This window comes from Podarcis filfolensis, assembly GCF_964270895.1.
Source record: "Podarcis filfolensis genome assembly, chromosome: 12".
NCBI lineage: Eukaryota > Metazoa > Chordata > Lepidosauria > Squamata > Lacertidae > Podarcis > Podarcis filfolensis.
The window spans coordinates 47720560-47787674 of record NC_139614.1 but is presented as its reverse complement, the minus strand read 5'-3'; the positions used below and the strand labels follow the sequence as shown (position 1 = coordinate 47787674).

Below are 67115 nucleotides of genomic sequence, written 5' to 3'. Positions count from 1 at the left end.
CTTAAATAAGGCTGCCTAGTCCCACCTACCTGAGAGTAAGCCTCACTGAATTTAATAGGGCTTACTTTTGAGTGCACACAATTAGGGTTTCACTGTAAATACATATTTTAAAATCTGAACACTATACAGTATTATAGATTGAAGCTGAGATGCGTAAATGTCCCTCCCCCTGCCTTATGGTGCATCCTGAAATTTTTTTTTCTCAGTTGGCTGGTTAATTTTTCTCCCCTTCATCTTTTTGCTCCCAAAGTTCATCTTAGCTTTGTCTACTGTGAGAAGGATAACAGAGCCTGTTAAGAGACTAAACAAGATAGCATTTGTAAAAGCTCTAAATAGAATCAAACTGCAAGAACAAGAGGAAGAAGGACTTGCATGTTGGTGTTGTAGGCTCTCCTTTGATTTCATAATTTCAAAAGTTTACCTGTGAGTTTCTGTATAACTTATGGAAGAAGGCTTAGCTTTGTAATGGCTAATGTGTTAAAATGCATTTGGTGTTCAAAGCCCATTAATATATTGATGGATCAAAACAAACAAAAGATAAAACGCCACATTAAACTCAGCAGTTCTCCATTCAAATAAGCAACCCTTCATTTTATAATGGACGATAGTAGCTCAAAAATGACAGTTAGATCCGACAACACTTTCCTCCCTAGATTTACATAAGGCAGAAAATCAATTGCACTGGACTTTATGGTTGCTGCTGCTTCATCATCTCCATGTGAGCTCTGTTTGATCTCTTTTCTTACAACAGGTGCCACCAATTAATGAGAAATCAACTGCTATGGGAAACTCTTTTGTATGTGAAGCAAGATGTGAAGGTGAAAATTCTACTTCCCTTGTTTGCAAAAACTAAGGGAGTTTGGCTTATTGCAGTCATCAAAAATATTTGTGAACTTCTTGGGCTGAGCTAACATTTCTTGCACAGTGTCATATTTTTGGATTGTTCTGCTCCCTTCGCATGGAATACAACCATAACCATATCCTACATAATGTCACACATTACGTTGAGAAGTTTCAGGGGTTCCAGCATGCACTCTGGGTTGGTTTTCCTGGAAAGAGGTCACTGGTGACTTGAGGCATTTATGGGATGCCAAGTTTCATTTACACATAAGTATATATAGGCTGACCATAAGCATGGGGTTCACAGCATGAATACTGCAGCAGATCCTGCTCCCCATTTAGCTTCCCAGGGGGATAATAATAATAATAATAATAATAATAATAATAATAATAATAATAATTTATATCCCACCCATCTGGCTGGGTTTCTCCAGCCACAGTGGGTGGCTTCCAACAAAATTTTGAAATACAATAGTGTATTAAACATTAAAAGCTTCCCTAAACAGGGCTGCCTTCAGATGTCATCTAAAAGTCTGGTAGTTGCTTTTCTCTTTGACATCTGGTGGGAGGGCGTTCCACAGGGTGGGTGCCACTACTGAGAAGGCCCTCTGCCTGGTTCCCTGTAACTTCGCTTTTCGCAGTGAGGGAACCACCAGAAGGCCCTTGGCTCTGGACCTCAGTGTCCTGGCAGAACAATGGGGGTGGAGACATAGGAAGCTGCCTTATAGAGAACTAGACCATTGATTCATTTGGCTCAGTATTGTGTACAGTACACTGACAGGAAGCAGCTGTCCAGTATTGCAGGCAGGAATCTCTTCCAGTCCTACCTGGGCATAAGGCATATGGTCTGCCACTGAGCTACGGCCCTTCCCGAACTACAGCAGTGGATTCTCGCCTCTGTGTCTCTTTCAGACTAATTTCCAGCACTACCAGTCTATTGTCCTCTTTCACACACGCAGATCCTTGAGGATGCCACCTCCAGCCTGGGAAGGGGGAAAGAAAGACCAGCCCCCTTTCAGAAGGTTCTCTGACCATTAATAATAATAATAATACAATTTTATTTATATCCCGCCCTCCCCAGCCAAAGTCGGGCTCAGAGTGGCTAACAACAGTAAAATAATACAACATTCTAAAACCAATTCATTATAAGATCAGTTCAAATCAAATTGATGGCAACCATTGGGCTAGAGTTCTGTGAAGAATTACCAAAGGAGGGGGTCAGACTGTACCTTGGCCAAAGGCCTGGTGGAACAGCTCTGTCTTGCAGGCCCTGCGGAAAGATGTCAAGTCCCGCAGGGCCCTAGTCTCTTGTGGCAGAGCGTTCCACCAGATCGGAGCCACAGCCGAAAAAGCCCTGACTCTGGTTGAGGCCAGCCTAACCTCTCTGTGGCCAGGGACCTCCAAGGTGTTTTTGTTTGAAGACCATAAGGTCCTCCGTGGGACATACCAGGAGAGGCGGTCCCATAGGTACGAGGGTCCTAGGCCGTATAGGGCTTTAAAGGTTAAAACCAGCACCTTAAACCTGATTAGCTTCTGTTGCAGGAGTAGCCAACATGGTGAACTCCAGATAGTAAGCATGAGAGCAACACTGGATCAGGCCAAAAGCAGGAAGGACAGGGCCATCACGGCTAGTATCTGCTGATAGCTTTATCCTATTAATTTGTCTAATCCTCTCTTAAAGCCATCCTAGTCGCTGGCCATCATTACCTCCTGTGGGAGAGTGGTCAGTGGTCAGGAGTGATGGGAGCTGAAGTCAAACAACACCAACATCTGGAAGGCGCCACCTGGCCACCATTGCCCTATGGCAACAAACCACCTGTACGTGACCATATATTTAATTATACAAAATACAGTCCTCCCAGGAAAAGGGAATCTAGCAGGCTAAGCTTAACCTATTTAGCAGCCTCTTTTCACAACCAGAGTTACAGGGCTGCCAGAATCCTTGAGACACTATGCTATACCTACCTTCTCAGCTGGGATTTCCAGGTCAAGAGTCTGATGTGGCTATTCTGATGAGCTCTTGAAATAATGCAGTTTACTCATTACCTTTCAAAAGCTTGGGTGTCTGTTTTCTACAAACACTGCTGGCTTGTTGCTTTGGGGTTTATCTGTCACATTCATCACACAATCCCCATTCATATTTCATGATTTATTACCCTACACAGAAGTGCTTTCTGTGTATGAAACACAGCATGTGAAGCCATCCTCAGTTGAAAGTCTGGTCTTGTTTGAAGAGAGGTTTTCCTAAGCCCCTAATAACATCTTTCCTTACTTTTACTCTTAGTAGATCTGACAGATATTACTTATAATTTATATTTCCTAATCTAACATATGGTGACACTTTGCTTCCCAATAGCCGATTGACATTTTTTAATGTTTCTCTTGGACTGTTGCCTAAGTACATTTGCAAATAGTTTAGTGCTCAGCTTAAAATGAATTCACTCCCAGAATTCCATTTGCAATCTATTATTTATGGCTTACAAATGTTAAGATCAAAAAGAAAATAATCAAATGTATATTATATTGTGGCATATCTTCCACTGGGATTACAAAAGTCTAGAAACTTTAATGCTAAATTTGTGTAAAAGGGAGAATTCCTCCCTCTTCCCCAAGATTCGAGAGCTTGATGCATTTCTTAAAGGGGCGGGGGACATGAACTTGCTTATTTTCGTCCACTAGTAAGAAAAAGTATACTTGACTGCCCTACATTTATTTTATAAATTCAGAGAAAATGCTGTCACCAGCGCTGGACATACCTATGGATCAAATGTAGCCATCCACTAGCTCTCTTACTGACTGCATTATGAATGATTCAAAGAGGAGTGTGTAAATAGCTCTGCATGATATTTAAGGAAAATCATGAATGCAGAGATGGTGGCATTACTTGGATTGGGTTACATGCATTTGTCTCCATCTAGTAAGGTAGTTCCAGATGTGCAGTTGATGCACATCTGGATGTGTATGTATATTTGTGATGTTATAAATTATTATTATTATTAATCTGTTCCCCACTGAATTTTCTGGATGTGTGGTGCAGATGTGAGTGAGCACCCCAGACCACTAGCTTCCTGGCACAAACTGACTACCAGAGATGGGTGAGCTATCTAAAGCTCTTCTTAGAAGATTCACTTGGGAATTTTCCAAAATAGTGGAGAAACTACAGTTCTCCTGCCAACCTCCGCATCTCCAAACATCAAATTGGAGACAGACAACAAAGGAGCAGCAGCAAAGACAAACAATAAGAGAAGAAAACATTCCCCCCTCTTCAACCTCTATCACCCAATTATGTGGTCTAAGAGCAAGCTGGAGTGTGGGAAAGGACAGATAAGTTTCCCCAAGGTTAGTTTGCAGTCTGTGTGGGTGTTTGCAGGAATCTCTTAGGGCAGAGCTTTTCAAACTGTGTGTCGTGACACGTTAGTGTGTCCGCTGCAATGTGTAGCTGTGTTGCGCAAACGCTCCCCGCACTCCTCCCGGGGCTGGAAAGGGGTTAGTTTAACCTCTGGTTTGCTAGTAAAACTGAATTACTGTGTCGTGAAATGGTGCTTGTCTAAAAAATGTGTCCCTAGCATGAAAAGTTTGGAAAGCTTTGTCTTAGGCATTGGGTGGGTGTGGAAAAGATTGGGGAAGCAGGTAAGCTTTATGAGCTCCCATAGTTCAGTTTGCAGCTTGGCTCTGGAGAACAGAAATTTGCTGGTCTCTTTAAAGTTATTGTGGCCATTTTCTCCACACACCCCTTAAAAAGGTAAAGGGACCCCTGACCATTAGGTCCAGTCGTGGCTGACTCTGGGGTTGCAGCGTTCATCTCACTTTATTGGTCGAGGGAGCCAGCGTACAGCTTCCGGGTCATGTGTCTAGCATGACTAAGCCGCTTCTGGCGAACCAGAGCAGCGCACAGAAATGCTATTTACCTTCCCGCTGGAGCGGTACCTATTTATCTACTTGCACTTTGATGTGCTTTCGAACTGCTAGGTTGCCAGGAGCAGGGACCAAGCAATGGGAGCTCACCCCGTTGTGGGGATTTGAACCGCCGACCTTCCGATCGGCAAGTCCTAGGCTCTGTGGTTTAACCCACAGTGCCACCTGCGTCCCCTTACTGTTGCCTTAATGTCCCTTTTCCATCTTTTCCAAACACTCCTACTCCTGCACAGCTTTCACAAATGAAATGATTTAAGAAAGATAATTCCAGGGCATTATTTAATTTATTCTGATGGTAGGATTCGACGTTGCTGCTTGCAGGATGTATTCATGCACAAATCTACACCTTCAACACTTTTTCAGACTTTTCAGGTCTTAACAAGAACATCATGGATGTTAATCTGGCAGCATTACGTACCTTTGTTACCTGCCTAAGGACTTCATTTCTCTGAATCCTCATTGTCTTTTCTTCATAATTTCTCTTATATAAACACTTCCACCTTGTTTCACAACACTGAAAGATGGATAGATTAGGTAAAATTAAATTGCATTTATACTACCTTTCATGGGAATTTGCCCCAGGTAATTCCTTATCAGACAGAATTTGAATTTGAAGTGATAGTGTGTTTGGAATTAAAAGTGTTTTCGAATTGGAGGTTCATTAGAAAATGAACCACCTTACTTAGGAAAGAACCGCCATTTGTGCACGTTAAATACGTGCACATCCATGCACGTGCGCATTGCGCCAAACATGGAAATGACTCAAAAACATCATAAAGAGGGGTGGAATGGGGTTGGGGCGGAATAGAGTGTTTGCTGTCCTTTCCATTTGCACTTCAAGTATATATGGTGTCACTGGCACGTGTGGTGCCTCAGAAGGTAACTCTCATGTAATAGGGTCAAGTATGGTCAAGAAGAACGAGCAGTCACACTCCCTTGATCCTTCTCCCAACGAAAGTCATCAACCAGGGTGACTAAGGGAGTTTAACTGAAATGGATTCAGTTACTGTCATAAATGTACCAAGCAAACACGTACATAAATATATATATAAACCACATGTCTGAAGCAGCACAGGAAGACAGTCCTGAAACCATTTTAACTCCCAAACTGACCAAATGTTTCTCTGCAAGAAGGGAGGAAATGAAATAACCTTCCCGTTGTCTCAGGAATTAAGTAATTACCATCTCAAAGGAATGGCCAGACTACCAGAAAAGGCAATCAGATAAAGCATTATCAGATAACCTGGCAGACAGTAAAAACAACAACATTCAAATTTCTGTTGTAGACCGCCTTTTCTGTGATGTAGCTATGATGTTTGTGGGGGGTGGTCTTGGGTTACACCTCTCCTGTGATGTATGTATGATGTATGGAGGGGTGGTCTTGAGCTCCAGGGCAGGGAATTTCAAAATGGCTATATAAGGGCAAGCACACGTGCTTCGTGGTCCTCCTCCTCCTCTCTCCTGCGTGTGGGGGAGCACCCTGCTGCAACAGTCAATAAAGTTCAGGCTTACTAGCTGCTTTGCTTCTCAATATTCTCTGGTTGGTCTCTGTTATTTTCTCCTACCGATAGAGAACCTACAAAGGGACTCTTTATGGGCTCTTGGGTACCCCGTAAGGGAAAAGGAGCAGTTTTTTTTTACTTATATCAAAATCAACCTATGAAACAAAACAAAATCCTGATCCTGTACCTTCCCTAGGTAAGCAGCAGAAGACTATCCTGTACCTGATCCTGTACCTTCCCTAGGTAAGCAGCAGAAGAAGGCAGTATCATCTATATTGTATCTATATATCTGTAAAATCTGTATCTGTATCCCTACCCCACCCCATGGCAACTCACTGCTGCAAAAATGTTCTCAAGAGAACTCCTTTCATATTAGAAAGGTTTCCTAGAAACGTACAGCATTGCTTTGGACATAATGTCTATAAAAAGTGGCAATCTATTGTTATAGTATTCTCATGTGCTGCAATATTTGAATGCTATTATATGTATCAGTGTTTTCAAAATGTGTTGTTCAACATTAAGGACCCTGAAAAACACCACAACAGCAGCCATTGAAATAACAGCCTTCCTGCATCTTAAAGCTGGTTTATGTCCTTGAGAATTTTGTTGGCATTTAGACGGTTGCTGGAAGGCATTGCTGCATGCCTGTGAAGAAGATGCATGTTGCAGCCTATAGCATTTTCTTACCGCATGTGTTAGGACTGTGCAAGAACGAACCCTGAGGAAAAAGCCCCAAAGCCTCCAGATCCCAACTCTCCTTCCCTGCTCCTTTATTTCTTAAAATAAGCATATCCAGCTCCAACCCCCACAAAAAAGGCTCTCAGAGCGGCTTACAAAAAAGAAGACTGATATAAAAATTGGGGCTTGGCAAATGGATGGAGGCAGGATCACAAAGCAGAGTTCCCTCCCCTCCTTCTAAGGAAGGAGAGACTCTGAACAAAAGTGTGCAGGAACGCAGTGCTTTTTTTCTAAAAAAAATAGGGGTCCTCTCATTTTCCTACTCATATTGAAATACTGCCCTTCAATGAGGCCAAACTTAGATTCACAAATTGTTTAGGGGTATGCGTACCCCTGCGTCCCCCCAGAAAAAAAGCACTACGGGAACCTTTAAAGACTTTTGACATTGCCCAACCCCCTTAGCTAGCCAAAGACCACTCCAAAATCATCATACATATATCATAGGAGGTGGTCTACCACAGAAATTCTGTCTGCCAGGATACCTGATAATGGTTGCTGATTGCATTACCTGGGCAGCCTGGCCATTTTCTTGTGATGGTTAATTTTTTAGTTCCTGAATCCAAGTCACAACACAAATATGCCCTTAAGACAGGATTTGTAAGCGAAAAGATAATGCCTCCCTTACTGCAGAGGAATATTTGAGGTCATTGGGAGAGTCAAAATGGCCTCAGGATTGCTCTCCTGTACTGTTTCAGACACATGGTTTATATATTTACGTATGTGCATTTATCAATATTTATTATATATTTGAGACCTTAGAATTTCTTATTACAAGGTAGGCCCTGCTTTTGGGCTTGCAATCTAAAAGCCATGACACAAGACGAGAAAGGCTTTGGTGGAGGGAGAAAAGCAGGAAGATGGCAGTTGGTTTGGTTGCCCAGATAGATGGGAACAGCCAGTATCATGGGTCATACTATATATATTCTCGTTTTTAAATGCCACTTTATTTATAAACAAGAAAACAACACGAGACACATTTCCCGCTATTCGCCCCTGGGCTTCTCCCCTGGCACGCCGGCCCTCTCCTTGCCCTCCAGCCTCAGCCGCGCCTGTTGCTAGGCGACCGCTGACACCAAGGGCAAAGGCCTAGCATGGGCCACATCCCAAAATGGCCGCCGGGGGAGGCGCCGCCGGCGGCGACGGGTGGCTTCTGCGTCGCCTCGCTTAAAACCGCCGCGGCGGGTGCGGAGGAGCGGGGTGGCGGCGGGAGAAGCGTGGGCCTTGGCGCAAGCGTGCTGCTGCGGCCGCCGCTGTCAGGCTCGTCGGGTGCGGAGCGTTGCTGTGGCGGCGGCGGCGGCTGCTGGTGCTGCTGCTGGTGGTGGTGGGCGGCTTTCCCAGGCCCCTCCGCCTCCCCGAAAATGGCGAGCCACCTGCCGCCGTGCGTCGTGGACGGCGGCACCGGGTGAGTGAAGGCGGGCGGCGGCCCCCCAAACCCTCCTTTCCTTCGCCCCAGAATGGGCATCTTCTCTGGGAGAACTGGGGCGCCTTCTCCCCCAGAGGAGCCAGCCCCCTCCTTCCACCACCAAGGCCCTTCCATTTATAGCCCCCTTTCCTTATCACGTTCTCTTTCACCCCTAAAAAGACTCGCTGCCTCTCCTCTCGATCTCCTCTTTCCATCTCGGGGTTGCCCATGGCAGCCTCTCCCTGCCAGCACCTTCCCACCCTACCCCAAATACTGATACGGCTTAGTATTTGACCCCCTTCTCCCCAGGGTGGGGGTACGTGTTCTCATTGTCAACACCCCACCCCAAATTCCATCTTGCCACAACCAGATTTGCCTTTTTGTCTGTCGTCTTTTTCTTCCATCCACCCCAGGGTGCTTGCTCTTAGGCTAACCTCCTCCGGCATGTTCCCTTCCCCAAAGGATGTGAGATTTCTCTTGGTACCTCTTCTCCCCTTCCTGCTGCTATAGTGTCAGGTTTTAATGGCCTATTTATTCCTTGAAAACAGTTAGCCGAAAGAGATTAGTGAAGGGTTGCACCCCAGGGTCCGTTCGCTCTCCCTTCAATCCTTGATGCCTTCGGTGGCCTCTATTAATAAGAAGTCATTTCGGCACATAAGCAGTATATAAATTAAATAATAATAATAGCTGCTTTGCTTTACCTCCTCTAGAAATGCCCCTTCATCTCTGCAGCTTTAAGAAGGAAGCCTCTATCTAGGTTTCCCTCTTATGAATAGAGGTGCCAGGAGTCTGAAATCCTAAGGAGCAGGAGTACTCTGTTCTCTGTTCTGCCCTTCCTGCTCTCTTGACCTCCGTTGCCAGTGCTTTCAAAGTGTCCAAAATGAGCTTACAATACTTCTCCCCACCCCTGCCTCGCTAATTTGTGCTATCCTTGTTTTACACAAACAGCACACCCTCCCCTGAACCAGGGCTATCTCCAAAGCAACCAACGACCTTGCATTTTATGCTCTCTTTTAATGGTGTGTTACCTGGATTGACCTTCATCATGCTTTTGAGGCACCCTTAGCTCAGCACGCAGTCCACGGATTCTCTGCCTGCTATACCCACAATTTAGCATATTTAAAATGATTGCCTCTGTTGTGTTTCTGCCCTACTCTCATCCCTTTCGTTCTTCTGATCCCTTGTGGATTTTCTCCCAGTTATATTATTTTGCCAGCTTTCCTACCTCTTAAACTCTTCCTCCAACCTCATATTTCATATATTTTGATATGATTGATTGTATATTCAGAAGATGTTGAGAATATGCTGGCAAGTTGAGGCTCCCCACCACTTGGTCAGTTTCTGGAATTTGTTGAAGGAGTTTCTTGTAGGAAGCAGAAAGTGTTTTATATGTACAGTGTGATGATGTTATCCTTCCCTCTCTCCTCACCTTATGCAAATGACAGGGTTAAATCACAAATTCATTTCAAAATCCATCTCTTAAGCCAGAATGTAAAGCCCTTGTACCCCACCCAGTCCCCCACCCTCTGTTTTCTTGCTTAACCTCCTGTAGAAGAATTGGTGACTACAGAAGCTTTTGGTCATACATGCTAAAATATTTGATTCTCACATTGTGGGTTGGTCTATATAACCTTGAAATTTATCAGTGTTAAAAGCCTGCAATTATCTATTCATTGAATACTTTTTGAAATGTATGTGCATACCTGCAGTTGTGTGCTACAGGTTGTATAATTCTTTGATTTATAATAACTCTTGCAGCTTTCTTGTAAAAGGGGAAAAATCAAGTTTTTAAACCCATATTGGTGTAAAAGAAAAGTAATGGTGGGGGAAGGTTAAAACCATAGGGCTGGATCTTTGTTAGTCACGCTTGGTTCTAATTAAAATAAATGGTACTTAAATTTATCATGAATCAGCTGTTACATTGATATTAAGGTGAACTCACTGCAGCTACATTAGTCTGGAACTGACCCATAGAAGCAACAGGTGGAGGGGTGATAATTCCAGTAGTCACTGGGTAGGGGAATTTTTGACTTAGTATGGTTCTTATTTGTAGCACTTGGACATGTGCAGCTTGTCACTATCTAGCGCTGCAGATGAGGATCTTCTTAAATTACCACCTCTCTGTACAACTGTTAAAAGGTGTTTTTTTGGTATATGGTCACCAGATGGGCAACAGTGTAGTTCTTCTGTGTTTGGAGTAATATTTACCCAAGTTACAACCCTTCTTTTTGAAGTCCTCTCTTGCACATGCATCCCCAAATCCCACAACTACAAATTCTGCCAACACCCTCCTGAAAGCCCTGCCCAATTTACTCCACACACACTTCACATTTTGCAAGTGTATGATTGGCCAAGCTTTGTCAAGAAGGCAAACCCCTCTTAAGTCTGGCTGGCATGCTGAAGACCTGCCACTTTCCAGGCTTTCTGGCAAGTGCTGGCTGATCACCTAGAGTTCCTGGATTGCAGGATTCCTGGGTTGTAGCCAACAAATTTCTACTTGGAGCAGATCCTTGATAATTAATGGATGTAAGTTAAGCATATCTATTCATTTTTGTTGGTCTGTTCTGAATTTGAGTAACACTGGATAGAACTCTCTTAGGAAGTGCACATGTGCCATATGGTAGGAATTGTATAGCAATTGACCAGTGCTTTCTTGCCAAGACATTTGTTTGATGTCACAGTCACAGATGAGCAAGTCCTAGTTGAGCAAGTAAGGCTGGAGTCTGTGTCAGTCTCCATCTGTTGCCAGGAGAGTATGAAACCCACAAAACATTGTGAAGATGATTAATTTTGACTGTATCTTCAGTATCCATATGGAATTGAGAAGTGATGCCAATAAAGGTTTGATGATGATGATGATGGAATCGAGAAAAGTGTAATAAAAATCATTTACGTGTAAATTGGATTTCCAATGCCAGGATGCCTGTGTTATCAACAACAACTGTTTTTATGATGACCACTGTTATCGTAATTGTTGTTTTTCTGCATTTAATTTCCTTCTAACCTTATTGTTTACAACCTACTACAGCCACTATACCTGCAACTCTAGGGAGTACTTCATGCATCTGATGAAGTGGACTGTAGTCCATTGAAATTTATGCCGTAATAAATTTGTTAGACTTAAAGCTGCTGCAGGACTCTCTGCTGTTTTGTGTTATAGCAGGCTAACACAACTGCCCCTCTGGAAATTCAGCACCATGCTTCTTAACAGCAATGCCTCTTCCAATGCCCCTCCCTCACGGCCCATTGCGTTTATTTTTAGACTTTCCTTTTTAAGTAACATGACCAATAAACGACTCTAACCAGACTGTAAAAGTCTAGGAGAAAAAGGCTTGGATCTATCCTATTTTTAGTGCCCCCTCAGGGCTTGGGTGTGCCCATAGAGCACTTGGCTTTTAGAGGCCACAACACAAGCTACTTTTAAAACATTACTCCTTTTGAAAGATTTGCCATTCAAAGTGGGGGACCAGGGTTTGAGAAACATGAGTCCAATGTCCTGCTGGACACACATAGCTAGTTGTCCAGCTCTTGTGATCTGGGCCATTTGGTTTAAAATATGCAAATTAAGTGTAACTGCACAATTTGTGATAGTATTCTGATGTCAGATGTTGGTTTTTGTGCTTACAGGTGGAATGGACTTTTTCCTTTAGTGTAGAATTCCAGGGACTAGTTTTGCTCTTTAGATGCCATCTGTAGTATGTGCACACACTCTTGTTAATTTAGGAAATGAAAATGAGTTCTTCTCTGAAATCTTTTTCGCCCCCTCCTTCCTTCTTCAAATGATTTGGAAGATCCATTTGTTTCGGTTTTATGGTCTGCTCTATGCTGAAAGTTCAGAATATGTAGAAAAGTAAAAATTCTAATCTATCTGCTTATTTAAACCTGCTCACCGGAAAGCAGCCCCAATAGAGAGAATATTGATAAAAAATAAAATAAAAACAAATGCTGGTTTGGATGTGGCAAGTGGGAAAGTTCCATAAGTGGGGGAGTAACTAAAAATGCCTTTCTGTCTGCTCTTCTTTCTCTGCTTGGTACAAAGCAGGCCTCCTTGATGGACCATGGAGATTGCACAGTGGAGAAGGTGCTCTCCTTGCTATTTGGCTAATGTTAAAATCACACGGAGAGCAGAGGAGACACAGGTCAGCAAGGCCATGGATTAGCTAACATTTTGCTTGGAGGGGGCAGTCAGAGATCTCATAGAATTGTAGAGTTGGAAGGAGCCATGAGGGTCATTTAGTCCAACCCCTCCAATGCAAGAATCTTTTGCCCAACATGGGGCTCAAACCCACAACCCTGAGATTAAGAGCCTCATGCTCTACTGACTGAGCTATAAAAAGCAATTAGTGGATTGCTTTTTAACAGATGTTTTCAAGATGCCATTAAAATGCGCTCACTTCTCTCAAACACCTAAACTCCAAAAAGCCTCCCCATAATTTGAGCTTTTGTGTAAAATTTTTATAGGGCAAAATGAGTTTAGTTTGAAAAATGTCATGAAAAATGTCAAATTGCGCACAAAACTATGTGCCTGAATTTTTTCTAGTTCTGGAAATAAGCATATCATTATTGTATGCATTTGTATGTTGACATTGAGTGCTGCCACACTAAATTATTGATTTCTTATATATGTAGAACAAGTACTGTATTATGTGGGACCTATAACATTGCCATTTCCACAGATTAGTGGTTGAATAGGCACATATGGGGTAAGGTGATCTCACAAGTAAACTGGCCCCAAGCTGTTAAGGGCTTGATTTTACTGTTTTATCTCTTGTAAACCACTAGGAAGTGTTGTTGTTGTTTTTTGGCAAAAATCAAATGGAGTATAAATTATATTAAATAAATAAAACAAGCAAATAAATAAATATAGTAACACCTTGTACTTGGCCTGGTAACAAATCAGCAACCAGTTTCTGGTCTCTGAGCAAAGATAATTACTTGCTGAAAGGGTTTCACTCTTGCCAGCAATTGTGTTGCAGCACTAATTGAAGCTTCTGGATCAAGCGCAAGGGATGCCCCACATAGAGAACATTGCAGTAATCCAGACTTGCAATAACCAGGCGCACTGTACCAGGCGCACTGGTAAAAGGTGTTTCTAGCCACTGAGGCTTCTTGGGCCTCCAGTGACAAAGATTGATCCAGAAGCACACCCGGAGTGTAATCCCACCCAGGATAGAGAGTTGACCAGCGTCTCAGACATGGAAACCACTCACCCATAGTGGCTCCATTTTGCCAGCATTCAAGCTCAGCTTGTTTTCCCAAATCTATCCTGCCAGTGCTTCCAGGCACCTGTCCAGGGACTTAACGGCCTCTCCCAACTCAAGATGTTACGGAGAAATAAAGCTGAGTGTTATCAGCATATGGATGGCTCCTGGCCCAAAAATTCCTAATGGCCACTCCCAGTGGCTTCATATACATATTAGCTAGCACTGGATATAATAAGATAGTGCCCTCTAGACACCCCAACTAAGCAGTCTTCAGATGTGAGCCCTTTAGATTGCAGGCATGTGTTTCATTAGTAGAACCCAAAATGGTTTCAGCAATTGCTTGATCCTTTGATTAATAATCACTCATCCTGTATCTCATTCCCTGGCCATGATTTTAATTTTTTATTTTACTTCATTTCTTCTACCTAAACGCACTGTCTGCCAGGTTCTGCTCCTCTTTCAGTTGTATAAATCATCTCTCTCTCTGACAAGTTTCCCTAGCGATCAGTTTACATGCCCCTGATTTCATATGGTCAGAATGATCTATATTAAGATTGTTTGGAATGACACGTGCCTTGATGTTGAAGTCAAACTGCATTTCATATTAACTGTTAGTTTCAGCAGTGTAAGGTCTCCTTGGGAGCCTTATAAATCTGTAGTGTTGAGGCCTTGCTGTATTTGGATTAAGGGTATGCCCCTAAACATACATGCCTGGGGAACAAGTCCCACTGGAATTGGTGGGACTTATTTCTAGGAAAGCATGCTCAGGACTCTGCTGTAAATTAATACAACTTCTAAAAGTGGTGGTATATTATCATTGTTATTTATTCGTTTTCTATGCTGTCTTTCATCTGAAGATTACAAGGTGGTTTGCAATATAAAAAGAAAAAATAATGCCCACTCCACATAATTGTTTAATTAACCAAAGGCCTGGGAGAAGAGGAATGATTGCCTGGCGCCCTTGGCAGAGCATTCCACAAGCAGGGGGCCACTGCAGAAAAGACCCATTCTCATGTTGTCACCCTCCAGACCTCTCATGGAAGAGGCATGTGAAGGAGGGCCTCAGATGATGATGGCAAGGTCTGGGTCGGTTCCTATGAGGAGAGGCAGTCCTTGAGGTGTTGTGTTCCTGAGCCATTTAAGGCCTTATAAGTCAAAACCAGCACTTTCAATTGGGCCTTGAAATGAATTGGCAGCCAGTGCAGTTGGGCCAGGGTTGGCATGATTCCCCCACTTTCAGACCACCCTCTTCCTGCACTGTTGAGAAAACAAGGTCACTCTAGAGTGTGCCTTGCATTGAGCAAGAGACATGTCAGGACAGCCCCATGGTTATCATGGAAGCCATGAAGTCCTAAGCCACCTCAGGACCAGTCGCTTCAGCATGGATGTTGAAGTCCCCCCAAACCAGCAGTCTGTGAGTCCTCAGTACTGCCTCCGAGACCAGCTCTGTCAGCTCAGGTTGGGAGACTGCTGGGCAGCAAGGTGGGCGGTAAACCAGCAGAATCCCTAATCTGTCCTGATTGCCCAGTGTCAGGAACACACAGTCTAGATCCCCCCACAACTTGACAGAGACCCTGGAGACACAGAGAGAGTTTCAATAGACAACAGCAGCTCCCTCTCCCTGGCCCTCAAGTTGGCCCTGATGCTGCCCCGAGTACACCATGGACCAGAGTTTTCCAAACTTTTCATGTTGGTGACACACTTTTTAGACATGCATCATTTCATGACATGGCAATTCAATTTTACTAGCATCTTATGGGAGGCATAGCTGTCCTTGATGAGGTCCTCAGATTGTCTCTTGAAGAACAGGGTTAAACTGAAGCCTGGTGAAATGGTTACTGGTTCTTACCTGGTTGAAGGGACCTATCCTTGCTTTGCCAGCCAACTTACAGACTTTCAGGGAATATACCTCATCACCTTTGGCTACCAAGTGAGTTGTTAAAACACAAGGCTAGTCCAAACACTAAGTGTTGTGTGAGTCACTAATTATACAGTATTTTGTGTAGTGCATTTGTATAATAGCAGCTTTGTTGTTTCACAATACGCATGTGAAGACTGCTTCACTTTCTTGTTTTAGGTATACAAAACTGGGTTATGCAGGGAATACAGAACCACAATTCATTATCCCATCATGTAAGTAATTTTTACTCTTCGTTATAAAATATGTGTTGATTGATGAAGAGAAGCGACTGCTTTTCAGCTCTCTAGCTCAACTTTCTTTGGGTGGAGTACATTTTGCTCTTTTTTGAGAAACGGTATTTACTACACTACTGTGCTTGGCTAGTGGATAGCTGAAGAGAAAAGCTTGCTTTCCTTCTTTGCCAGGTCCGGCCCCCATTAGGCCAGTTTCTGGTTGCTATGACAAGTCCTGTTTCCTGCCTATCTCCATTGTGTTGCTGCCAGGGATCTGCCTTAGCAGACAAGGGACTTCCTCTTTACCTGACACCATGGATACAACTTGAATAATCTTCCAGTCCATTTATATACTGAATTGCAGATGCCACCTGGCTGTGAAATTGTACATATTTGGCTAGGATTTTAGAGTTTAGAAAAGGGTGGTGTTAATGGGATGGCTTCTTGTAATTCTTTTAATGTAGGTATTGCAATAAGAGAATCGGCAAAAGTTGGTGACCAAGCACAGAGGAGGCTTACCCAAGGAATTGATGATCTAGACTTTTTCATTGGAGATGAAGCCATAGATAAACCTACCTATGCTACAAAGGTAAGGCTGGCGTAAAAAATGAAGCACCCTTCAAAGAAAAGAAAGAAAGAAGCTGTGGGGCAGGCTGATCTTTGCTCTTGCAAGGTGTAGCTCTGCAGGCTGTTGCAACATGTAGCGCAGTGCAGTTTAGTGAGGACACATGTTTTTAACCAATCTGATTCCACAATACTTCTTCTATGGATGTGTTGTTAAGATGTAGCAACCTCAGAGTGGGTATGACCAATGCACAGAGAAGAATTGGGTATTTGAGAGTTCTGATTTGATTATCCTTTACCACGCAAAAGTATCTTGCTCCTTTAATCACCTCCACTCTTCCTCTTTTGCTGCCCCATATTCTTGAAGCCCTTCCCAGTACTTGGTGCCTCTTTCCTTCAAATCTCTCTTTAAAACCTGTGAAGTCTTTAGCTCAACCCTTAGTCGGTACTTCTTTTTCATTTCCATCAAGGTTATGTGTACATATGTATTTGTCCCCTGTTACCCTTGCCTTTCTCTTTACTTCTCTCTTCTCCCACTGTTGCAACCTAGACTGCAAGTTCCTTGCATATGTGACTCCATAAACCATGGCACTGTGTCTGCATGTTTTGTTCAGGTTTATGTTGGCTTTCTCCTGATCAGGCAGAGGCCAAGCATTGCAAGGGTTCTTCCCTTCCCATGCTGCATCTCCTGTCTCTTGTCCTGGTACTGTTGCTGTCTGACTGCTGTCTGTGTTAAGGTGTTGCAAAAGACTTGGAGAGCACTCTCACTTGGTGTATGTAGGGTCTGGCAAGGTCAGAGCACACTGCCTTGCCAGTTTCATATTATTTGCCAACTGAAAGCCATTGAATTATGATGTGTACACAGAACATGGCATGCAAAGGGACTCTTCCCTTCAGCATTTCAGTGTTGGGCATGACTTGTTTTTCTTATTTAGAAGCCAATTGTGGCAGGCCCTGCTCGTGATGAGTTCCTTGCGTGCAGCGTGTCTGCTGGATTGAGACAACAGAATACAAACCTACTCAGATTATGCAAAAGTGACATGCTTTTCAGTAGTGTGATATTTTTCCATTTACCTTTGCTTCAGTGGCCTATACGACATGGTATTGTGGAAGACTGGGATCTTATGGAAAGATTCATGGAGCAGGTTATTTTTAAATATCTTCGAGCTGAACCAGAAGATCACTACTTCTTGATGGTAAGTGGAACAGGCCAAAGGTTTGCCATTCTTAAATGTATGTTTTACAACTTTTTTTAAAACTGGGGAATAGTTAGTCCCATGTTCTCTTAGGTTAGTATTCCTCATCTTCTCCCCTGTGGATGTTTTGGACTGCATTGTCCCTGATGGGGCTGAATAGCATTGCAGTACAAACATCTAGAAGGCACCAGGTTGTGAGGAAGACTGTCTTAGATTCACATATATTTATAAAAACAGCACTGCTAAACACACACACACACACACACACACACACACACACACACACAGAGTGTCAATGCCAAGTTTAATAAAATGTGTTTTATGCTTTTATAATTTAATAATATCTTTTAAAAACAGACTGAGCCACCACTGAATACTCCTGAGAACAGAGAATACCTCGCAGAAATCATGTTTGAATCTTTTAACGTGCCAGGACTTTACATTGCAGTTCAGGTAAACAGTGAATCTCTCTAACAGTGAACAATATCTTCGCAGAATAAAGTATGGACATCTCTGCACGTTTTACCTAAATTAAGGGTTTTTAGAGTGTGAAGGTTGCTTTAATTTGGAGGCGAAAACTTTTGTTAGATGTGATGCAATCCATATTTATTTATTTAGTGCTTTTTTATCTATTGTTCAGCCAAAAAGGCTTCTTACAAAAAGCACCTTACAAACAATAAGTGAGAAACGATATAGTTGCAGCCCGTAGGTTTGCAATTTAAAGGATGGAGAATCAAAGGAATGAGGAGGGAAGATGAAAGCAAGCAAACTCAAGCACCAGTTCTTAAAATTATGATGTTTTTATAATGATCAGCTTAAATGGAAACACTTGAGGGGAGAGGAGGAGCCAAATGTGGTTCGATGGGTCTCTCAGCTGAACCAGTGGAGTGGGTCCTGTGGCCTCACCTTTCCATCTAATGTGGCTAGGTAGAGTGCCAGCTAAAGGATAGCTAATGAGGGAGAGAAGGGAGCAAATAGATCATTTGTTAAACTGAAGGTGAACAGGACCAATAGAGCATTCCTGTATCTGTTTTGTACACGAACTACCTTTTTATGTGGATTTTAATGCATGCTATGTTCCTGCTATTTACCTCTGATTTTGCTACAACTCAATCTAGATGTTCTTGTTTTACTTATGTTTGTGGAAAGTGATTGATAAAAACACTTTAAGCTCTAAACTTTGCATTTCAAGAAGCTACATCTAATGGTACTGGGACAGACTTTTCTTAGAAGTGGCATAATATGAAGTCTCTCTCTGTCTTTCTCCCCTCCTCCCCCAGGTGGCCCAGCAGGCAACCTTTCTGCTTGCTTTATATAGCAGATGGAGATTTCATTTCTTTTAGATAAGACTTAACTCCTTCCCAATGTTTAAAGTTCTTAACATATTGCTGTCTTGGCAATCCCTTTAACAGGCTGTTTAACACTGGCATTATTATCCCCATATGTTTTCCTACATCAATAGCAGCTTGTGTTGTGGCTCCACCACAGCATCCGTGTCCTTGTGGCTTCTGAACACAGCGTGGCACTAGTGCATACCAGAAAGGGAAGGTGCAAGGTGCAGGGAGCTTGGTGCTGGGCAGATATATAAGTGCTGGATTAGCTCTGCTGCACCACACAATGCTGAGCTCCCTGTGCCTTGTCCCTTCACCTCATGCTGTGTTCAGAAGCCAGGAGGTCTGGGGTACCTCACCTTCACTTCTGCATGGGCCACTACTGCCCCACATTCTTGTTTTTTTGTTAGTTTGTTGTGTTAATAGCGCCTATGGGGAATCCTGGGCAAACCCTGGACTGTGGTAGAGGGGATAAGGAGGGAAAGTTGCTGGTTAGCTCAGTTGGTTAGAGTGTGGTGCTGATAATACCAAGATCACGGGTTTGATCCCTGTATGGGTGCATATCCTGCATTGCTGGGAGTTGGACTAGATCAGGCTTCCTCAGCCTCGGCCCTCCAGATGTTTTTGGCCTTCAACTCCCATGATCCCTAGCTAGCAGGACCAGTGGTCAGGGATGATGGGAATTGTAGTCTCAGAACATCTGGAGGGCGAAGGTTGAGGAAGCCTGGACTAGATAATCCATGGGGTCCTTTCTAATTCTATGGTTCTATCATTTTATCATCTCTTTAAAACGTCACTTCTCTTCCCACCCCATCACAGTGGAAAAAACTGGCCTCTTGAAAGTTGCTACTTGCATCTTGAGTGAAGCCGCTGTTGCCGCCAATACAAGCTTTCTTTGAACTACAAATAGTAGTTTTAGCTGTTCAGGCTTTCACTCTATTTACATAACAAAAAAGCACATGTGAATTGCATTCATGCAATTATCATGGCGGCTGGTTTCACCCTCAGGCTAACTCTTGGTTTAAACTGGATTTGAACGGAAGACTTCCTGTTTCACAGCTCAAGTTCCTAGCAGCTCTTAGGTTTCTAGTTTTTAATCTGTTAGTTCTCAATTTGGGTGGTGGTTTTATGGCTGCTGAATGTTGTGGTTGTAATCTTTTACCCTGTGCAGGCCGTGTTGGCTTTAGCTGCGTCTTGGACTTCACGGCAAGTTGGGGAACGTACTTTAACTGGAACTGTTGTTGACAGTGGTGATGGTGTGACCCATGTCATTCCAGTGGTAAGTGGTATATGTGTTCTGCATCATGTATATTCAACATTATGTGCTTTTCTTACCACAGCTGAAAAGCACAGGCATATTATTATGTGAATTTTTGAAATAATAAGGAAGGGAATTTATTAAATCAACACGTTTAACATATAGTATCAGAATGTGGTAGACACACACTGATTTGATCTCAAATAAGACCATGCTTTTAAGTGAAGCATGTGAAGATCTTGCTTGCCTTTTGAAAATAAGGACATATGAAAACGGTGTTGTGTAGGAAAAACTAAGTTGTCCAGGATCTCAGAATCTATACATTAAGTCAAAGAACCCAAATGAAATTTTGATTCCTGTTTCTTGAACAAAAGTCTCTTTTGTTTTATTGTAAACCACTTTGAAAGTCCATTCAGATTTACAAGTAGTATGCATTTATTGCATTTAAAAGATTTATATCCTGCTTTGAAAGACTCCGCAGTGTAGCTTCCACTTAAAATTAAAAAGCACATACAATAAAATCTAAGATACAATAAAAATGACAAATAAAGCAGCAGACAACACATTAAACCAAAACCAACACAGAAAGCTGAAAAAAAATTCAACACATGCCAAATGCCTGGAGAAATAAAACCCTCCCTTTAGTGTGGGGGTTTCATTGTCTGGATATTGCAACCAAAAAAGCCTTGTGCTGAGCCCCCCACATGCCTCTGAAGGTGTCAAGCATGGAGAAGGGCCTTGAATGTTGAACGCAGTGGTGGGGCAGATTCATGTGGTAGGATGCGATCCTTCAACTATCCTAGTCCCAAACTGTTCAGGGCTTCGTATGTAATAACTGGCATTTTGAATTGCAGCTGGAAATGAACAGGAGATTATGCAAAGCTTGACTAATGTGCTCTTCAAAGAGGGCTCCATCTGTGGAAGCCCAAAAAGGGCATCTCGTTTTGCCCCAGTTGTAGTTTCTGAATGCTTTTCAAAGGCAGGCTGAATGCTTTTCAAAGTGCATTGCAGTAATTTCTAGTGCAGTATGGCAAGGTGGTGACGTGGATGAAAGAAAAGGGCAAAATCCCCACTGGGACCATGCAAACCTTTGGGTGCATGAAAAGTAGCTTTTTGGATCCCTGCCCAGGTTGATTAAAATAGCTGCTTCTCCCTTAGGGCATGCTTTCAACTGTGCTTCTGTCACTGCAGCTTAATTCTTTTGGGACCCTGAAGAAGCTAAACTTCCATTTAGAGCATGAAAGTAAGAACTGGTTCACACAACTGTTTTGCTTGAACCAGGGCCCTTCTTATTTCCATCCTAGTTTATATTATGCACTTGGCAAATGGGTTGTCTTGAGCATTTCTCATGAGTACATATTTTGCATGCCTGCCTATTGTGCTTTAGGCGACAGCAGTGCCGAATGGTGGCTTCTTGTAGCAGGTGGCATCTCAGGGACTAGTTTGCTGTGGGCCCAGTGCAATCCAAGTTGAGGGAGAAAAAGGTTGGTCACCTGCAAGAGAGGTTGTAGGAACTGCAAGAGAGGTTGTAGTTGCTTGATTCCAACTTACCTGGGAGTCACTCCCAATGAACTAAATGGGGCTTATGTCTAATAGACATATGTATAGGATTGTGCTATCGGTATGGCTTCTCTTGAGCTATAAACGCTAGATAGAAGCAACTGTTTGAACGTGTTGCTATGGATCTACTACTCATAACCCCCTTTTCTCCTTCTCCTATAGGCAGAAGGTTATGTAATTGGCAGTTGCATCAAACACATCCCCATTGCAGGTAGAGATATTACATATTTCATTCAACAGCTCCTAAGGGAGAGGGAGGTGGGAATTCCACCCGAACAATCATTGGAGACAGCTAAAGCCATAAAGGTAAACACTTTTGTGAAACTAACCAGTCTGTCCAGAAATAGATTGCCAGTGAATCATTGAAATATAACAACTTTGTAGTAAAATATTCTCCCTGCGCCATCTTTTCTCAATTGTTTATTACTAGTGGCTGTGTTCTGTGATTGTTGCAGCACAGCGGTGCCATGCATAGACAGCTAGTTAGAGTTTTTGGGACCTGGGGAAAGGAAGTGAGCAGGATAATTTCCTGTAATCTTGCACATACTCTTGTCCCTTTGTGTCCCATAAGGGAGGGGGTTGATGGGAAAAATAAGTCGTGAAAGGGAAACTAGGGCAGCGGTGACTGAAAAAGCAAGAAGAGGTGAAACTCAAAACTGGTGCAGAGTCGAGACTTTTATTAAACTGATTTCAAAAGCCCCAAATTTTTTATTTGGCAAGCATTTTTTCCTCTGGGGCAATGGTTCTATATGTTCTGTTTCAACAAGGTGTCCTCAGAGTTCTGGTCCTCTTCTTCCTTATAACAGAAAGGGAGAGATGGTGCTTATTGACAACCAGAGCAAAGCCAGCCAGCTAGATCTGTCTCGCTTGCCAGGCATAGGGAAGGGCATCAACTTCAGTGGCAAAAGCCCCTTGGCTATCCAGTCACATGAGGTTATTGCAGGCATGCCTGCAAGCAATTCGTGTGAGCTATGTTTTTCTCTGCACTGGCCACACATGGGAATTGCTTCTGGCCATAATTGCCTGCAGGAGCTAATGTTACTGGCGACATAGAAAGATCATATTTTGTGTAAGCAGGCAGTTGGATATGCTGCAATTCCACTTTTTTTTACTTGTGCTTATTATGGGCTTCAAGAGGTTGAGACCCTGAATTTTGGTTCAAATGGCAGACCCTCCCACTGGTGTTTCCCATATAGCTGTGCTTCAAGGGATATTCTCTCTCTTCGACTGCAGATCAGCCAGAGAGGAGAGTGCTTCTTTACAAGCACAGAATGCCATTTGCTCACAAGCTGTTGATTGTAGCATTCTTAAGAAAAGGGCGACAGATTCCTACTGATTTGGATGCTGCTGTGTCTTTTCTCAATTGCATGCCTAAGGCCACAGATGTACACTTTATTGGGAATGAGACCTTCTTGCATTCACATAGCCTATCCCTTTCATTCAATAAAATAATTGTGTTTCTTCATCTTTGTATTTCTTCATAGGAAAAGTACTGTTATATTTGTCCAGACATAGTGAAGGAATTTGCCAAGTATGATACAGATCCACGCAAGTGGATAAAGCAATATACAGGCATCAATTCAATCAACAAAAATAAATTTATCATAGATGTTGGTTATGAAAGGTTTCTTGGGCCAGAAATCTTCTTTCATCCAGAGGTAAGAGTCTTCTGTACTAGTGCATGTTGTTGGCATCCACCTTTCTTGATGGACAATGGAGTGTGCCTCAGGGGGTGAAGACAAGCTACTGTGGCACTGGAGTGAACTCTCTGGGACACAAGCCAGGGCAGTGTGTATGGAGGTCCTGGGCTGCCCAGATGACAGGACCCTCCTCTCAGAGAAAGCAATGCGTTTGGCACCATCTTGACTGCAGGAGTTGCTGGAAGGAGGCGTACAAGGCACCATCCAAGCACCTTAGGGACTCCACTCTGGATTTGTGTAGGGTTAACTCCTTATCCTTTTCTTCTCCTGAAGATACCCTGCAAGGCATAAGAGGTTATGATCAGAGCTGTCCTTCTCCTAGATGTTGACAAGCCCCACTTCTCTCTATAGTATGTGCAGAAACCTGCCTTCTTGACTGTTAGACCCACTATTGGTCTTGTCTGCTCAATCCACCGGAGTGTGTCTTCGCATGCAGGGGAGGCCCCTAACTCACTGAGGGTTTGAGACCCATCAGCTACCCTTACCTGGTTTAACCGGGCAGTTAAAGCTGTTTCCAGTGTGTGTCCACTGTCACATGCTGACAGTGTCTAAGAGCCACAGGTGGACAGACTACCCCAGAAGGAGCACGATGTATCCCCCGCCAGAGGTACTGCCCCTCCTCTAACACTCTATACAACAACAACAATAATATTAAATGTAATAATTGTACTAGTCATATTAGGAAGGAATGTAATGGCACTTCTTGTGAGAGAGCACCACCTTGTGGCTGAATCATAGTAAGATGCATTAGAATTAAATGTACACACACAACTGTTATTAACAGTTCTCTTTGCTTTCTAGTTTAGGGGAACTTACCATGTAACACTGGTAACACGAGGGAGTTAGCCCTTAATCTCCTGCAGTCTCTATACTGAGAACAACTAGGAATGGGTATTAAACGTTGTATAAGCCATGGAAGAAGCACTTCTTCCATGATATGATATTAACATATTATGTTAACTTATAACTGTTGCAGATAAGTTTGTGGTGGCTGCACTGATGCCAATGTATTACAGAAGTTACTTGTTGCTCCCCTGTGTTATTACAAAATTGTTTTTGTACTGAGTTGGGTTTTTTTAATGCATTCCTGCTTTCTTTGTTGAAAGCTGCTTTGAGCATGATTTTTTCATGTGTGGAAAACGACATACAAACAAAGTGAATGAAAATGAAAAAAAGAAAGAAAGTTAACACCCACTGATTATCTGTGGGACAAACTGGTGGTAGACAAATGGTATTAATTACTACTGTGGCTGCACGTGTGAGGTTTAAGTAGTAAGGAGGTGCTATTACCAATGTCAACTTGAGCTATCTTTTGGGTGGATCTGATGAAGTAGGCTGTTGTCTGCAAAAGGACCTTGTCAGTCTTCATTGTGGCACAGCACTCTGAGACGTTTCTTGTTGCAATGGGCTAACATAGTCCTCTAAACTATGTCTCTTTAGCCTTTTCACCGCAGCCTTGCTTGTGTGTGCATATAATGAACCCATCACCTGTGTTTCTACTTACATTTCTTTTAGTTTGCCAATCCAGACTTTATGGAATCCATTTCAAATGTCGTTGATGACGTTGTACAGAACTGCCCCATTGATGTTCGGCGCCCTTTATATAAGGTACAGTTTGGGGGGGGGTTGTCTTTTTTTGGGGAGGGGGTAACTTAATGCATGTTCATTTGGTGTCCCAGATATTGTTGGACGCCATCAGCCCCATCCAGTATGGCCAGTGGCCATCAGTGATGGGAGGGAACTCTAATCCAGCACCATCTGGAGGACCATGGTTGAGCCACCTCTGACATAGATTCAGAGGAGCCTCTGTAAAGCGTATTATGTGTACAAATCCCAAAACGAATGAACAAAGAGTGAAAGCAGTTAGTTTTATAAGTGACAGAAGCCCTTAATCCTTTAATATCTAAGAGCAGTGGTCATGTCTTGCTTGTGTGATAGATTGGCAGTACAAGTAATATTAACCAACTGCAATCCCTAGAAGTTGATTGTGTTATTATTGTTTATTACGTTCGTATACCACTCATCATCTAAAGATCACGTGGCAGGAGAAATCATCTCGCAGATCCTGACTTATTCCAAAGGTGATAACCATAGTTTTCTGTTTGGATAAAACAGAAAATTATGGTTCCTTGGAGAACTCACTCTGTTGATGTGCCCTGCAGGAAGAGGAGAGCAGGGAATGCATATTTGGGCTTATTAAGCTGCAATACAACCATCCAAATGCAGCCAGGGGTGGGAATTGGGGAAAACTTGAACTTTGAGAGGCACTTCCTGCATTTATTTCCCTTAAAATAGGTAAGAACGTTGGTGAAAAGTTCCTGAAGGTTTGTGTAGACACAAAGTGAGAATGAGTGCTTTTGATAGGTTCGACTTCCACAGGCTGGTTCTCAAGCTATTCATCAGCATGATAATACTAGATGGGACTCTTTTTTTATATATAGTCCTCTCACTTTCACCAGAATGTCCTTAGCGTGGCAAGATGTGGCATTTGCCATGTAAACATACCTTTCCAGAAACTTAGTAAATAGCAGACTCTTCAGACGTACACTGTCTGTGGAGATTCTGCTTCAGTAATGACTGTAGATGGATCCCTCTCCCCTCTGTGAATTTTTCTGTAATAGGTTTTGAAAGCCACCTAATCTGGTAGCTAGCTTTTGTTTGTGAATTCTCTCCTGTACCTAACCCCATTGATGTTTGTGAATTGTATAAGCTAATTATGTGTAGGTTGAAGATGCAGCCCTTAGCTTGTCAGGCTATTCATGCATTAATGATGCCAGTTTCTGGGTATTATTTGGCTACTTCCCTAGATGTGTCTAAAGAATTGAAGGAAAATAAGCTGGGAGGCAACCGTGAGAGAAAAGAACTGAAGGAAAATGGGAGCCTTATTGTCATGTGGATTCTCTGAGAAGAAATTGATTGTTAGCACTCTGGTAATAACAAAGAGTGCTGCTCCTTCCCTGCTGGCTCCTTCCTTTTTGTATTTCTAGGGTATGTTAGTAATTTAAATGCTAAACACTGTATTTGGGAGTCCCACTGCACTCTCCATAGCAGGGAGCCTAGCTGAAGTCTGCTTTTATTAATTTCTGTCTTTCCGTTGGTTTCTCTTTCTGAAATCTTTCCCAACTGGGATTAAATTACTTAGATCTTCCCCGGAGTGCTCCATATTTTTCCCTGTTATGCTGCTTTCTGAGCATCAGTCAACGTTCTCTTACACTCAGCTGACAAAATTGTGCTCTTTTCAACATGGCTGGCCATGTGAGGCAGTAATCAAAGATGATCACCTCCATTCTGCCTTTCAGAGTGTTCCAGCTCTCCCCAATCGTACAGGGTTCTAATCACCCTCGTTTTGGGTACTTTCTTATCTTTTAAAAATAAAATTAAAATTGCACAATTTAAATAGTGTTTTATTTTGGAATTTTAATTGATTGTAATAGAACAAGGGAGGTTGAACATTAAAGGAAACATATGGATGAAAATCAATTGTTTCTAAAAATGAAATGTAAGTGATCAAATACTATTATAGTTGGTGACTGATGCAATTTTGAAACACACCATAGGTGTATCTATGCTCTGTAACCTTGCACTGCTTGAAATACAGCAGATGGGACATGTGCGATGGGCCTGCTCAGAGGTGGTGTCTGGTTTTTTTTGTTAGAAGATCAGCAATTTTCAGATTTGAGTTCCTTAAAAGCTCTCAAGTGGATGCCATTTGGATGCAGTGATTTTTCAAATTCCAATTTGTCAGTAAGGCCTAGAACTTTGTCTCTCGTCATAACTGTTTGCCCCAGTTCCTCAGATTCCCTTCCTGAGAAAGTTAGTTGAGGCACAGGGATCTCACATACATCTTCCACTGTGAAGACAGATTGGAAGAATTCAGCTTCTCTGCAATCTCCTTTTCCTCCTTTTGCACACTTTTGATTCCCCTTTTGTCCAAATGTCCAGCCACCTCCCTAGTAGAATTCAAGCTTCTCATAATGTATTAAAACATTTTGTTAGTGGTGGCCCTTATTTTTTTCATGGTGTGCTCTTCTAATTTAAATGCCGTATTGTCTGCTTCCTTTTCTTTTGCCAGAGTTTTATGTTCCTTTTTGTTTGGAAGATAGAAGCCTTTTTTCCTCAACTAGCTTTCTTCACTCTGCCCATTAGCCATGCTGGCATCCTCTTGTTCTCAGTGGTACCTTTCTTGAGCTGCAGTATGCATTCTAGCTGAGCTTCTATTGTTGTTGTTTTGATACTCACTCACCCAACACCATTCTGGAGAGATTTGATCTTATTCCCATTCTTTTTGCCAACTTCCCTTTTTTACCAAGCTCCTCTGTTTTGGGAAGTTTTCCTTTTCTGAAGTCCAAATGTGATGGAAATCAATATATTTGACTTAAATAGCTCTATTGTCTTGCTGGACAAAAGGCAGTCTGCTAGGGCTGGGCGATACCTGGTTTTCAACATTACGATATATATATAACCAGCTAAATATCACAATGTGGACGTGGGTGGCGCTGTGGGTTAAACCACAGAGCTTAGGACTTGCCGATCAGAAGGTCGGCGGTTCGCATATCCGCGACAGGGTGAGCTCCCGTTGCTTGGTCCCTGCTCCTGTCAACCTAGCAGTTCGAAAGCACATCAAAGTGCAAGTAGATAAATAGGTACCACTCAGGCGGGAAGGTAAACGGCATTTCAGTGCGCTGCTCTGGTTCGCCAGAAGCGGCTTAGTCATGCTGGCCACATGACCCAGAAGCTGTCTGCGGACAAACGTCAGCTCCCTCGGCCTGTAAAGCGAGATGAGCGCTGTAACCCCAGAGTCAGTCACGACTGGACCTAATGGTCAGGGGTCCCTTTACCTTTAAATATCACAATATTAATATTGTGATACATATCTGTGGCAGTGGAGGGCCTTGCTGAGTCTCCCAGCGGCAAAAGAGGGTCCCACCATACCTCCCCGCAGCAGTGGAGGGTGTGCTGCGCTTCCCCACAGCAGCCGAGGACCTTGATGAGGCTCCCTGCGGCGATGGAAGGCCTTAAAATGCAAGGAAGTAGTAGATTTAATAAAAACTTTAAATAAACTTCCATATAATATATTTAATATATTTTCAACTAATTTTAAGAGTAGTTTAAGTGATTTACTAGTCGCTGGTATATTGCCTTATTGAAACACTTACCATGATGTTATTTCAGTACCGGTATTCAATTACGGCGATTTATCACACAGCCCTACTGTCTGCAGGATAAAAACAAAGGTCCTAAACTGTGAAGGCTGATTAAAGAAATGCCTTCAAACCATTAAGGCTGTTTAAAGATGTTAGCTTAAAAACTGACCGTGATAGATAGGTGGCACTGTCTGATCAACATGACTCACCTGGCTGCACTGCCTAATAATGAAATATGGTATTTCTTTTGACTACAACTGGTGCTCTTTTTCAAAAGCTGCCCTTGGTTCATGGTAGGACTATGCTTACTTGAATGTTATTGTGCAGCACAGTGAAAACTGCAGAATATAGATTGCAGCATGCAAGGTGCTGAAATGATGGCAGGGTAGCTCAACTTCTTTTGCTGGTATGAAAGTGGGTCAGCACAAGGGGAGAGTGAGGAATAATGAAGATTCAGGTGCAGACAGACTCTCATCATTAGGTCACAATACATATACATTCTGTACTTTTTAGAGCACTTAAAAAAAATGCCACTAAGACTCATGGCACTCAAAAGTCAGGGTCTGTCCAAGAAGATACAGGCTGTTGCTATGGAAGACTCAAGTGTCTTCCTCTCCCCCCCAGTCATATGTATTTTAAGAATAAGGAAAACATGCAGAAGATACAAGACTTCAAGATACATAAACAATAAAGTTTTGGAAGAACTGGGCATGGAGGAAGAGGTTAATTTCCTTTGTAATAATAATAATTTATTATTTATACCCCGACCATCTGGCTAGGTTCCCCCAGCCACTCTGGGCGGCTTCCAACCGAATATTAAAAACAATACAGCATAAAACATTAAAAACTTCCCTAAACAGGGCCGCCTTCAGTTGTCTTTTAAAAGTAAAATAGTTGTTTATTGCCTTGACATCTGCTGGGAGGGCGTTCCACAGGGCAGGTGCCACTACCAAGAAAGCCCTCTGCCTGGTTCCCTGTAACCTCACTTCTCGCAGCAAGGAAACTGCCAGAATGCCCTCAGAGCTGGACCTCAGTGTCTGAGCTGGACGATGGGGGTGGAGACGCTCCTTCAGGTATACAGGACGGAGGCTGTTCATGAGCGCAAATCACCCCATGTATGAGATAAGCCAACAGGAGGCAGTAATGGCCACCAACTTGGATGGCTTTAAAAAAGGATTAGACCAATTACTTGAGGGTAATTCTGTCAATGACTACAAGCCATGATAGAGGCTATGCTCTGCCTCCAGGGACCTTGGAGATGGAATGCTTTTGTATACCAGTTGCTGGAAACTTCAGGAGGGGAGATTGCTCTTGTACTTCTGTCCTGCTTGTGGGTTGGTCAACGTGAGCACAGGATGCTGGACTAGATGGGCCAGTTTGAACCACCCCTTCAGTCCTGCTATATACCTTTAAAAGCCACCTATGCTGTTGCATTAATGTTGCTTTTAGTTGACCCTGCATGTGTTTCTGTGTCTATTGAGGCAGGGCAGGTCTGTCTTAGGTCTTTCAGGATTGCAATCCCTTTCCTCGTGTTTATTTTCAAAGTCTCTCTGTGTTGTTAAGGCTAAGGGCAGATTTACATAACCCCAAAACAGCCTTGAGCGCGTTGTAAACTTGCAGCATTTTATAGTTGCTAGCTTGGTAAGCTGGTTGTCTGCTTATGGCTACACAGTGGCTTATGGCCACTGGCATGACCAGTTTTCCAAAAGCCCAAATGTAACGTGGCTTTATCATATTTGTGTCCTGTTCTTCCTCCAGTGGCCGTGCACATGGCGCTTTATCTCAGAATTGCCATGTGCTCAGTGCTGCTCCTGGGTCATATAGCCTAAAGGGCAAAAACTGTTCCATTTCTTTGCCCTATAGAATGTGGTTCTTTCAGGAGGATCCACGATGTTCAGGGATTTTGGGCGCCGGCTGCAGAGAGACTTGAAAAGGGTCGTAGATGCTCGACTGAAAACCAGCGAAGAGCTCAGTGGTGGTCGGATAAAGGTAAACGGTTTCTACTGTCTATTAAATGCCTGAACGAGCAAAGCAAGTGCACATGTAGCTCTGTTAATGAGGCCTTTAAGTCAGATGACATTTTTACTAGTGTACTAAAAGCATCTAGTGAAGCCAAAGCCCAGACCTGAGATGCTGCAGCAAAGGGGAGATGGCTTTAACTGGCTCTTGCACTTGAGGAGGTGATGTGATGAGCACTGCTTCTGACTGTTTCTGGATTTTTCCCAATCCAAAGGAATCACAGCATTCAGAAGGCCTCTAGAATTTCTTTTCTTTTCTTTTCTTTTCTTTTGTTTTCTTTTCTGGAAACATTTTTATTGTTTGAACAACAAAAACAGAACAATAACATGATAAATACAATAATACAAAGAAATACAGAAATAGTCCCCATATCCAATAACTAATAGTCCACTTATCCTCACGGGTCTCTCCACAGTGTGCCATGGGTGACCAAAACAAGTGCTATATTCGAAGAATTTCAAGCCTGCTGCAAAAAGCCATACCAATTACCTGTAAAGTCATCCTCCTTAGTGTTTGCACTTTGTTAATTTCTCTAAGAAATCAACATGCCTCATATAACTATGCCATTCCATTATACTTCCTCCCTTATGCCACCAATTATTCGCCATCACCAGGATAAACATAAACATTTTTTTATATGGAGAGTCTTGTTTCTGACCATCATATACATTCAGCAGTGACAGATATAGCTTTGCTTCTTTGTTTTTCCCCCAAGCATTTTAGCTCATTCCTCCAATATCTGTTCTCTAGAGTTTCCATTTTGCCACAACTGCAAGGTGTTGCTGGTTCATAACTGAACTAGGTCTCTTCAGCAGTTGGAGGTGCTGATGTGAAAATTTAGACCTGCAAAATGGAGCCGCAGTGTAGAAATGATAGAAGCAGGGATATACTTCTGCATTTCCTTGTCCATTCCCCTCTGGACTGTACATGACAGTACTGTGATCTAGCATCCTTTTGCAAGAAGGTGGGATGCGTGGGTGGGGAGCTGAGAATGTGTTTTGAGGTGCTTGGATCTGGCATGTGCCAACTAAGCAGGATAGCAGGTAGAAGATGTTTGAAGCTGTGGGGACTTGCAACAGGGTGTGGGACCCAGACAGGGCAAGCTGCGTGAATGCTGGATAAGTAATCTGTACCAGCCTCAGTACATCTGTTTGTCTCTGCATAGCTGGACATTCAGAATTCTCCTTCCCTTCTCTCATAGCAACCATCTGGGATTAAGGTACAGTTGCTTCTCTGATCAGGTTCAGATAATCAAGGTCATGCTGTGTTTTGATGATATACTGAACTGCCGGTTGTGTTTGCTTTTACAGCCCAAACCTGTTGAAGTTCAAGTGATAAGCCACCATATGCAGCGCTATGCAGTCTGGTTCGGAGGATCAATGCTTGCATCAACAGTATGTCTCTTATGAAAACACTTTGTTATAGAATAACATTACTGGAAAATAATTGGAGGCCATCTCCTCCAATGGCATGCACGGTGGCATAATTCTCCTTAGGTAAAGGAGAATTATTAGAAGATTAACTTTCGTTTGGTGTTCTTTCCATTGCTGGGTATTGTTTTATTTTGCATTACCACGTGAAGTTCTACTGTCTTCTGTTTCAGGGGTAGCCAACATGGTTTCCTCCAGATGTTGTTTGACTTCAAGTCCCATCAGCTCTAGCCAGCATGACCAATAGTCAAGGGTTGTGGGAGTTTTACTCCAAAAACGTTGGGAGGGCACCACTTTTTATTTTCTGTTTTGTTTAATTTTGCAGGCTAGATCTGAAATTTTACATTCATATTTACTCATTATGGCATAATTTGTGGTGAATTGTAGGAAGGTATGCCTTGACCTGAATTTTATTGTATTATTAAGTAATGTGGGTTGTTGAGGGTAGCAATGCGTTTTGGAGTGTGTGTGTATATTTATGCCTGAAACAGAGACAATTGGCCACTGTTGTTTCCGAAGTCCAATCTCTCTGCTACTGTCACTGCTTCCAATCCAACATCCAAGAAAGGAATTAGAGTACAGTGGAACCTTGGTTGTCGAATGTAATCCATTCCAGAAGAGGTTCGACTTCCGAAACGTTTGACAACTGAGATGCAATGGGCAGTTGGCAATTTCAATGGAGAAAATGGAGAAACGCGCCTCGGAAGCCGTTTGACTTCCAAGTCACGTTTGGAAATGGAAGCATTCACTTCTGAGTTTTCGGCGTTTGGGTTCCGAACCATCCAGCTTCTGAGACGCTCCAAAACCGAGGTTCCACTGTACATTGATTGATCTTATTTTGCACTTACCACACTTGTTTCATACTTGCTTTGTAGTATGCTTTGTTATTAATCTTGGTTTGTTTGCTTCTTCATATGCAGCTCCTTTTCTCTGTTTGTTTTCTCAGTCAGAGTTCTTTGAAGTATGTCACACCAAGAAAGATTATGAGGAATACGGTCCTGGTATTTGCCGCCACAATCCTGTCTTTGGAGTTATGTCTTAATTCTCGTCGTGTGGTGGTGCCTGCTCTTGTGTCTAATGGAGATCCTTTTGCTGGCGAGGAGAAGAAAGCACTTTGTGTAAATATCAGAACACAAGTGTGGATGTTCGCTTGCCTTGGGGAGGAAGACTTCAGTCCTACCGTGTGCAGTGGAATCATGCATTGCAATGAAATGGACAACCCAGAACCTTTTGAACAAAAGTCACACGTATGCTGACGATTTGAGACTCTCCTCAGCATTAGCTTCTAGATGTATGGGGCAGCTCCTGTTTGGAAGATGGTGGAAACAGGAATTGCAGGGATAAACAGAGGCCAAGAAAAAAAAAAAAGCCAAAGTTGCTGTAAAACTTCTGGAACAGGGAAGAGTGCTCAAAAGTTTCCTGCATTGATCTCAGCCCTGCAGTCCAATATGTAAGGAGGAGATTTTATGCTTGAAAATTACCCCTTCGGTTTCAGTGGGTCCTGTTGAGACTTCATGGTCTTCCCTGAACAGATGAGATTGTAAAATGGGGCCTTAGTTTGTAGAAAAATTAAAAGTACTGTAACCTTGCAATACAAATGTTTTATTTTGGAGAATTTTGTATTTTATGACAATTATCGGGTGGGTTTTCTGAGTGAGCACAAAGAACTAGCGATGCACGAGGACTGTGGGAGTGATGCCACTTTCTGGTTGAGGCATAGAGTGGAATGCCTTGGTGAAGCAAGAAGGTAACTCAGTGGGGCTCTCTTTGAGTATGTAAGTGTGTTTTTGAAAATGGTACTGCTTTTTATGTGAGTGAGATGAATTTTTAAGCCTCCGAAAGTAATGTATGAGATTTATTACTGCTATTTATTGAATTCGTGTTTTCTTTTTTTTTAATTTGGGGACTAGTGAGTAGTAGTTGGCTACTGATCAAATAAAAGCTGTGAACATGTTCACACAGATAACTGTTCTCGTGGTTAAATTGCTTCTTGTTGAAGGTTCCGTTTCTGGGAAATTCCACATTTGCTCAAGAATGGGCTAGTTTGTCCCTATATGTTTGGGAAAGAGCATGCCCATGGGTCGCAGATTTATGACTATAAATAGATCAGTCCCACTGATAATCTCTTGTGTACCAACAGTAGCAGTAGAAGAATGTAGAAGATTTAGTTGGTTGGCGCTGCTATATTAAAGTAAATACATAACCTCAGGTTGGCACTTTGACATAGTGGGTTGTAATCAGTAGCAGAAAGCATATTCCACTCATGCAAGGAGCCCCCCCCCACTATTTTTGCTGGTCCCTCCTACCCACTTAATTGCCACACTCAGAACCTTGATGCTGAGGGTTAGGGGATCCTCTAGAATAGTTCTGGATATGGCAAAAAGGTCTGCAGTAGGTACAGGGATCAGGGGAAATTGGGTTGTGTGGGCAGAAGGAACCACTGAGTGCAAATGACTGTAAATAAGCCTGCTCTCCCCACTGCCTTTTATTGTATATTTATGCACAAATGTGGGAATTATGTGAAAGGTGGTAAACTTCCAGAACTCCTCCTTGGGTCTTTCTCTGGTCATATGCAAGAAGCAGGGAAATAATACTTGTATAATTCCTGTAACAAAGGTTTTCTTCATAAAACATGGGCTGAAGACATTCAGTGACAACCATAAGAATGCAGGAAAAGTTATGAAGTCCAAGTTGTTGGAGCTTTGAAATCCTGTCCTATGTTAGAAGAGATTACCTGCATTTGCCCATCAAATCTCAGGTGAATTGGTTAACACTTCCAATGCATATATTCTTGATGAGATCCTGACTTCATTGCACTTAGGTCCCATGGAAATCAATGTAGAAAGTTGCATTGATTTCAGTAGGCGCTAAGTGCAACCAACTTGGTCAGGATCTAACCCATTGTGTCTAATGTACAATCCCAAAAGAATGCAAACTTCCGAACACCAAATAGTTTATTGTCAACAAATTTGAGCTGGATTTTTTTTTAAATGTTAATTAGAGGTGGTTGGCTTTCCATCCCACCAGCCTATCCATTGGGTTGTCTCACTAGTAAATGTCTTGGGTTTCCTTGTTATAAACCTGAAGAATATTGTGCATATGTCTCGCCATGGAACTTTCAATTAAATACAATTAGCAAAGCCTTGACGTGACTTGAAGTGCTGATCTTCCTGTAAATAATTCATTCTTTATGATCATGCTGTTCTCTCTCATCTGGAAAAAAACCACAGTTCTGCCAAACGAGTGTCTGAAGATCCCAGAGCGAAAAGCTTACTCAAAACCACTAGGGAAAGGGATGGAAGCAGGAATGTATAATCTTCTGCTTAATTGAAAAGCATTACATAATGTCGGAGTTGCTGTGAAATGAAGTAATACAGTCTGGTAAGGCTGTGACCAGTGATGTCGATTTTTCTTTTTGAACAGAATTTGTTTTAACGCATTTTTGTTAAGGGCTTCTTGGAAGGGCAAGGGAAGGCAAGAGGAGTTTTGTGGGAGCAAAGCGAAGCAGTCAAAAACTTCAAAAAACACTTTGATACTCTTGTAGCACAGTTTGGGAAAGGTAGACTGCATAAAATCAACAATCTACATGTACATTTGATTGAAAATATATTTTCCATAGGTAGTAAAAGCTTGACACCAAACTGGAAAGAAGTAATTAGCAATAGTCTGGTCAGGGTGGAGTTCTTAAGTACAGTATCTTCATTAGTGAGCCTGCTGAGGGGAGAGGATATAACACTTAGCAAATTAGCTGGTGACACAAAACTGAGGAAAACTGCAAACATTTTAGAGGATAGCCTAAAATAATCTCCAGTAGAATACCTAAAAAAGCACAACTGTGAAAAAAGAACCAAATTAAAAATACAGGATGTGGAGATAACAGGCAAGGAAGAGTCATTCTAAAAGGATACTAGGTGTATGACACAAAGACCAGCACTGTTTTTCAGTTGTATTAACACTAGCATTATTGCCAAGCTAGAAAGTAGTATCATTTAGCACAGCTTCAAAATCCAAAAATCAGTACTTTACTCTGATTTTTTTTCTAGACTTCAAATTTGTGCAAACTTGCAGTTCTGCTCTTCAGTACTTAAAGCAAAGTGGAATCTACACACATAAAAACCATTCTGAAAATGCTTTTTCAATTTTTTTTTTTTAAAAATACATTGAATTTTCCATATGGCTCCCCATCGCCATTTAGTATCACATTGTATATTGCACTTAAAACACACTTAAAAGATTTTATTTGTAGCTGTATAGCTGAGTCCCAAGAGTGTAACTGAATTGCAGTAATATATATATATATATATATATATATATATATATATATATCACATCACGGTTTCTTTTCCCCTCCATAAAAGGTGTATTTCTGTGGAAATTGCTTGTGGAGTCTATTGTGACCGGATGGGGAATTGGCAGGAATCTGAAGAGAACATAGAAGTTGCCCTGCAGTCTCTATTTCAGTCAGCATTTATGGGAAATCACCTAAAGATATCTGGACAATCATAAGGCAAAATGTATGAAGGTGTGCTGGGCTTTAAGTATCCATTGGGAATATTATCCTTCTGAGGCAGAAAAGGGAGGATAAACATAGACGCTGAAATACTGTACACATACTGTTTGTGCTCCAGTTGTCATCTTCCGCTTTTGAATATATATGTGCTCCTCTGTTGTGCCAGACAAAGCCCAGTAGCCCAGTACGGTGGTACCTTAGGTTACAGACGCTTCAGGTTATGGACACTTCAGGTTACAGACTCCGCTAACCCAGAAATAGTACCTTGGGTTAATAACTTTGCTTCAGGATGAGAACAGAAATCGCACAGTGGCTAAAGTGGTACCTCAGGTAAAGAACAGTTTCAGGTTATAATAATAATAATTTATTATTTATACCCTGCCCATCTGGCTGGGTTTTCCCAGCCACTCTGGGCACCTTCCAACAAAATATTAAAATACAACAGACCTCCAGAACGAATTAAGTTCTTAACCAGAGGTACCACTGTATTCTGTTTCCAGCTACAGTTAGACAAAATGCCCCTTCATACCCATACAAATAGGGTATGAAAGCAAAAACCCTTATCCATGGTATACCCCCAGCTTCTCTTATACAGAGTTATGGTGCCTCTGGCTATGGAAGCCCCATTCCAATGCATCTTACAAGCAGTACCACGCTAGCCATACTTGCAGAAATAACAATATTACAAGAGGGGGAATACGTCCATTTCCAGCACCAGCTTTGCGCTAGCACAAAGCATGTCCCACCCACTGCAGCTTCCCATGCCCACTGCCCAAAAACAACTATGGAGCGTTGGGGACCATTTGGGCTATTGCACAAAGGGCTGGAGCATGTAAGTGGGGATTGGAGAAAGATAATTTTGTCATGCAAACTCCTATTGATAGCAATGGGAGGGGGGATTCCACTCCCCCCTTTTAAAAAGTGAATAAAACTTTATTTAGAATTCAACAATAACACACAGAGAGAAAAAACCACGGTGGTTGCTACATCAGACCATGACAGTCAACCAGTTTAAACATTTTATAGATACTACTAAAGAAATTACATAGCATCACTTTTAATTTACTAAGGTTTTCATAATACACTTTTATCTCTTTATCTTTTTCATAGCATATCGAAAACAGAAAGACCAAGAAAGGAAACACAAAAAGAAAAAAAGAAAAGGAAGAAGAAGGGGGGGGTGGAGGTAAGGGAAAGGGAGGGGGAAAGAGAAAAAGAAAAAAATAAATAAAAATAAAGCAAAACAAACATATTTGACTTTCGATTAGACTCATTATATTATTATTTCTACAGTCTTTTCACACACAGTTCCAAATTATTGCATTCCTTTCTTTGTTTTCATCATATGTCTAGAAAAACAAATGGCAGCTACAGAGGAGCAATTTTAATCAGGACTGTATCAGGAAGGAAAGGGTTAACCCCCGAAAATTATTGACTGCCATCCTCAGTGGTTGCTGTTTGCAATTTATAAAAAGAGACCAGCAGCACCCATGTTATATGCAAATACACATTTTGTCTAGTTTGGCTGTCATATGTTTTTTTTACTAGGCAACTACTTGCTCTGCTTGGTGCCTTGGACTATGCTGAGACCCTTCCACCCCCATTTATCCTGTGGTATCACCCGCAACACATCAAATGCTAGTGGCAATTAAAGGATTAGGGACAGGCTATAATTACAGCCCTGTGGAATAAGTTCTTAAATGGGTTTGGTGCTGCCTATACTGTAATTATTCTGCCTGTGCCCTGATGAGCTAGGATTAATTGAGTGGGACTTGCAAATGGTTCGCGTTGAACACGCAGTTCACCACTAAGCAGTTTGGGTTTCAGTGGCGATAAGGAGGTGCCCTGTGCTTTTCCCCAAGAAAGGCAGCTTTTAATCAGAAGGACATTAGGTTGACCCTGGCTGCCCACAGTGCCGAACTGGCTCTCATCACAGCAGAGTCAAGATTCAAATCATAATACGTTATAAAAGTATGACCCACTAAAGCTGTCTTTAAAAAATATTCTGTGCTTTGATCTTTTGAAGGCTTCTTAAGAATGCATCAACATTGATACTAGTCATTATACTAATTACAATATTTTGACTGGTCTTTTGCCATCATGCAGACTGAACATAGAGGAAGCTGCCTTCTCAGACCATTGGCCTGTCTGACAGAATACAATGGTCTGCTTTGAATAGCAGCTACTCTCCAGAGAAATGAATTTTGTTAACCCAATACACTTCTTTAAAAAGGCCTTTTACAGGCAGTTTCTCTTCTTAACTTGGGATTGTATGCCTCAAGCACATACGTTCCATGACTGAGCTGTGCCTTCTCGTTCGAGGTTTTAGAGGAGAGGTCTGGAGGGTTTTTGTATGTGTCTTACTATCCACTTACTATCTGTTCTGACAATGCATGGACAGGGAGCTCCAGGTGGAAGAGAGGGGCTGCCTCACTTCAGCTGAATTTCCCTGGTAAAAGGTGTTATAATGGAGCCAGCAGTGCCATTACTGTCTCAATGGTGCAGGGAACTTCCATTATGAACAGCTGCATAAGGTTGTGTAGCGCTGCTGGGTTTCTGTTAGTTGACTGGTGTGGAGCAGTTAAAGAGTTCTGTTAAAAATAAAGGTAGATCCTACATCCCTGTCCAGATTTCAGAGTACATATGGTACCTATTCATTCACCGAATGAATGAATGAATTAATGTCAACTTAAGCTCCAGACACAGGTCTGCTATGAGATATTTTACAGTAGCTACAAACGGGCAGTGATAAGATAGAACAGGTGAAAACTTTTAACTGCAGTTTAAAAAACCAATTTCCTTAGATTTTGTATGTGTGTAATAAGTGTGTGATGGATTTAATGGGTAGGAGAGGATATATTAATTGCAATTTATCCCTCCAGATGCCCACATGTGTGGGTAGAATAAAGTTTCAAAATCCCATCTTTGGCAGCAAAATTTAAAGCATAGGAATTAGACTTGTTTTGAGCAAGTTCAGCACTGTGGTAAGCTGGCTCTCCCTTTCATACTCTGCTTGGCAACAGCTTGGGAAGTAAGCTTAAAAATATAATTTACTTATTATCTTGCACTGATTCATAGCAATGGCAGCAGCGAAAACCATGCAGGCAACACACATTTACAGTATAACCAAGCTTCAAGCTGGAGCAAGCGGAGGCAGGTCTGTATCCAACCCTGGACACAGGAAGGGAAAGAGAGGAACACACGATATGCTTCTTCCTCTCCAGGAGAGGAGCGGAAATGACATCATACAGAGCCCACTCTACCAATGGCATTTCTATGGTCTGAGTATTTGCCTCTCAGCAATACAGCTCTGTGGTATTGGCCCCTTCTCATGATAACTAGCAAGAATATGCACTTGTTCGGTTTGGCTGCTAATCTCCCACAATAAGATTGTACAGTTTTTGATAACTGATGCATAACAAATCCTAATTGATTAAACTTTATACTGGCATTAGATCTGAGAAGCCTGTTGCAGGAACGGGAAACTAGGGCAAATGTGTGTGAAGGAGCTGCCACCTAGGCTAGAAGGAGAGGCTGTAGCTGTCCCTTTAGTACATCTTAGTAATCCCGTTTCCCTTAGCTGTGCCCAATTCTGTTGTGCTTGGCTGTCCTTGCGTGAAATTGTTTTATGTACACCTTTGGAGACGCAACACGGTGCTCTACATTTCTTCCCCCCCAAATCCCCATGTTTATTTTAATTTCAAACAAAATCGCCTCTTGGTTAGCAAAGTGTCACTTAAGATGAAGCTGACTTGTTCATGCTAATAATTGCCCAGTGAACTTTGCTGAGCAGCTTTGGAAAGGTGGGTGCCTTCTTAGCCAGTGGTCTCAGCATGACCCCTGTCAAGAAGGCCCACACTATGACCCTGTTCACCCCATACATTTAAAGTACTATGATGCCACTTTAAATAGCCCTGGCTTCCTTCAAAGAATTCTGGGAACTGTAACTTGTTCAGGGCGCTGCTAGCTGCCTGGAGACCCCTTTTCCCCTCACAGAGCTACAGTTCTCTCCCCAGGGCACTTCGGGAACTGTAGCTCGGGGAGGCAAATAGTTTCCTAATAGCTCTCTGCATCAGTAACAAACTACAGCTCACAGAATTCTTGGGGGAAGTCGTATTGTAGTGCTTTAAATGTGGCATAGGTGAAGAATTTGAATTATGGTGCTGGAGGAGAGTCCCATGGACTGCAAGAAGATCAAACCTATCCATTCTGAAGGAAATCAGCCCTGAGTGCTCACTGGAAGGACAGATCCTGAAGCTGAGGCTCCAGTACTTTTGCCACCTCATGAGAAGAGAAGACTCCCTGGAAAAGACCCTGATGTTGGGAAAGATGGAGGGCACAAGGAGAAGGGGACGACAGAGGACGAGATGGTTGGACAGTGTTCGCGAAGCTACCAGCATGAGTTTGACCAAACTGTGGGAGGCAGTGGAAGACAGGAGTGCCTGGCGTGCTCTGGTCCATGGGGTCACGAAGAGTCGGACGCGACTAAACAACAACAAGGTGTAACATTATAGACAGAATTGCCTGTACCATGTCAAATCCACCCCCTTCCCCCTGCCGTTTCTAAATAAGAGCTGCAGGAGTGGGATTGTGGCCTGTGGGGATGGGTGGTTTAATCCTTTCCTGCACTGTGATCCCAATTAAAATCTGCCTGCTGCTGCTATTAGCCTTGAGGTGGGGAAAGCTTTCATTAGGCAGACAAGCAAAAACAAATTGCTTATATGGGAGATTATTGAGACTGATGAGGGCAGACCCACAGCAAACACTTAAAGAATGTTCAATGCATATTTAAAGTCTGCGACTTCCCTTGAAGAATCATGGGCACTGTAGTTTATTAACGGGTCTGGGAACAGTAGCTCTGTGAGGGGAAAACTATAGTCCCTAGGATTCTTTGTGGAAGCAAGGTGCTTTAAAAGTGTGTTGGGGGTGTTTTAAATGTATGGTGTGGGTTTGCACTGGTTCACACATGCAGTCTTCACTTGATGACTGCAGCATATAGTAATGGCTTTGCATGTGTGAATGGGCCGTCAGTGTTGCATCTTCAGCGGGCGCACGGAACATCAAGATTGCCGGCCAAATGTGGTCCTCAACTGTAGGTCACACTTCTTGCCAGCCCTGCTTCAAAGCTTCCTTCAGTGCTTTTGCTTGGCTAGGACATATCCTTGGGACCTGGGACAATGCCTCCTGCTCTCTCAAATGAAGAGGGATAGGTGTTTAGAAATGTTCGACTTCTGTGTGACTGGAATGCAGCTGAATCCACAATGGTAAGCCTCACATCTGTTGGCCTGCTGTTTTGCCCTCTGGCTGTGCAGCCCTCAGAAATTTCCTTACACGTTTCTCCATCCCTTATCCATGCAGAGCCTTTTATTTTCTTGCCTTACAGTTTTGATTTTCAATGATTGGCTCAGGTCTTAAGAGCAAACAAGCCACTGACAGGAGGATAGGAGGAGGACAAAGAAACTTTCTGAACTCTCTCCTGCACCAAAGACCTGGAGCCTTTGGGCCAAGGGAGGTTACCATTTGTAAAGCCCATGTGTCACGGACCTGGCAGGGCTCTGACGAGTGATTGATGGAGGCCGACCCAGGAGAGAAGGAGGCCAGTGATTTAATGGGGTTTGGTGCCCCCCGCGAGGCACTAGCCAGGGTGAGGGGAAGGGTCTGAGCAGTCAGAGATAGAGGAGGGGGCGCAGGATGCGTCAAAAGGGGAGGAAAAAGCTTTTCAGGTGAGGGGCAGGTCAGTTGAATACACACTGTCCCCTGCCCTGCTGCCTCCAAGATCCAGGAGGGGTCTGAAGAGGGAAGTGCAATGACGACGTCCATGTAGGAGACGTCTCAGGTTGAATGCATGCAGATGCTAGAAAAGTGTGTGTGTGTGTGTGTGTACGTGTACCCTGTGCACCTGAGGAGCTGCTGTATATGTGTGCTTTTGTCAATGAAGAATTAACTATCGGCCCTTTGCCTTCCTTGGCTGGGTGTGTTGTGCACTACAACATGTCCCTGAGAACCTTCTTCCAAAAAAAGCTCCCTCCACGTCCCTCATTCTCTGCTGGGTAGATGTGTGAAATAACACGCAAACCCACAGTTTCATGGTGATAAAAGAAGAGTGATGGCAGCGGGCACATGCGTGTTTGCGCAGAATGAGCAGGCACGGCCCCAGGAAGCCAGAAATCCATTTCCACAATGGCCCTATTCATAAATTTTAATTAGAAATAGAAATGGGGGTCTTTCTTCTCCTGCGTTTGTGTACATCCCAAGCCACAGGAAACCAATTAACTTTCTTATTGCATCTATACATTACTTCTTATAGAGGGTGAAAGTGATAGAAGATGATTTTCTGTATTAATGGCTGCCTTTTGGCCTTAATAGAAAATCGGTTAGTTGCAGTTGATGAGACTATTAGGAAGCCTATATGAAAGTGAAGCTTTTATCTTCCCAAGCACGAAGGGGATGCTAGGCCATTATGGTCTTCAAAAATGCTTTTTGCGCTGTGCATACGATGCCTCAGCAAGCCTTAGATCCCGATAACAATGCACATTAATTAAAATGTAGATGAATGAAACGTCTTTGCAATTAATCTCCAAAATCCAACTGCACTGTGATGCAACAGATCTTTCAAGTCTCTCTTTCGGCACCAGCGAGCTTTTCTGCGGGGTTTGGCTTTTAGAGAAGAGGCGTATAAAAATTCAAAGCCCAGTGTGAATTGATGTCTTGTGGGTGAACTTCCCAGCGCCTTTCATAGAATCATATAGACTTGTAGAGCTGGAAGGGACCCCAACTTTGGTGGAAGTTTTAAGCAGAGGTTGGGTGGCTATCTGTCATAGATGCTTTTGTTTCAGGAATTTATGTATAAGTTTGGAGGGGGGGTTGCCCCTCCAGCAGATATCATGCACATACAGCCCACTACCAAAATCAGCAAAATCACTTTTGTGACTTTTGTGATTTGTCCCCACAAAACACTTCATCACAGTTTCTTCCTATCTATTCAAAGGGCCTCTGCTGCACAATACCAAATGTAATAATTCACTGATAAATGTATCTATGTACTGTCTCACTACATATGTACTGGCTCACTATAAGGACGCGGGTGGCGCTGTGGGTTAAACCACAAAGCCTAGGACTTGCCTATCAGAAGGTCGGCGGTTCGAATCCCCGCGACAGGGTGAGCTCCTGTTCCTTGGTCCCTGCTCCTGCCAACCTAGCAGTTTGAAAGCACATCAAAGTGCAAGTAGATAAATAGGTACCACTCTGGCGGGAAGATAAACGGCGTTTCCATGTGCTGCTCTGGTTCGCCAGAAGTGGCTTAGACATGCTGGCCACATGACCCAGAAGCTGTACGCTGGCTCCCTTGGCCAATAAAGCGAGATGAGCGCCGCAACCCCAGAGTCAGTCACGACTGGACCTAATGGTCAGGGGTCCCTTTACCTTTACTGGCTCACTGGGAAAACTTCAGAAATTCATATAGACACGTGAGCTCAGCTACTCAGCAGCCCCTCTGCATGAGTGATAATTCCTGGCATCCTGATACCTGAGTGCCAGACAGGTAGCCATTCCAGAAATAACAAACCCAGATGAAGACAAAAGGGTGTGATTAACTTGGCTGGGAAACAGGGAAATGTACGGTAAATATCTCTTTTGTTACACTTGATGGGTGTTTGGTGGAGGGCAAGGGGAATCATGGGGCAGGATCCAGGATGCTCAGATTAGTGCCACCAGAACTCCCCTTTCATGATGTAACCATGATGTATTAGTGATGTAGTTTGGGGGTGTAGCATGGGGATTAGCAACTAATAAAAGTTTGGGTTCTCTTTTGTTCGGGGCTTTCATCTTGTTTCACCTGGTGGCAGGTGAGAGTCCTGTCGTGACAGTCTTCAATAAAGACCAAGCCTACTGGCTGCTGTTTTGCTCTGGTATTCCTGGCTGGTGTCCTTGTTTTGTCCAAGGGAGCCCTCAGATTTCTCCGTTAACACTTTAATTGAGATTCTTGCATTGCAGGGGGTGGAACTAGATGACCCACGGGAGACTCTTCCAACTCTGCAGTTTTCTGATTCTACAATTCTTTGAAAAGATACCTTCCTCAGCTGAGGTGTTACAGAATGCTTAAAAGGATTTCAATGGCTGAAAAGTTAGATTGTCAGCTCTTTAGAGCTGGGGGTTTGGATGAATTCAGTGGTGATAAGGAAGGAGACAGCACTGTCCTAGTGATTGTTGCCTTATTCATGTGTGTTTGTGTGTGTGAGAGAGACAGGCAGATATAGAGGTGTTTGTGTTTGTGTGTGTGTTTGTGTGAATGGGGTGCATGAATGAGAACAATATTTGGGTGAGAAGTGAATAGGATAGGAGATAGACAAAAGAGTTATTACAAATGAAAATTCATTTAAAATTTGTGTGGGTCTCCAGTCATATTTTAGTTTATTCTGCCAGGACTAACAGCTTCTGCAAAAGGTCCTGGCAGGAGATACCGGTGGCACTGCTTTAATAACGAACAGTGGGGCTTTGTCTGGAAAATAGGCTCTGAGCTGCACCCTTAATGAGCAGAGTTTCAAATTAAACTTTGAGGCTCAATGGCCCTGCGAAGTGTTATTTCTGGGTTGGTGTTCGATGGATCTTTATTTAACAGAAAGCACTTTAGAGGGAGCTCTTTCATTGTGCAAAAGACATATTGAGTCTAGCACTGTAAAAAAAAAGGGGGGGGAGGCGAGAGAAGACTCAAATAGCATCTGTAACATTGCTGGCTTCCAAAACTGCAGCAAAATCACATGCATGTTTATGGGAGATTGTTGTGGAATCTGCGGTGTGGCTGTCTGGAGGTTTTTCCACAGTGTTCACTAAGGACGTTTTAAAAATCTGTCATTTTTTATTCTCTCAGTTTTTAAAGTTTTCCAATTTTAAATTCAGTTCTCCACATTTCTTCAGTAATTTGTGATTTATTTACTTATGGAAATTTTGCATTTTGATGTGAATTTCTCTTCATATAACACATTTCTGTTATCCCTAATCTATTCATTGTTGTTCTGCACATTTCCCCCCTAAGAGATGCATTTTTGTAACTTTAGGATTTGTAGTTCGGTGAGAGTGCCAAGATGTTTTCCACGAGGCATTCCTCAACTCCAGAGTAGAACTATAGATCCCAAGGATCTCTGGAGAAAATGGAATGACTGTATAAGAAATGGGAGTGGAGCTCAGTCATGGAGCACATGTTGTCCTAGGTTTAATCTCTGGCATCTCCAGTTAAAAGACGACCAGATAGCAGAAAATACCTCTTCCTGAGATGTTGGAGAGCTGTGCCAGTCAGGAGTATACAGTTCTGGGCTTGATGGACAAATCAACGTATTGTGTTCATGAGCGTGTGATGCACATATGCTGCAGAGCATTTGTTGGGGACATAACTTTAATCCAGAGTGCTTGGATGGGAGGTTACCTGCTACCCTACCTATAACATTTCCAGTGGTATTCTAAAAAGGTAAAAAAAGGTGGATACACACCATACATTTAAAGCACGTTACTTCCCCCAAAGAATCATGGGAACGGTATTTGTTAAGGGTGCTGGGAATTGTAGCACTTTGGGGGAAAATACAGTTCCTGGGATTCTTTCAGAGAAGTCATATTGTGATGGCCTGGGAGTCTGATTCAGAGGCTGAACCGGAGGAATCCCAGCCTGCACAGGAGTCCCCGCCTCCAGGGCCAGCTGAGCTGGGGCAGGGGCTTGAATCTGAAGGGCCCTCACCTGTGCTGGAGCCTCAGGAGCAGACACCAGCTGAATCCGCTCTGGCTCCGGAGGTGATCGAGGACCCATTGCCTGCAGGTGCTCCTCTCCCAGCCCAGCCCAGCCCTGTCAGGGGAAGGTGAGGTTGCCTCTGGATCCAGTAACCCTCCAGCCTCTCCTGAGCTGCAGAGGCTCAGGGCTGAGAGGCAGAGGGAACTAAGTTCTCTCAGGAGGAGTGCTCACCTTAAGGCTAGGGGAGGCGAGTCACCTGTGGACCGGGGCCGCCCTATGCCTCAGAGGAGATAAGGGCCAGTCAGCCCAGTCCCAGGTTGCGGGAGCAACATCATTGGTTACCTGTTCCTGCCGGCACCCTGTCCTGCTTTCTGCCAGAGTTCCTGACCATGTCCGACTCCCTACCTTGGACCCTGCTTCAGCCTCGGACCATGCCGCATGGTAACCCCCCGGGACCAGCACACATATGCTTTAAATGTGCGGTGAATGTGCTTTAAATGTATTGTGTAGATGCGCCCCAAATATAAATGGAATAGATACAGTTATACTCCGAGCAGATCCACACTTATACATGGAGGAGTATGTAATTGAGAGAGAGAGAGAGAATGAGACTGAATGGGTCTTGCTTGGCTCATAGTCTGGTTCTGAGTGGCTAATGTGATATGAAAATTGAAAGATGAATTCTTTACATTGTGTGTGTGTGTGTGTGTAAGATCTTTAGGACTTGGTGATTCATAAATCTTGATCTTGGCCTACGTTGCATGACAAGGTCTGCGATACATCAGGGCAACTTTTCAAAGTCCCATATACAAAGTGCTTCATTGAAATTTATTTTATTTTTTTTTGCTGGCAAAAATATGGAGAAATGAAAACCCCGGCGATACTTTGACATGAAAGTCATTTTAAGCTTTGTAATTTTGCTGACATGGCATGTTTGGTTAGAGTAACTGCTGTAAAGCTCAGGCAATATATTTCGGTGGCTGTGCTATCCCTGACAAGATTGAACACATTCCTGCCAGCTAGATTTTTCCAATAAAGATTTCATTGTCCCTTCCCTATGTGGAAAGTGATAAGTGACCCTGATATTTCTCCGCTCAAATTTTATCGATAAAAAAATAGTTCTGGATGGATTATTCCTGGTTGATTCTTAATGAAGTGTCATTTTACGGGATGTCAGTAAGTCCCGAAATTGAGAGGTGCTATATATTAAGCAGAAGGCAATTCTGACACACTGTAAGGGATACTGAGTACAAAGGGATTGAATCCACTCTCCCCTCAAGTACATAAATCATTCCCTTACAAATAAATACATGGAGAAAGGAACATTGATTGTCTGTTGGCCCAAATTCATGGCCGTAACTCAAATTACTGCTTGCTGAACCAAGTATGTTGCTCAATGAATCCATCATAGGCTACTACGTCTTGAAAGTGATTGGATGCTCTGGACTTCCACCAGTGGACCTGAATTCTAATTCTCAGCTTTCGTTGTGCATCAGATTTCTATTCCGCTTTGCTCCAAGTAGCTCAAGGCAGTCAAAGTAGGGTCAGATAAGATTATCCTGACAACACTCTTTTCCTAAACAACAATTTACATATTGCCTTTCAGGATTCATCTCTAGGTGGCTTATTAGTAGGGAATGTGTAAAACTGCCCATGGTGATTTCCCTCAGTTCCTCATTTTTCAAATCATAAATTCAGTTCTCCACATTTCCACACGAACCTGCAATTTTTCAAAAAAGTCCTCCTGGAAGTTCGTAAGCACTTTAGTGCGAATTTTGTCTAATTTGCGCATTTTTGCAAAGCACTTTCCCCAAATGCCATGCATTTTTTTGTATGCAATTGTCATTAATATAGTCACATTATATGCACATTCTACCCTAGAATCTTTCCTCATTGAGGAAACTCAATGAGGGTAGAATGAAAGAACAGAAGGAAGGAGCAGGAACTGGTAACAGCAGGGAATAAACCACATTGCTGTGGCACAGAACCAGGGGGAAATGATGGCCTTATATCCTCATATTGGGCTTGTCTCCAGGTGTGGCACATCTCCTGATCTGGCCAAATCTGCCAGGCCACACCTGACCTCCCCAAGACAAACATGGCAAGGGCCTGGTTCTGCAACTCCTCACTGTGTTCAGGGCCTGGCCCTTGCAAATACTCATGGTACTCCTTACAGCTGGCTCCTCTTCCTTCTCCTCTCCACAGCTAGCAAGACACCCTTTTCTACAGAAAGACTCTGCCTCTGCGTTAGCCCTTCCCCTGGTGCTTCATTGGCTGGCTGTGGAGCTGAACTGCTTCTCTCTTGGAGGCAATACTAACACCTGCTGGCTTTTCTCATTGACTTTGTGGGTGCCCTGTGCCCACAATTATATTATTGTGGGTGCCCAGGCACCCATAGCCCCCTGGAGTAGGCTCCTAGGAGACACATCAAAAAAACGTTTCAGGAAAATGTGCTGTAAACTTTGTATAACAAATCGGGTTGGCAAAAATGGAACTTCACAGTGCCATCTGTTGTTACAGTGTTATAATGTATATACAATGCCTTTTTTTTACCAATCTTGGTCCTTGGTCTCATCCATTCAATCCTCCAGAGCCTGTTTTCACATGCAGGGGAAGTCCGTAACTCACTGAGGGTTTGAAACCCATTGGCTATCCTCACCTGGTTTAGCCGGCCAATCAAATAGGGGTTTCCTATCAGCTCTCAGCACTCTTAAAGCACTACAGCTCCCATAAAGAATTGGGGGAAGCTGTGAGCATTTAAAGTGGTATCATAGTGCTTTAAAAGTTTGGGGTGAATGCGGCCTGTGTCACTAGATGTGTCTTGGTAAGACCTAGAAAGCATTGCCTGTTGTAACTGTACTGCTTTTTGTTTTGTTTTTGTAAGTCTGTTCTGTTCCATCAAGGCAGAGATCTATTCCGGCACAGTATTCCTCCCCTCCCCCCCTTCAATTGATTTCTTGTCAGGAATAACAAGATCAATCAAAACATATGGCTAATAAAATGGATATAGAAGCCATAAAAGGCTGAGGAACATTCCATCTGGCAGCCTGAAAATGAACAACAAGAAAATAAAGCCAAGCCGCTGTGCTGATCGGAACCCCCTTTCTGGCATTAGAGGCTCATTCGACAATGTAACATTTTCTCTTTCACCCAATTAACTTTAAGCCAAGGAATGAATAATCATGCAGTACATCTCTGAAGCCTTCAGGACTGTACAATATTTGTTTTAAAGGCATTGCATCTCTAGCAGGCAGCACTATGCATTTTAATAAGTTGTGTCTGTTTTCATGATGGATGTTATTTTCTATGTCAAGTAATCATGTATGCAGCCCACCCTCCAAAAACCCCTGCTAACTTCACATTTCAAAAACAGGTGTCTTGTAGAAAAAACAAAAAGCACAAAACTTGACATTGCCGAATTGTTTGAAATTGAAACAAATAAGTAATACAACGATCTTTGTCTTTTTCAAATACAATAGTAAATGTTTTGGCACAAATAATTTTGAATAACCTTGTGTACCCTGGTTGTTTCAATGAAGGGAAAAATGAAGATCCTAAAAACCCTAAGATAAACGAAGTATTAAATGACCCAGCCAAAGTCCAGCACTCTTAGCATTCATTCCATTAAGATCAATAGGATGTAAATATGCTTGATCACAGTGGCGTAGCGTGGGTTGTCAGCACCCGGGGCAAGGCAAGTAATTTGCGCCCCCTAACCCGTGGATTTGCGCCCCCTAACCCGTGGATTTGCGCCCCCTAACCCTAACCCCCAGATGTTGCGCCCGGTGCGGCCGGCACCCCCTGCACCCCCCACGCTACACCACTGCTTGATCATGCATAGTTCGTGCCGTTGCTCAGAGACGCTCTGTCCTGGATCAGAATTTCATGTTTCCTTGGGATAAGCCCTGACATTGAAAAGAGGTCTGAGGACTGTCGCCTGCAGAGGCCTGGCTTCTATGAATGGGTTTCAGAGTGGCATCTGTTTTGCAACTCTAAAAACAATACAGAACACTAAAAAAATGCTCAAGGACAATGGAAATCATAATCACCACTTATGTGCATCCTAATCCCAACTTTACTTATGCCTATGTTTTGCCCAGCAGTTCTATTGTGTGAAGTTTTTATTTTTTCCTTGTGAACTAAGAACCTGAATGAATAACTATTTTTAGAACAAAAACAAACCCCCAATTGCTCAAGAGCAAAAGCAAACCTTTCTCTTTTTCATAAGTGCTTCTCCAACTGCATGGCAGAATAACAGACCCAGAAAAACAAATGATAACCTTGTGAGAAAGTATTTGTTTAAAAGACAAAAAGAAAGTTTCTGGATCACGTCATCGTTCTCCACAAAAACGACGGGGAATGTCCAGACAGTGTTGGGTGTAGGTTTAGAAAACGGAGCAGAAAAGGGCAACTTTCTTTCTTTCTCGTTGGGAGAGCTCAGTCGGCAGACCATGGGACTCTTGATCCCAGGGTTGTGGGTTCCAGCCCCACGTTGGGCAAAAGATTTCTGCATTGCAGGGGGTTAGACTAGATGACCCTCCTGGTCCCTTCCAACTCTACCATTCTATGATAAACCTCCAGCCTCTCCCCAGGAACTCTGGAAACTGTAGTTCTATCTACCGTATTTTTCGCTCCATAAGACATACTTTTTCCCTCCTAAAAAGTAAGGGGAAATGTGTGTGTGTCTTATGGAGCGAATTCCGGGGGTGGAGGCAGGCAGGAAAAGCCCCCCAAAGCCCCCAGGAGTCAGTCCCTTCTCCCTCCTCATAGAAAAGCCCACAGGAGCCATGTGCTCCTTAAAGGGTGTGCAGCTCCTGTCGGATTTTGCGGGAGGTGGGGGAATTGCCATATCCTCGCGCAGCCTCTCCTGGCCGGAGGGGCTGTGGGCAGCTAAAGAAGCCAAGACACCCAGCGGGATGGATCGCTGTCTTGGCTTCTTTGCTCTTTGGGGCTGGGGGGGGGGATAATATTTTTTTTCTTGATTTCCCCCCCTCTAAAAACTAGGTGCGTCTTGTGGTCCGGTGCGTCCTATAGAGCGAAAAATACGGTAACTATCTAACATGTTCACCAACAATTACCCAGGATTCCTTTGGAGAAGTCATGCCAATCAACCTGTCATGCAGTGTTTGTAGTGCTGTTATGCCCTCGGTGTCTTAAAAACCTTTCCTTTATATTATCTGCACCACACCCCTTTTCTTACTGATCTCTTAGCGCTACTTCCCATGCTGTTTCCCCCCCTTTTGCCACTTGCCGTTTGAGACCCCAGTACCTTGTCCCTGAAAAATCCAGATTCTGCATGTCAGAAGAGGCATGAATAATGCAAAGGGGGCATTACGTGCACACTTATTTTGGCTATTGTGTTCTTTATGAAGGGAGAACATGACCTTTTCATAACTGAAGAGGAAAAAGAAAAAAAAGGTAGAAGATAAGAGAGTTCCCGGGCAGATAGGTTGGCTACGTAACAAAACCATTAGAGAAATAAAAAGTCAGTGAAAAGGGACCGAGTAGCTTGAAGTGCCTTGATAGACAAGAAATAAAATATAAAGTACAGAGACAAATGCAATTTTCTCAGCGAAACAGGAAGTTTTATCAGAAGTTATTATCTAGCACTAAAGAATCTGAGGCAGGAGGAGATATCCAATAAAGTCAGAAGATGGCAGTTTATTATTTTTTAAGAGGTGGACGTTTAGGATCCTTCTTGGCAATATCTTCTCGAGACCGAAGCATTGTTTCTTGCTGAGGTACCCTTCACTTCAGCGCTCTCTCTCTCTGCATCTTCTTTTTAGTAGCTGAAGATGAAAATGTCATTCCCAACCTTGCTTATTTTACATTTTTATAAAATGGCAGTTTGGTTTTCTGCTGGAAACCATGTGCTCTGCCTCAGAAACTCTTATCTCGGATGCCCAGAAGCTGGCACGTGTTACTCAGTGGCGAGAAGCCACTCTGTACATGCTCGAGGGGTTATCCCCCTCTTTATTATTTCACAACGCTCTGTTGCTGGGCTCTAGCACTGACAAAACTTTTAAACCCCAGGATAATGCCGAGTTCTGCAATGCACAGAGAACATTTTCCATGCAATGGAAGAGAACTAGCCTAGTTCTCTCCTTGTTGTCTTTCCACTGGCAGGTGAAGACTGTTTTATTCCCAGCAGGCTTTGGGGAACTGGCTGCTTTTAAGGAAAGGGCTTTTAATAGTGCTGTGCTGTTTTTATCCTTTTTATTTCCATCATGGTTTTAATTTTTATTCCATCATGGTTTTATTTCCATCATGGTTTAATTCCTTTTCAAATACAGTCGTACCTTGGATCCTGAACGCCTCGGTACTCAAACATTTTGGCTCCCAAATGCCGCAAACCTGGAAGTGAGTGTTCCAGTTTGCGAACGTTCTTTGGAACCCGAACGTCCGACGGGGCTTCCGCGGCTTCCGATTGGCTGCAGGAGCTTCCCACAGCCAATCAGAAGCCATGCTTTGGTTTCTGAATGTTTTGGAAGTCGAATGGACCTCCAGAACGGATTCCGTTCAACTTTCAAGGTACGACTGTATTATCTTTTCTATGTTTTTAGCTATCTGTGTTTCATCCATGCTTGTCTTAAGTTTTGTAAGCTGCCTTGAGTTCCAGTTCTGGGAGAAAGGCGGAGTCATGGATTGGCTGGATGCAGAGGAGTGGGGGAGGCACCAGTTGGGGAACCCCCAAGGAACCCCCAGGGGAAGGAGGCTAAAGAGTGGTCAGAAGGAGAAGAGAGAGCAGACTGGGAGGAGGAGGTGTCAGAAACTGCCCCCCCAAGACAATGAGTCATAAGAACATAATAAGAGCCTGACTCTTGACTTCGGCTCCTGACAGGTGGGGTATAAAGAAAAGAAATAATAATAATAATAATAATAATAATAATAATAATAATAATAATAATACATGGTTTGGTGTATCTGTTTAAGACTTCCTTTGTACTTGGAGAGATAAAAGGTTTTTGTTTTTTTTTAAAGGTAAAGGACTCCTGGGCGGTTAAGTCCAGTCAAAGGCAACTGTGGGGTTGCGGCACTCATCTCACTTCAGGCTGAGGGGGCCAGCGTTTGTCCACAGACAGCTTTCTGGGTCATGTGGCCAGCATGACTAAACCTCTTTTGGCGCAACAGAACACCGTGACTGAAATCAGAGTGCATGGAAACGCTGATTACCTTCCCGCCACAGTGGTACCTATTTATCTTCTTGCACTGGCGTGCTTTCAAACTGCTAGGTTGGCAGGAGCCGGACCGAGCAACGGGAGCTCACTCCGTTGCGGGGATTCGAACCACCAACCTTCTGATCGGCAAGCGCAAGAGGCTCAGTGGTTTAGACCACAGTGCCACCCGCGTCCCTTGGAGAAACCCTATTGCAGACCTGTGTTAAGAACCCTCCCACCAGGCTATAGATAACCCAGTTGCATCACAAACAGCTAGGTGGAATCTCATATCCTCCAACATTTCTTCCCTATCCATCTGACTGAGTTGCCTCAACCACTCTGGGTGGCTTCCAATATATAAAAACATAAGAAAACACTAAACATTAAAAAAATGCCCTGTACAGGGCTGCCTTCAGATGTCTTCTAAAGTCCAGTTACTTATCTCCTTGGCTTTGGGGTCACATAACTCCCTACCCTCCAACATTCCTCTGATGAAAACAGGGGCGTTATAAGGAAAAGTGAGACATTCCTGTATTAATTCAGAAACTGGGATGGCTTCTGTAATTCTGGGACTGTTCCTGGAAAACGGGGACACTTGGAGGATCTGGAATCTTAATCAGGACTTGATGCTGAAAACACAACACAGTGCAAATTGGTCCTTTGGCATTGCTTCTGGAGTCTGGCTTGTGGATTTTTTCACAGTGGCAGAAATGGCACCAGAGACGCTTGTCCCATTTACGCATGTGCCACTGTTGTCTATGAGCTGCATCCTAGCAACAGCAGGAGTCATTGCTGCCTTCCACTGGGGAGGCCTTCAGCAGTTAAAATTAAATAGATACAATTAAACACTAAATAGGAATTACAGGCACATGGGGAGTTGGGAGTTATTGATTTGAATTCTACAAGAATAAACAGGAGTCCTGTTTGACTTAGCCAGGATTATATTTCACCACTAATTAAAGTTCAATGGCGTAGCGTTTCCTTGAATATAAAGAGAACCTGGCCTCTACGGATTGTTCCGCTAGCAGCAAGGAGACACAGACCTTGCAATATGATAGCTTGCTTGCTTTTTCCTTGATAATGAAACTGATGCACATTAAATCATGCACAAAGTTGCCGATTCTTCATACATTTACAAATTCCTCAGCCACAATAAATCTGAACTGTTCTGAGCGGAGGAAAATTTTGGTCAGCGACAGCTCGATCTTTGCTTCATTGCTGATTTAAAGCCCAAAGTAAACTTCCCCCTCCCCATTACGCTTGACCTTAGCCATATTAAAACAGTAAATACAATAAAACCTGTTATAAATTGTGCCACTGATGTGATTTAGGGGGATAAATTGCAACCCAGGCGAGAATCTCATCATTCCCTGGGCTCTCGCATTACCTTGGGTGGCTTCATGAATGTTAAGTACAGCTTGGTTTTTGATGCAAATGTTAAAATAATAAATAACGTTCCCCCCCTCTGTGGCCTAGTAATTCAAGAAGACCCTACTTTGTAAAAACAGCCTGGCAATGTGAAATGGATTTGGGAGTTAACATAAAATTGTTCTGCTTAGTTCCATGTAGAGGTTTTGGGAGGGGGGAAGCTGTGGCATTCTCCCCACATCTCCTTACTGATGTGATGAGAAAGGATACAGCCAGTGCTTTTTGGGGGGGGATGCGGGGGTATACCCCTAAACATTTTGTGAATCTTTGTACTTTTGCCCATTTACTGTATTTATTTTTCCTGATTTGAACTATAAAATGATGATTTTCTTGAGTCAAAATGCGAGTACCCCTAAACATTTTTTAAATAGAAAAAGTCACTGGATACACCTTTTATTTATTACCTGAAGCACTTTTACTCTGTTTGTTAGCCAAGAGGGCTCTCAGAGCAGCTTACAGACCAACACAATTCCTGCGGGATCCAAGGCACAACTGTATTTGAAGAATTAAACCAAGGAGATGGTGAGGGAGGAGGGAAAAAAGCAAACTCAGGCACCCTTCCTAAATTTACAGATCTGATGTACTGTATTTTTCGCCCTATAAGACGCACCAGACCACAAGACACACCTAGTTTTTGGAGGAGGAAAACAAGAAAAAAAATATTCTGAATCTCAGAAGCCAGAAGAGCAAGAGGGATCGCTGCGCAGTGAAATCAGCAGTCCCTCTTGCTGTTCTGGCTTCTGGGATAGCTGCGCAGCCTGCATTCGCTCCATAAGACACACACACATTTCCCTTTACTTTTTAGGAGGGAAAAAGTGAGTCTTATAGAGCAAAAAATATGGTAATTGCTACTGCTAGCTGACAGATGAGGGGGAAGAAGCAAAGGCAGCTGGCTGCTCATTCCAGCAATGGAATAACCCTGCTTCCCTACTCTCCTACTCTGCATGTAATGAAATAAAATGAAATGTGTATTGATACCTATGGACATACATTTGTACCCACCCTTTCTTCAGTTGCATCCTGGAACAAAGGAACTTCGGGTGCCATCCAAACCTCGGTTGCTACTTGGCAGTCATCAACAGAGCTGTGGGGTCACCAAAGCACTCACAGCCCTGCCACTCATGCCGGTGCCTGAATTCAGCCTGATGCCATCATGTCACACAGCAAGGAGGCTGGCCAGCTGGGGTCCAGCAGAATGGTCAGCAGGTGGAGGCCAGCAGGGCTGGGTGGAGGGACCCAATCCAAGCCCCCAAGCTGGGCTGAAAGGAGGGGTGGTTTGCAGTGCATGGTGGGAGTGAGCAAATCTCCAGTTCCTCTGAGTTAAGCACATACAGTGGTACCTCGGGTTACATACGCTTCAGGTTACAGACTCTGCTAACCCAGAAATAGTGCTTCACGTTAAGAACTTTGCTTCAGGATGAGAACAGAAATTATGTGATAGTGGCACGGCGGCAGTGGGAGGCCCCATTAGCTAAAGTAGTACCTCAGGCTAAGAACAGTTTCAGGTTAAGAACGGACCTCCGGAACGAATTAAGTTCTTAACCCGAGGTATCACTGTACACATACCAGTTGACATTGCTTCAGGCTGGATCTTCAAGATGGACTTCTATGATATGCAAGATTGTTACCCTTCAAAACAGGAAGTTCCTCCAAATTGGGTGGGATGTGCATGAAGCATCTTTTTAATGGGTTATCTTAAATTCCACGGTGGAGTGACCGGGTGCTTGCACACAGAAAACCTGCCCTTCTGAACTGATCCAGGGATTGTGAGCCACATCATTTGTGAAGGTCGTTATAGATCAATAAACAGCAGTGAGTTTTACATTTAGGGAAGAACATCAGCCCAACTAGAACAGACAGAAAGTCCATCCAGTCTAGCATCCTATTTTCACAGTGGCCAACCAGAGTCCCGTGGGGCACTTGCAAGAAGGATCTGACCATAGCAGCTGGTACTCTGAAACATATTGCCTCCAATGATGGAGAGAGAACATACACCCCATGGCTAGTAACCGCCAACAGATTTGTCTAACCTCATTTTAAATCTGTCCAAGTTGGTGGCCATGATTGCATCTTGTGGCAGTGACGTCCAGAGTTTACCTATGTCCTTTTCAACTCTGAAAGATCCTTTTTCAGGTGGCCAGAGTTGTACGTCATATTCCAAGTGCAGTCGCTTCATAGATCAATGGACATAGGATGCAATCTTGCTTTTAAGAACGTGATATGAAATTAGATGTTCCCATACAAGCGTTAAGGCAATGAGCGATATTACAAGATGGGTTGGAAGAGTGATGGTGGAAACATTCCTGATTTCTTTGATGTGGTTGCCACACCCAATTATCCTTTTCACCTGTGTTTCCAGATGGAAGAGTGACTCTCCCTGAGCTGAGACAACGTTTACCTCTCCTTAAGCCAGGAGATCAAAGTGTCTTTCTTATATCAAGAGGACAGAGTGCTTAAACGGTGCCATGGCATCCCTTGGGCTGGGATATTATGACATCCTGTGGGAGGTACTAAAAATTGGATGAAGTGAAGTCGCTCTTAATAACAGGCTTGAGGGAATGATATATAGGGAAAAGTTAAAAGCTGAATGCCTGCACTTTATCTACAAGACACACTGCATACACTCGGGTGTAAATAACGCTGGGGAGACAGACAAGTTATGTAACATTAATAAAAGAGAGAGAGGCCGCGAACAGATGCCTTTCCCAATCTGTTACCTGAATTAAACAACAGCCCACACAGAACAACATTTACATTCTTTCCTTCTGGGGGTGTTTTTGCATTGTCAACACAGGGGGGAAAGGGACTTCAGAAGATGAGCGATTCTGAGGAAGGGTGAAAGAAGGTGTAAACTCTCAGCAAGTGTAAAAAGATGTGTGTATGGGTGTTTTGTCTTGAAATTACTACTACTACTACTACTAATTTGATTTATTACTCACTCTTTATCCTAAGTTCCCAAGGCAGGTCCCAAAAAATTAAAATACAACATTAAAAACAGCTCAAGACAAATCGCAGTCATAAGAATAAGGTGAGTTCTGAATAAATACATTTCAATGGTCAAAGGTAAGGGCAAACTGGTGCATCCATGTAACTTTAATTTATACTAGACTTGTAAATAAGAATGTCCTTGCAGATCAGATCAAAGGGCCATCAGTAAATGCATGCCTGATTTATGCTCATTTAATAAACATGTATATACTTCTGTACTTACACCCAAATCCTGTTTGGAATTCATAATATTTTTATCCCATCCTTCCTCTTCCCTCGAGGGTGGTGCACATACACACTTAATTTTATTTTCACTACAACCCTGTAAGGTAGTTGAGAAATGGCGTCCAGTGCAACGTCACCTAGTGAGCTTCATGGCAGAGTGGGAATTTAACGCTGAGGCCACTCCAGCACTTTAATCACTCCACGGCACTTGCTCTTCAGGGGGGCCTCCTACAAAATGTAGCATGGAGGGCTCCTGATCTGGGTTCCAGCCAGCCAGGCCCTTTTCTAAGATACAGTGGTACCTCTGGTTATGAACTTAATTCGTTCTGGAGGTCCGTTCTTAACCTGAAACCATTCTTAACCTGAGGTACCACTTTAGGTAATGGGGTCTCCCACTGCCACCGTGCTACCGCATGATTTCTGTACTCATCCTGAGGTAAAGTTCTTAACCTGAGGTACTACTTCCAGGTTAGCGGAGTCTGTAACCCGAAGTGTTTGTAACCTGAGGTACCACTGTATTCCATTCCAGTCTCCCTTCCCTAGTTTTCATGCACCCTCCCAAGTCCCCAAGAGTCGCGCAGTATTTTGTAGCATCTGAGCATGCTCAAGCCTCACTGGGCTGTTCTTTGGGCTCTGAAAATTATTTTCCATTTTCACGCAATTGCGTTGCTTCCTCTGGTTAATATGTTGGCGAATTATATATTTGCCTCTTTCTTTCTTTACTTCCTTCTGCATAGGTCAAGAGAAGGGAACCTGCAACCTTTCCAGATATGGTTGGACCACAACTTCCATAATACTTGACCATTTGCCATGCTGCCTTTGGCCGATGGGAGTCGTAGGATGGCAGTGGTGCTGGCGATCCCCGACTTAAATGAACGAGTGCCATTGACTGTGCCTGGAGAGGGGCTTTGCTACAGAAGCCTCCAAAGAACCAAGGCAGATGCAAAAGTAATTCCTTCTCATACGAACTTTGTAATGCCTGCACATATTCATTTGAGCGCTGCTTTCTCCCTCTAACGTGATCGAGCCTCTACCTCTAATGTGCTGAGTCTTCAACAAGAACGAAAAAACCCCCAGAGAATAATCTCCTGGCAGCATGATTGAATGCACCAAGAAGTTCTAATTTCCCTGCTGTTTTCTTATGCTGCATGTTAATTACTGAGCGGCAGGCATCAGGATCCGTGTTGCTTCCCCGTAAAAGTAATGGCATGCGTTCAGTTCTGTGCTCTTAATGGCTGAGGCAGAACCCCCTCTCAGGAAAAGACGGACTGTAAAGAGCACTGGATCAGACCAGTGGCCCATTTAGTCCAGCATCTAAAATATAGACGTGCTTTACTCTCGCAAGATTGAATGTACTGTATTGCCCTTGGCTGTACTTGAGGGACGATTCCAACCAGTGGCGTAGCGTGGGGGGTGCAGGGGGGGCCGGCCGCACCGGGTGCAACATCTGGGGGTTAGGGTTAGGGGGCGCAAATCCACGGGTTAGGGGGCGCAAATTACTTGCCTTGCCCCGGGTGCTGACAACCCACGCTACGCCACTGATTCCAACAGATTCCACACAAAACACGCTTATGCCCCTGGGGAGATGGCAGTCCCGAATTGGTGGCGCATGCCCTTCTGGCTTGCACTTTTTATAACGAGGAATGAGATTATCACCCCTCTTTTATTGTTCATTCCGGGTCACCCAAGCACTGCCATCTTGGCAGATCAAGATGAGCAGGTGACAGCAAAGGTTGCAAGATTTTTAGCTGGGGCAATCAGAATAAGAGGAATAAGATCCACTATTTTTCCTGGTATGCCCCGCGGAGGACCTTATGGCCCACAAATGATAACATTTTGGAGGTCCCAGGTCGCAAGGTGGTTAGATTGGTCTCAACTAGGGCCAGGGCCTTTTCAGTACTGGCCCCCGACAAGAGACTAGGGCCCTGCGGGACTTGACATCTTTCCCCAGGGCCTGCAAGACAGAGCTGTTCCGCCTGGCCTTTGGTTTGGACTCAGTCTGACCCTTATGTTTCCCTCCCCTTATGGTCTTGATTTATTGGTTACTTTTAAAATGAGTCTGCATTTTAAATTGCATTTTAACCTGTATTTTAAATTGGTCCCCCCCCCATCATGTTTTTTACTGTGGTTTTATTGGTGTTAGCTGCCCTGAGCCCGGCTCTGGCAGGGGAGGGCGGGGTATAAATAAAATTATTATTATTATTATTATTATTATTATTATTATTAAACTGTTGATTCAAAACCCTAAAATGTATTTTATATAATTGACTTTTTAATTCTATTCTTTGTATATCGTATTGTTGTTTTATTGCTATGGCCGATGGCTGACGCAAATAAAGATTCATTCATTCATCCATCCATCTAGTCCAGCATCCATTTTCTCACAGTGGCTCAACAGCTGCCTCTGGGAAAGGATTTGCCCATCAGGAGATCCAAGGAATGCGATCCATTCAGATCTTCGTAATGGCATATCTCCTGTCTGAACTACAGTATTGGCTTTCCCTCTAGGGCAGGCTACCCTGACCTGATGCCCTCTAGATATTTTGCACAACAATTCCCATCAACCTCAGCCAGCATGGCTAACAGTCAGGAATGATGGGAGCTGTAGTCAAACAGCACTTGGAGGCTGCCAGATTGGCTTCCCTTGCTTTAAGATGACACATTGCAACAGGGGCAGGATACTGGTGGCCCTTCAGACATTGCTGGACTAGGATCCCTGATTGTTTGCTATGTTGGCTGGGCCTGAGGGGAGTAGCTCTTGTTGACAGCAAGTAAGAGCAGAGATTACATTAGGGGAGAGGCTGAACATACTCTGTTCTTGCCAGCACTTTGGTGGAATTGCAAACTTCTCACAATAAACAACACTCTGCAAGTTTTAGTGTTATTTGAGTAGAAAATAGCACACTGCCTAATTTTTGATCCTCTTTCTCCTAATTTAGACTTCCAGCCAATCACAGCATTATGGTAAATAATTTTACTGTGTTATGATGTGTTTTTTTAAAAAATTGTAAGGAGCAGCTGCAAGATCCCCCAATCACTATGGGGGAAATGGCATGCAAGGAGTAGGGCTTAACCCTTAATTAATGCACAAAGGGGTTAATACGATAGAGTAAGCTGACCTGCCAGGCTTAGCAAGGTCATTTCCCTACTTGAGAAGCTCAGCGTGCAAAAAGGTCTGATCCGGTTGTTCCAAGCTCAAACTGCATGGCTCTTACAAGCCACTCTTGTGTTCCTATACCAATCATTTAGGAACTTTCACCACTGTAACTAAGCTAACACTGCCTATGATATCTAACTGATGCATGGAAAAGCACATGAACCTGACCTTTGCACAGTTTGTAAGTAAACTGTTTTAAACTTACCAAATTTGTGGTCTTCTCTATGCTAAGGGAAGTTTTGGAACTCACAAGGGTATATTTTAATGTTCTAACAGTCCATAGTTCCGTGCTTTACTTTGCTGCATATTTTATTATTTTAAATCTCTGCTGGGGTTCTTTCACTAAAGAGTACTTGCCCCAAACTTGGATCTTGGCATCCAGGAATTCTCATTTTCTTAACCTATTTTTCCTTGCCACCAACAAACCACACACCTAACCTAGGCCCCACCTGCACTATACATTTAAAGCAGCATCAAGCCACTTTGAACAACCTTGACTTCTCCCCCCAAAATCTGGGAAAATGCAGTTTGTTAGGGATGCTAAGGAGACCACCACTGTCCCTACAGAGATACAATTCCAGAGTGGTTTAACTGTTGATTCCGCTTTGCAGGTGCCTCTGGAAATTATAGCTCTGTGAGGGGAACAGGGGTCTCTTGACAACTCTTAGCCCCTCTAACAAATCATGGTTTTCAGGATTCCTGGGGGGTGAGGGGAAAGCACGACTGTTTAATGCAGTACGATACTGCTTTAAATGTATAGTGCAGATGGGGGCCTTAGTGAGTAGTTTGGGTCTTAGTTTGCCCACATATTGCAAAACCTGATTCCAAAATTGGGCAAAAAAGGGCACATCTGAGGCAGGCTCCCAGGAATATACATATATAATTTTTAAAATGCTGCATTTTAAGCATTTTAATTTTTTATTTAAGAGTGAGTGTGTGTGTGTGTGTGAGAGAGAGAGAGAGAGAGAGAGAGAGAGAGAGAGATTCTCTCATCCCCTTTTCAACAGCTGAATGTGTTTTGCTGTGTAAATAATCACAGTTTGTGTCGGTTTTCTACAGGAATATTCAATGATCCATGGCAATGGCGCACCTCTGCCTTGCCTCAGCCCCCTCCTCCCCTGATATGCTGGAATCTGGGTTTTCACCTATGCCTGAAGCCCTCTCAGAGAAGGCCTCTTTGCACACATTGCCATCCGAACCAGAAAATACCTTCCTTACTGGCAACCTAACCTCCGAGCCAGTCTGTTGAACTGATGCAAAAACGAATGACTCTATCTCTCTTTCGACTGGATTTGCTGTCAGAAAGCATGCCTTAACTTGAGTTGAAATGTTTAGGCCGATGCCATCAAACCACTTAATTATCTGGGAGCAATCCTGCCAAAGCCAATGGAGCTACTCTGGAGGAACTCACCACAGTCTTCTTAGCTAATCTGATTAAGTCGCTGCATTTGTTAGATCCAGTCAATATATTGTATTTTAGCTGTCCAGGGAGCAGCTGAGGTATATTGCAGATGCTGAGTTGACAAAGCTGGCCAGCTCAGGTCTAAAGGAAGTTGGATTCAGTTAGGAAATATGTGTGGATATTCATCTTGTGGCAGTTCACAATAGCTGAATCTAAGGGTTCAAACTCCAACAACAACAACATTATTATTATTAATAATAAAAACCCATCTGGCTGGGTTTCTCTAGCCACTCTGGGTGGCTTACAGAATATATAAATTATAAGAAAGCATCGAGCATTAAAACGTCCCAATACAGGGCTGCCTTCAGATGCCTTCTAAAAGTTGTGTAGTTCTTTATCTCCTTGACATCTGATGGAAGGGCGTTCCACAGGGAGGGCGCCACTACTGAGAAGCTCCTCTGCCTGGTTCCTGTAACTCCGTTTCTCGCAGTGAGGGAACCAGCAGAAGACTCTCAGAAGTGGACCTCAGTGCCCAGGGGGTGGAAACGCTCCTTCAGGTATACTGGGCTGAGGCTGTTTAGGTCTTTAAAGATCAGCACCAACACTTTGAACTGTGCTTGGAAACACACTAGGAGCCAATGAAGATCCTTTAGGACTGGTGTTTAATGGTGCCGGTGGCCACTCCTGGTCACCAGTCTAGCTGCCACAGTCTGCATTAATTGTAGTTTCTGAGTCACTTTCAAAGGTAGCCCCATGTAGAGTGCATTGCTATAGTCCAAGCGGGAGATAATCAGAGCATGCACCGCTCTGGCGAGACAGTATGCAGGCAGGTAGGGCCTCAGCCAGCGTACCAGGTGGAGCTGGTATACAGCTGCCCTGGACACAGAATTGACCTGTGTCTCCATGGACAATTGTGAGTCCAAAATGACTCCCAGGCTGTGCACCTGGTCCTTCAGGGGCAGTTACTCCATTCAGGACCAGGGAATCCTCCACACCTGCCTGCCCCCTGTCCCTCCAAAACAGTACTTCTGTCTTGTCAGGATTCAACCTCAATCTGTTAGCCTCCATCCATCCTCCAACCACCTCCAGACACTCTGATTTGAAGGAGAGGTAGAGCTGGGTATCATCTACATACTGGTGAACACCCAGCCAAAACCACCTGATGATCTCTCCCAGTGGCTTCATGTAGATGTTGAAAAGCATTGGGGGAGGGTGGAGACCTGAGGCACCCCACAAGTGAGAGCCCAGAGGTCTGAACACTCATCCCCCAACACCACTTTCTGGACACGGCCCAGGAGAAAAGAGCAGAACAACTGCATAACAGTGTTCCCAGCTTCCAACTCCTTTAGATGGTTCAGAAGGATGTCATGGTCAATGGTATCAAAGGCTGCTGAGAGATCCAGCAGGACCAGGAAACAGCTTTCACCTCTGTCCCTAGCACACTGGAGATCATCGACCAGGATGTTTAGGAGGCAACATCTTGGAGTAAATGGACATTTTGGCTGACCCGGAAGTGTTCCACTTTTGTACATTTGCAAGGGATGCAATCATAATACGGTAGGGGGAAATGGATCAGATCACACCCTTTCACATGAAACCACTTTCTTCTGATTCCAGAGATGCAAGGCTGATTGCCAGAAACTCGCTAATGAAGAAAATGCCCTTTGCGCATGCTCAATGGCACATCATTATTTATGACTGCATATGGCTGTGGGCTGATCTTTGATGGGGAAAGAATTCAAGGCTAAGATTTGGCTCAAATTAATTTCTGATGTTTATGAGGGAAAGGTGATGATGATTTAGCAGAGAAGGTATTCTCGAGCACTCTAGAAGGTAGACACATCAGAGTGAAATATTTGAAGAAGGACAGTTGTAGGGGTGTTGAATCAAGCCTTGTCAGTCAGAGGAATTTGGCACTCTATCCAGGTGCCCGGCTTGATTTCTTGTTGGCCTCCCCCGTCAGCGACTCCCGGCAAGACAAGGCGAGGTCTTTATCGGCCGATCCTTCTTCAAACGTGAGAAGAACACAGCCACTCTCCTCCTCCCTCACTCCCTGCCATCCCCAGGGAGGGGAAAGAGACAGACAGAAATGTATTTACATGCCTTTATTTCTGTCTTTCCTCAGTGCAGAGAACAACATGTCTGCACCCTCTGATACCCAGCTGCAGAGAGAGAATATAACTCCACCCATGTACTTCCAGTACAGGGTCATGTGACACTCTGAGCTAACATCCGGTGCTCAGAGCACATAATAGACTGTCCCTGGTTCCCACGGTACAGTCCCATAACATAAACATCCTGTTTGGCTTTCCAGCCATCTGGAGCACTCAGCAGCATTGCTCCTTTTTCGTAACAACCTCCCCCAAAAGAATCAATGCGTGTTGCGGCAAGCAAAGCGTGATCCAGAGAAGAAAACAAACAGTTGTTATACACATAACACTCCCCTGTTGTTTCAGTTCCACCCTTGGAACTACCCGCCACTGGTTTCCCCAGTGTACCTCTCTGGCTGTCTGGCTTCCAAGGAATGAGTGCATCTGCATTACCTTGGCTAGCAACTCTCTGTTGTGTCTTTGTCTCTGACTTAGACACTGCTCCAACCTGTCCTCGGTTGTTTACAACAGCAACACATGCAACAGCTAAGTTAGCAAACTCTTCTGAGTACCTTTTGGGTGGTTCACCCTTTGTGACTCTCTCAGACCTGCGTATGAGGTACTGATCCTCTCTGCTCACTGGTTCTGTCTCAGGACTCTTAGGAGAACCAGTTCCAACAGTAAACAGTGGTTCAACCTTCACCTGTGAAGGTCTATCCATTGTGTGAGATTTCCTCTCAATGACTGTGACAACAGAGCTCTCTGAGCTATCACTGTCGCACTCAGTACCACTGTACTCTGTGAAATCATCATCATCATCTGAATCGTCCTCTGTGGGAAATGTGTGTACTATCACTCTCTCCTGTTCAGGAGCACTCTCTAGAAATTTTGTGAGAATCACCTGACCAGATTCAGACAAAATTACTCTGTAGAGACCCTTTTCATATCCCACAAAAATGCCTCTGGCATTCTTTACTCCACCTGGAGCTTCTGTCCTCACATGAGACCCAAAAACCTTGAAATGGGCAACAGAAGGTTTTCTATGGAACAGTTTCTCAAAAGGAGAACTTCCCAACTCTTTCGAAACCTTTCTCACCCATGCATGACAAAACGACATGAGTGACTCCGCCCAGAACTCATGTGGCAGATGTGAACTAAGCAATTGCGCATTCATCCCCTTTTGCAATTCTCTGTTCACTTTTACACAGACACCCCTGTTCCACGCTTCCGCTGAAACAGCAATCTTGTGTCTGATCCCCTTCTTCTGCAGGAACCTCTGGAAATCCTGTAAAAGAAAAATCTGCTTCTCATCTGTCAAAAGATAATCAATGTTAGCATCATGCATGTCTTTAACCTTGTCACAAAACTCTTGAAACCTTTCCAAGGCTTCCTGTGGTTTCTTTAACACATAAACCCAGACAAAGTTAGAGAAATGATCCACACACACAAGATAAAATCTTGCATTGCCTCTAGATGGTTCTAGAGGACCAATCACATCAGCATACACCCGCTGAAACGCTCTGTCGACCCTGGCCACCTTCTTGGCGCTCGTTTTGGTCACACCTGCAAGAGAAATCATGTTAGACTCAGAATTACATTCCATGTAATCACTTTGGTCAAAGTCCAACAAATATAGTCCACCTTTCTGTCTGGCAGAAAGATATAACTCTCCATCTTTGAAGATCTCGCAGCTCTTATCATCATAGGACAGTCTCAGTCCTTTCTTTGCAATCTGCGAAACACTCAGCAGATTGAACTTCAATTCAGGAACCAAGTAAACATTGTTTATTGTCAAGTTCAGACTCTTAAGATACACAGATCCAACCCCGGTCGCCTCCAGCTTCTGACCGTTGGCTTGTTCCACAGCGAAGCTTTGCTTCTTAAACGTCAAAAAGAGCCCTCTGTGCGGGGACATATGAAAATTACAGCCCGTATCGATTACAAAAGAGTGTCCAACATCTGGCGTGGTTCCTTTCGCCATCAGGGCCTTTGCAGGTGTCACCGAAGACTTGGTACGACCTTTGCCTGCTGCCTCAGGCTTTGCTGAGCGGCCCTTCGCTCCTTTCGGCTGGCGTGGCTTCTTGCAGTTCCGCTGAAGATGCCCAGTCTGTCCGCAATTGTAGCATCGGACAACGTTCAAAGCTACAGCATCCTCTCCAGTAGCAACATCAGTGGGGGAATTAGAACTCTGTTCTTCCCTCCCCCTGTCCTTCACCTCCAGTGCAGCAAGCCTGTCGTGTTCATTCAAAACAACGGCACACACCCTTTCCGCGGTCAAATCGTTCGCGGGGAGGGAACCCAGCTGACTGGCAACGGTTTTGTAAGTCCGATTTAAGCTGTTAATCATCATGAAGCAAAACACTTCCTCCTGCAGACGGAAATTGCGTTCCACCATCTGTTGGCGCAGATATTTCATCTCCGTCAGGTGCGCTTGAACATCTCCATCAGGCGCAAGCCTCAGATTGGTCAGCTTCTCAAAATACAACAACGCTGAAGAGCCAGCATCT

General features: G+C 43.5%; 1 protein-coding gene and 1 long non-coding RNA gene across 6 annotated transcripts in view; both read left to right on the top strand.

Annotated features, from left to right (window-relative positions):
• The window catches only part of LOC310746290, a 19201-nt gene extending 15500 nt beyond the window's left edge, over positions 1–3701 (top strand). Inside the window, exon 6 of one of the 3 annotated variants that reach the window (XR_014540586.1) lies at positions 2522–3701. This is a non-coding gene — a long non-coding RNA (uncharacterized lncRNA). Of the gene's footprint in view, positions 1–751; positions 1056–2521 lie in introns of those variants that run through there. The other 2 variants (XR_014540587.1, XR_014540588.1) reach the window with 2 other exon arrangements.
• Positions 3702–7982: 4281 nt separating this feature from the next.
• On the top strand, positions 7983–33897 carry ACTR3B (actin related protein 3B). Of its 3 annotated transcripts, none has more exons than XM_083579861.1 (12): positions 7983–8397; positions 15679–15734; positions 16199–16323; positions 17384–17494; positions 17852–17947; positions 19997–20104; positions 21806–21949; positions 23128–23301; positions 24859–24951; positions 30351–30476; positions 31817–31900; positions 32883–33897. In XM_083579861.1, exons 1-12 carry the CDS (start codon positions 8087–8089, stop codon positions 32976–32978), a joined length of 1524 nt encoding a protein of 507 aa, XP_083435987.1. In that variant the 5' UTR covers positions 7983–8086; the 3' UTR covers positions 32979–33897. The 3 variants fall into 3 exon arrangements, 2 of the variants coding, with proteins under 2 accessions (XP_083435987.1, XP_083435988.1); XR_014540489.1 differs by having other exon boundaries at positions 8084–8397; positions 30367–30476; XM_083579862.1 differs by having other exon boundaries at positions 8099–8397; positions 32887–33897.
• Positions 33898–67115: the final 33218 nt, after the last annotated feature.

Excerpts from the sequence above, each read along its gene's own strand:
- ACTR3B (XM_083579861.1), top strand. The coding sequence starts at position 8,087 with ATGGGCCACATCCCAAAATGGCCGCCGGGGGAGGCGCCGCCGGCGGCG. Across the intron at positions 15,735-16,198 it reads ACAATTCATTATCCCATCAT|GTATTGCAATAAGAGAATCG; the intron begins GTAAGTAATTTT and ends CTTTTAATGTAG. Across the intron at positions 24,952-30,350 it reads TTCGGCGCCCTTTATATAAG|AATGTGGTTCTTTCAGGAGG; the intron begins GTACAGTTTGGG and ends TTTGCCCTATAG.